The sequence below is a fragment of the Leptosomus discolor genome, chromosome 1 (genome assembly GCF_034619465.1).
Source record: "Leptosomus discolor isolate bLepDis1 chromosome 1, bLepDis1.hap2, whole genome shotgun sequence".
Classification (NCBI taxonomy): domain Eukaryota; kingdom Metazoa; phylum Chordata; class Aves; order Leptosomiformes; family Leptosomidae; genus Leptosomus; species Leptosomus discolor.
The window spans coordinates 184,737,912-184,806,004 of record NC_141391.1 but is presented as its reverse complement, the minus strand read 5'-3'; the positions used below and the strand labels follow the sequence as shown (position 1 = coordinate 184,806,004).

The 68,093-nt window shown below is 41.2% G+C and overlaps 1 protein-coding gene across 2 annotated transcripts; it reads right to left on the bottom strand.

The window, feature by feature from the left end:
* Window positions 1-7,463: 7,463 nt before the first annotated feature.
* On the bottom strand, window positions 7,464-48,163 carry SCAF11 (SR-related CTD associated factor 11). 2 transcript variants are annotated; one of them, XM_086480391.1, is made up of 15 exons: window positions 48,137-48,163; window positions 39,131-39,209; window positions 38,145-38,299; window positions 29,074-29,151; window positions 27,701-27,798; window positions 26,581-26,652; window positions 25,888-25,939; window positions 23,414-23,520; window positions 22,528-22,617; window positions 21,113-21,219; window positions 14,189-16,708; window positions 11,828-12,171; window positions 9,123-9,344; window positions 8,586-8,705; window positions 7,464-8,212 (listed from the first exon to the last, which is right to left on the bottom strand). In XM_086480391.1, exons 1-15 carry the CDS (start codon window positions 48,161-48,163, stop codon window positions 8,084-8,086), a joined length of 4,200 nt encoding a protein of 1,399 aa, XP_086336517.1. In that variant the 3' UTR covers window positions 7,464-8,083. The 2 variants fall into 2 exon arrangements, with proteins under 2 accessions (XP_086336517.1, XP_086336510.1); XM_086480384.1 differs by lacking the exon at window positions 48,137-48,163 and having other exon boundaries at window positions 39,131-39,248.
* Window positions 48,164-68,093: the final 19,930 nt, after the last annotated feature.

The following is a 68,093-nucleotide window of genomic DNA, read 5'->3' as shown; positions in this document are numbered from 1 at the left end:
GGCGACGCGCATCCCGGGTTCAAATAATTCTGTTACACGAAAAATACTTTGGTTTATTTTTTTTTCTTTTTACCTGGCTTCAAAGTAGCCCGGGGCGGGGAAGCACTAGAGCACGTAGTGAGGTTTGAGCCCAAGTCACATCACCGCCAAAGATCTCCTTTGTGGCTTGGCGGCACGTTGCGGCACGGCACGGCACCTGGAACCGCCTCATCTGCTGTGGCGTGGAGATCGCAGTACTGCCCTGCCCTGCCCTGCCCTGCCCTGCCCTGCCCTGCCCTGCCCTGCCCTGTGGGAAGGCAGATCAGCAGCTTCGGGAGATACGATGACGTGCAGCAGCCAGGGATGCCCGTAGTCGCCCCGTCACAGCCCTCCCTCCGCTGCCACAGCCCTGAGCCTGTGGGTCGTTCCTGCAGAGGGCTTGGTGGCTGATGGCCTCTCGCTTGCTGGGTGAGGGGGTGTGCGCAGGCCGCAGAGCCTGGCGTGGGCAGCGAGGCGACGGTGGTGAAGCCAAAAGCATGCTCCATGTCCATCTGCGTGGCCGAGGGGGCACCTGCAGCACCCGGGGTGCTGCTCGGCCGCGGGTGGTGAGCTGGGCGTCGCTGGATGCGTTGGGCGAGGGGGATTTCACACGGGGTGGTCTGAGTTCATGAAGCGTTTTCCAGGGACGGAGAATTCCAAGGCTGGTTATGATGAGTAAGGTTATCACCAGTTGGGTTGTGGCGAGACGGCAGTATGTTCTTAAATTACCACAACTTCAAAACCATCTTGGGCTGGTTTTAATAGCCCGCTGGTTTTCACATGGTTGTATCACAACTTGCTGTTTCTCACAGCAGTGTTGCCGTTTGTGTCTTGGCCTCTCCCTGCGATAACGAGAGAGTAATCTGAGGCAATACCTTAAGAAAAGCTGATTGCTTTTACCTTAGGTGAAAACAAATGCATTGGAATAACTCTTATAAAGATGAGTTGTGGCAAGTTCTATCTTCTGCTCTTATGCTGGGTGGCATTTGGACAGCTGTGTTTTGGGTAGCCCTTGAATACCTTTTAGGTGAATTTGCTGCAAACTCTGTTTTGAGAGGATTTGCTGGTTTTGTTGTTTGGGGGTTTTAAATCCACCTGTCCACAGGTAATTTGCTGTCCTGGCTAAGAGTAAATTTTTCTGATGCCTTCTGTTCCTCACCTTTGGGCAGGGATCTCTGTGTTTATACTGTTTAGGATGGAGTTATGCAGTGAACCATGAGGTAGGAAACATGTCCTCCAGGATGGGAAGTTGCACCCTTGTCCCAGTTCAGCTGCTGGCCCAGGGCCCTGGGAAGGTTAGCTGGAGCTCAGTCACTTTGCTGGCCTCCAGTGAAGGGAGCGTGACCTTACGGGAGGAAGGCGGCCAGTACTTCTTGCTTTTTCCTTTGGAATAAGAGCTCGCAAACGGGGAGCCTGCACCATTGCAAAAGTTGTTAATATGATTACGCCTTTCTGTCAGATGTCATTGGGGTAATGAAGAAACGGGGTCGGTGCAGTTCTGGGTGCGTCTCCCTGTGCTGCTCAAACAGGGCGTAACCTCCGGAACCCAGGAGCTCTGTCGCTGCTGTGGGCACCGCAGTGTGCCGGTGGGGCTGCCCTACCTGCGTCACCTGGGGCCCGTAGGGTTTAGAAGGGTCGTGACTTCAAATCTCTCTTCTACCATAAGCCTCTGTGACGTCTCGGCCAACTGACCTACGACTAATCCCGTAGTAAAACCCACAGGGCATCAGAAGTTTAATCCACTTGCCATGACCCATGTAACACGAGGTGCCTGCGCTGCGTGGGGGGGGGTGGGGGGGTGGGGTGGGGTGTGCGTGTGTCCATGTGTGCGTGTGTGTGTGTGTGTGTGCCTTGTGTGTCCCCCAATACCAAGCATGGCTGTAGGCTTCCTGGAGCTCTAAATTTAAACAGCCTTTGAATCCCCTCTAGGAACTGCCCTGGGATGCCAGGCTGGAACTTAGGGCTTGACACAAGGCCATGGAAGTCCGACTCGTGCTCTCTTTAGCTTGGTGATGTGGCTGCAGAGCTGCTCTGGGCCAGCAAGGGCAGCTGAGGTTGAATTCCCTGGTGAGGAGGGTCTCCCACACCCCGAGCTGGTTATTTATTCCCTTGTGTTTTGGGGATGCTGAGGTTATGTAGCGAAGCCACGTGCTTTGCAGAGGGAGCAGCAGCTCTGTAGTGTATTTGCATTAGTCAAAAAGATGATCAAATCAGAGGCAGAACTTGTGCCTTGAAGATACATCATCATATTTTCAGGGGGAATGTCTCAGAGGTCATCAGTCTGATATACGGTCGTTTAACTGCCAGGTACCATGCGGTGGTAAATAATGACAGCTGGGCAAGCTGAGCGCGTGGCAGCCTTTTCTCCTAGAAGCTCTGCAATGACGGGCTTCCTTCTGGATGCATGTGTGCCCTGCGGCTTCAGGCCTGCAGGCAGCGCTGGGGGTCCCTGGTGGCCCTGCTGCCCGCGGGAGGAGCAGCCCCGCTCTCCCCTCGGCTTCGGGCAGGGTGAGCCAGCGCTCCTGAGAAACATCTGCACCGCAAACACCTGCACATCGGGTGTCCCTCTGGAACTCGTGGAGAGGAAAAAAGGCAGCAATGTTCCTGTCTCATGTTAGAGCACACACTACCTGTGACATGTAAGCTCCCTTCCTGGGCCCTGAAAGCCCTGAATTTCTGTAGAAGGCTCTGGAATGTATAGGTCAATTCTGACTTTCAAGAGTTGTTATTTTCTTTAATCCCACCTGCTCTTGCACTGAAGCATCTAGGAATCCCCGGTTATTTTTGATTGAGGCGCCTCATAAAAAATTCAGTGGTTTTAGATTTAATTTTTGCAACACTTTAGGACTAATTACATGACAACCTGCTGCCAAAATTCCTTGGGTTTGGCTCCTGCAGTAATTTTTCTCTGTGTTGGATTCCACTCTGGGTTTGATTGTTTACGGTGGCTAATGAGCATCTACTGCATTGCTGTAATCCCCAGTATTTATTGCCCAAACAGTCTATGAAAAGGAAGAGTAGGTTGAAAGCTTACTGCTGGTGTGTGAGCCTCTGGGAGCTGTGGCTGAGTAACACTGGAAAAGTAGAGTCAAGTTTAAGTTAAGTGCCATATCCCAGCTTGTGCTGCCTCACCAATTCATCTTTTATGCAAAGTTATTTGTGCTTTTGGGTTGTTGGTTTTGTTTTTTTTTTTTAATCTCTAGGTTAGTGATTTTTTAAAAAACATCTTCAGAGATGCTCCATTACTTTGAAAGCTGCTGCACCTAATAAGTACCCTTTAATTACTGAAATTGGTTATCTACCTTATTGGCCTTACCCGCCTCTACTTTTTTTATGAAGTATTGATTAATGTGAATACTGCAGTACTTAATAATAATGAAAAATTTTGCCAGTGTAGTTTCATCAGTGTAACTCAAAAGGTGTAAGCTCGCCTTTGGAGGCAACATATTTTGTTTTACACGCTGGTGCGTTACAATGCCGAAGATGCAGCTTCTGGGGAAAACCCAAACCGTTTTGTTGGCAGTAGACTCCAGCACCATCCTCTCTGCAGCAAAACCCAGTAAAGATTTCAAGGCGCTGCTTGCAGAGGTGGGATCCAGAAAGGCTTTCGCTGCATAAACCAGACAGCAACGGTGCTCGCTCAGCAAAAATGACAAGCCCTGATCAACGCGCTCCTTCTGCCCCTGCCGTTTGTCCCCACGTGCCTCTCCCCTTCACGTGTTCAGGACCTGCTGGCGCTCAGAAATGTTTCTGTCCTGGTGGCGCCAACCCTGCTCAGATCCCAACGAGATCTCCTTCCTCCCGCCCGTTTGCTCGATGCAGTAAGTGCCCTTGGAGGAGAGCTGGCAGAAGCTCTCCTGACGCGCAAGTCATTGGATTTTAAATGCATGAACCTCCTCACCTGCTTCAGCCTGACTGCCTGCACCTGCAGGGCCCAGCTCGAGACCTTGGCACGTACAGAAACCGCCTTCCGCGACGGCCGTGCGCAGCAGGCAGCAACGTGCGGGCGAAGGCCGAGGGGGGAGCGGTGGACATCGACAGCCCCGTGTACTGACAAGCTCTTTGCAACTGTAGATGAAGTGGCCATTTTTGCTGTTAGACGCTTGAAAAGGTTAATGCCTCCACGGTGGCATGTGGAAATGACTGGCTTACAACTTGGGCAATAAATTTTTTAATAACCTGCAGTCAGTCGGTTTAAATTACCTTCCTCTTCAAGACTTTTTTCTTGGAAATAACGACTTGCAGCACGTCTTCCCTCAGCCTCCGATGCAGTGATCTTAACTGTAGCTCCATCTGCTTGAGGTAACATCATACTCATCGTGCCTGGCAAAGCCCTTCCTGGCGTAGTCTCACGAGCCCAGCTTTGCTGGATGATTACAGCTGCAGGACACGACTCTGAGTGCTCTTCTTCCTCCTGAAGATTTGGTCTCAAGGAATCGACATCTCAGAGCCTCCCTCTCCCCGGTGAACACCCTCACCCAGCCCCTTGACCTTAATTTCCACCCTTGCTCCTCAAAGTGCTGTGCTCCTTCCTAAGACCCCACACCCGTCCATTGGGGCACCTTCACTCAACACAGACCCAAGACACCACCTGAGCAGCAGCAAGGTAAGACCATCCTTACCCACCATGGACATCATCACCCAGCAAACCAACCCACATCTGACAAACGGCTGCTTTGCATTTCACGGAGCAGCCACCAGCCACCTCGGAGGCCAGCAGGCCCTCGCACAACTTGTGCCTGCGTTGCCTGGGAGGTACCTCACGAAAGCACCGCGGGGTCAATCCTAGGAAGCCAAGCGAGGCCTGGAGTACAGCTCCCAAGGACGGCAGGCTACCGTGGGCTAAGTTCCCAACAGGCTACTTCCGCAGAGCCCGCTGTTTCCATCGGCACTCCTAGTGCGTAGGAGCACATGGCCCAGTCGGTTTGAGTCCCGCCCGTGTTTGCTCCACGCAGCAGATGACAACGCGCACCGAGCCCCACCGCGCTTCGCAAGACCCAGGACCTAGAGCCCCCGCCGCAGCACGCGCGCTGAACTACCATTTTGCCACATGCAGTTGTTTTTCTCCGACTTGCAGCACCTGCAGCCCGGCAAGGCAGGGCGAGGGCAGACCAACTGAGAACAAAGCAGATGTAAAGGAGGGGGAGCCCCAACAGCACAGAACAAGATGAAGTACGTGCGTGTACAGAAGCCGTGGCAATTACGTTGCTTTCTGAATCAAAGCCCTGGAGCCAGAACCGAATATTTAAGACCAAACACAGACTACTGCCAGCTTAGTGAAAAGAATTTATTAGAAACTGTTAAGCACTACACAAAACTAGTTTTTAGAGTATTTTTTTCAGTAGACAGCACTCCAGCTTTATGCTACAAACACCATACTGTGGACTTTGGACAGCCACTGTGCTCCTAAGAGACATCTTTAGGATGAGACATTCAAGCAGCATGCACAGTGAGACAGTGGAAGGAGTGCAAGGAAAACCCTTTTGATTTGCATAAGTTCACAGAAGGAATACAGTTTCGTACTTGTTTTCCTCAAGGCAATTTGGATCGAATGAATTACCGATACAGCAGAGGCAGCGAGGGGGCTCAGCATCCCCCATCACTTTGCCCTCAGTGCTAGTGCATGTTGGGACTTTCAGTACAAGGAGTTTCAATAAATAGAAATACAGCTTTCATACTATTTTAACAAAAACATGACTATGAGGTTAAAGCACATGCCTTCTCGGGCAGTCGCACCAACAGAGACCTTACTGCTTTTCGGGAAAAATAGGAACCATCTCTGTATTAAGGCAATGCATTTTTTTTTTTTTTTTTTTTAACATAGACAATTGTAACAAACTGCCTATTTTCTGGTAAGTTCTGAAGTACTTCATTGTAAAAAAAATGAAGTTACTGATCACGTGCTACTCTATCTGATATTCTTCATTACATTTTGAAATACAGTGGAGCATCACTATAGTCACTGCTCCACCAATGTGGCAGCAGGTGACAGCTTATCTTCCAGCCAGGGGCTGCAAAACAAGAAATCAACGACCCCTCCCCTCTCCCAGTTTAAATCCTCCCTTGTTGCTTCCCACCAGACTTCCACCTCTCCTCTAAAAGGGCAAAAAAAAAAAAACAAACCCACAAAGCTTTTACCTGGCTCCTGAAAGGAGCTTTATAGCAAGGCTCAACTGTATAGAGTAAAAAGATATAAAAAGTCATTAAAATCCAAAAATTCAGAGAAGCAAAATGTAATAAAAGTAAATACGCATGGCGTGATAAACCGGGATAGACATAGCAATTTGCTACAACATTTGTCAAAAAGTGCTACCCAATTTTAGCTTAAAATAGTTCAAGAGCTCATACAAATTGCTACCACAGTGTAAAACTGAGTATTTTGAAAAAATCTAAAACCTGGCTTGACTGTAGAAAAATGTATTATATCTGTTTCTAATTTACATAGTATTTTTATTTAGGCACACAAAAATAAATATAGACAGTCAAATGCTTCATTAAGTCTGCAGGAGGTTATAGTTAAAACCAAGTGATCAACTGTTGTGACAAACATCACAGTTTTTACACATATATCTCTCTCTATAATCTCGTGTGTGTACGGGGTGAATATCCCTTATTTCATCCTCAGGCTTCTGCAAAAGTTACTCACAGGGTAAGGCTGGGTTTTCTGCCAAGAAAAGAAAAAAAAAAAATCATTTGGGAACTACTGGCTACAAAGAGCGAATTCCTCAGAAAACTCAACTGCTCCTTCCTGTCAAAAGGGTTTGTGTCGGTGCTTTTGGGCCGGGAGACCCGGGGCTGGAACAGAAGCCAGGCTGCGCCCAGGCCAGAGGCTGCTCCCGCCCGGCAGGACTGGAGGGGGAGTGCTGGAAGGGCCCTGGCGCTGCCCGAGAGTAAGGGAGCATGCGCCCCTCTCTCGGAGCGAGGCTCCTTCTCCGCTCGAGCCCAGCAGGATCCCAAGCTGTTCTTTCCGTAAGGAGCACGTAGCGATCTGGGGTGTCTCGGCAACACTCCCTGCTGCTACCTCAGCAAAAGCGGGTTGCTCCCCAGTGTAAGCATCACCCCAGCACCTCCAAGGACCCTACGTCTGCCTCCGGAATGCTGGTGGCGCCTCTCGGCGGAAAAGCTGTCGCACATGGCTTCGTACCAGCCCGGCGAGCCACGCTGCAGTCCCTGCTTAACCGGGAGAAGTACTGCGCAGCTGGGACTGGAGACCACCAGTCGTGCCAATCAACTGGGAGCCCAGTAACAAACTCCAGCTTTCTTGATTTTTACCTGAAGAAGAAAGCAGTTTATGTTTCTGAGCATCCAGCTCAGGCAGACCAATTCCCTACCAGCTACGGGCAAGAGGGGCGGTCAGTGGGTGGTGACTGAGGGCTTTCGGCACCTAAAAATTATTCAAGCTCGTCCCACTACCTTGAAACAAATTGAAAAACGTCACAAACAAAACCAAGCAGCATAATTTTTATTTGGTGTTACAACAGATGTGCAGCGCCCATGGTTTTGGGCACTGCCTTTCACTGTTTACGATTTTTCTTTTTTAAAAATCTAAACAGTTCTTCTGTTCAGACAGCTCCATGTGCTCTTTTATATACACGTCGTGACCCCTGCATTCAGCCTGTCCAGTTAACGCTAGAAATAGGTGTCAAGGCAAAACATTATTTTATCTTTGCTATAATTAGGGAGAAATCAAAAGAAAAACTGTACTTTAATCTGACCGATTACATGTACTGTACATACCTGGCTCCAAACCCAACGTACTCAGAAGTTTCTAATTTAATGCACTCTGTTATTCAAGTCAAAATGCTGTACATCTAAGTATCCACACAATCGTACATTCCTAATGATTCTTCTTTACACCATATTTTTTTAGACATCTGTTTTTAAAAAGGAATAAAGGAGTTGCCCTGTAGATCTATATTTCTTTAGAACAAAACATTATATACTACATTGAAAAATAATTTTATCAAAACCAGATTCAAATCACTGTCATGTACAATTTTCAGTTAACGGTTCATGTTGAAATTGCACTTTGCAGATAGAATAAAATTAAAAACTGAAAACACGTTTATTTCCTTTCACAGGAGACTGCCTCTTCCGGATTTTTCTTCCGTGAATGTTTGTATTTGTCTACATACGCTTTCACGAGATTTGCCACTTTTGCAGAATTCACTTCTCCGCTCTTGCTATGACAAACCTACAACAGTTTTAAAGAAAAAAAAAAAAAAGTTTGACACATTTCTGTCCATTTCCCACTGTTCCACATTATTTATTTATTTTCCCAGCACCCCGGATTTCTCCATCTCAGGCAGAACAACTCTGGAAACTCCTAATCCTACCCAACTGCTTCCCAAGCACTCCTGAGTTCCCGTTCAACTCCTTCACACAATACACGAGTTATGTTCTGAGGAATTAGGAAGCTCTCGTGGATGGAGAAGGACAAAAGTGCTCTTGCTTTTCCTGTTCCCCCTCCCAGGAACTACCAGTTGATCCCACAAGGTTAAGAAACCGCCAACCCCCCCCCAAGCCCCACCTCAACGTACGCATTTCAGATGAACAGACCAACTTACTTTATCTACAGCTTTCCGCACAATTTCTTTATATTCTTCCTTAGTGATGTCTTTATTTTGGTAGAAAGGTTTAATAGCTAGTTTGACCTCTTGTGCCGCTTTTTCTTGAATTAACAGTTTCTGATGAAAAAACAGACTTGAGTGTTATGTTTCGCTGCCTCCATACGTGCCTTTTTGTCAATCACAAATTACACCTTCGCAGAAGAAAGTTACCCCAGAAGACTAGAACACCAGGCTCCCTTCACCCACACTCCAGCTCTCAAAAGAGCAGATGTGTTTTACTAAGAACAGAACCTTGTGCCGCGGCAGCTAGAGCGGTATTTGTCACAGTGCTGCTTTACGGAAGACTACGTTAACAGTCAGCTTGCCAGTTTGTGTCCTACCACAACAGTACCACATACACAGAAGGGGTATTGTCATAGTTTGCTATTTTCCAGTACATCAAAATCGCTATGTGTATTAAAATTTTTATATATATATTTTATACATAAATATATAAAATGGTAAATATAAATATACTTGGAACTTTGAACTTGCCTGGTCCTTCTTCGAGCTATCTGCACTGGCTTCCACTGTTACACTTGCTTTGTTTTCTCCCAATTTTACAGCTGCATTAGAGCTTTTGATGTGACTCGATGATGTCGCATTACCCGAACTTGGTCCCTGAACTGTCCCCACGTTTCCCAGGACTGCTGTTGGAGCGGGCACGGCTGGAGCACTCATGTTATTACTTACATGAGCAGCAGCATTTGGAATACCCTGTTTCAAAAAGTTATCAGTAGTTAATACAATATCCTTCAGTATGACAACATGCCTTCCTAGAAGTCTCGGCAGCTACAGAACGAGCATGAATCCTCCATGCTTCGGTTCTGTCCGTTACTGTGGAAGATATGCACAATATATCAGATCTGCTCAAAGGAAAAAAAAACGTAAAGCTTGAGAAGTGAGGCGTCCTCCAGGTCACCACTGTGGCTGCTAGATTCCGGCTGATCCCAGCGACAAAGCAAACCAAGTACCCTACAAACGGCACGGAGGAGGTTAGCACAAGGAGAAGGAAGCTTATGGCCGCAGAACCTCTCTACTTGTACAGGAAGCCCTGTTTTGTAAATCGTATTAACATTTTTTTAAAAACCAGCACCTGAACAGACATAAGAAAACTTCCCTTAAACCACGCTTGCATTCCTGCATCGTAATGTTACTGCTTTGAAAACATTTACTTTCCTGTTTGTTATCAGCTTGAGTGAATTTGAAATGTAAACAGACCTACATGTCTACCGGAGGCTAGAGGTGAAATGCTGGTTGAAGCACCAGGATCTGTTCTTCAGGAAACGTCTCCTGTACATTCCCAAACATCACCAAAAGACCAGGGGCACTGTTGACACTTTGGAACTGAGAAATTAGTAGCTCTCCGACCTCAGACAGAGGTCATTTTTAGCCATCGCCAAGAACGCATCATCCTCCCATCATGGTTCTGGCAGGCTACCCTAAATGCTACTTTTTTGCAGTTAATCATTACTTTTTTCACATCTGCATTTATCCAGATGGAAAATAATGAAAGAGGAATTTGAGCTCCTTGGAAAGGACACAGATACTGAGCTGTTACAATCGGCGTGCTAACACTCGCCAGCGCGCTCTCTTCACCTTCCTTTCGACAGGAAGGACAGGCGGAGCCCTGCGGTATTCTGCGATTTCTGTTGTGCTACCAGCAAGGCCTTGTTCAATGAAAACTCAATGAAAAAGCAGCAGCAGCTCCCAAGAGCATTCAGGTTCATGGACACCATTCCACAAAAGCAGGTAAGAGCAACAAACATAACAGGGGCATTACTAACAAGTAACTGTATGTTTGAGCAATACACAAGCTTTATACAAACATATTTATTGCTGCACTAGGTACTGTATTTCAGAGATTTGTAGCCTACGTTCTTACTTCTTAAGATTTTTAGAGGTTAAACCTACTGGATTTCCAATTGTGAACGTATTTTAATTACAGACAGCAGGCATTAATCAAATCAACAAGCAATCTACCAGCGTTTTAGTTCCAGTAGTACTGCTTTACCTTATTAAAGTGCTTCATATGGCCTGTAACCCCACCCAGTATTTCCCACAGTACTTAACTCCTTTTGTTCTAAGTTAATAGGTAACAGGGGCTGAAAGTGAAAAGGAATGTAGGCCCATTTATCAGTTTGCTTCAAATCTTTAGAGATGATGCATGAAAATAGAGGGTTAGAAATCACTGTTCTAGGACACCACTTTTTCAACCTGGAAGGCAGAGAAAAGCATTTTAGGCTAGAGCAGGCAGCCTGCAACAGAAGAAAAGCACAAACCTCAGCCAACCCCTGAAGAGTCCTTTACACATCACAGATGCAGCATTACACCTCCTCACAGTGCCACGCAGTCTCCTGGCAGTTGTTCATATTCCTTTCCCTGATATAAAGCTCTTTATATAAAGAGCTGGCTACAGGAGGAGCTCACATACAAAGGTTGTTATAAGATATCTTGAGAGGCACAGGAAAGATGGTCTGACCTGCCCCACACATGGCAGAGTCCCTCTGAAACTGGAGAAATGAAGTGGGAGTTAGGTCTCAAAACAGGGCATGCAAAACCAGCAGAATCAGGCAAGAAAGGGGAGGTGAAATACACCAAAGAAAGCTTGGGAATTACGAACAAAAAAGGCTCAAAAGATTAAACAGAATAGAAAACGTGTGTGTAGGGAAGGCACTGAGACAGTGACAGCTGGAGAATGGAAGTGTGGAACAAATGGGTGCCATGCAGTACTTGGTAATTCTCCTCTGCTGATACACCCCATGGGATGAGAGCCACAACAAAGAGATCGAGGTCACTTCCTACACACTGCTGAAAGGGGATTCAAGCATTTCCTAAAGCTTAAAAATCAGGTTTTGAAGGGGAAGACTTAAGTTTTGGAAATGGGGCACTTCTTAGAAGAAAGAGGTAACAGACCACACTGATGAACTTTTTTTTAGTGTTCCGTGACCAGCTGGAACACCTCGTCACACAAAACCCCATTATGGTGTTGTGCATTATTACTGAAAAGCTACAGCCCCAGAACAACCCGTATCCTCATGGATACTTCCACTTCAAATTTGGTGTGGGGTGGATGATGACAGGCAAGAGAGAAAGAAACTGCAAGTATAAATTTATCGAGACTATGGTATTCAATATAAGAAACCCTTAACTGGCGTTACTTCAATACTGCTCTTGCCATGGCTTCTGATAAAGCATACCTGCAATTGTTTTCCATCTTGCTGTGAAGCAATGTAGTTGACTTGTTGAGATGGTGGGGGTGGAGGTGGAGGCGGAGGTAATCCCTGAGACAAATTTGTGGGAGCAGCTACCTGTATGAGAGGCACTCCGGTAGGGAGATGCATGGGCATCGGAGGGTGGATGTTGAAAGGATTTCGTGGCATATTCATCATGGGAGGATGGACACCCACTGGATACGGGAAGATATTCATAGGTTGGTGCTGTGCATTCACTGGTGGCATTACATTCATCTGCTGCTGCATCATATTCATTGGTAACTGAGAACCGTCACTCTGCTGGTTGCCTTGGTCTTTGAGGTTTGGATCTATCAAAAGGAAAACCAGACAGTATATGAGGCAGAAAATCCGTACTTTATAAAGCACAAATGGACCCAGGTGTCTGAACTCTTCATCAAGTATGGAGCACCAAAAAGCTTTCTATCATCTGAGTATTTTAAAGATATCACAGTACATTATTACACTCATCACCAGTCACGTCACAAAGCCAAATGCTAGTTTCTGAGTCTAAAAAGGTCAGGTTACTATGGAAGCCTGCATTTTGAATTTCTGTTTTCTCTGCTTGTTCCCACAGCACAGCTAATAAATCATTCCATCACAATGAAACAGTAATTCTCCCCCAAAGAGCAGGGAGACAACATACCTTATCCCGCTTCTGCAGCTGCAGGTTAGTCATACATCATCGCATACTCAATGCTCTGCTCCCCTTTGCCTGATTCACACACACCGACTGTAGCCCTTTCTGGTAACTATAGAAATACTCTGCTGGTGTGGTGGTTTGGTTTTTTCTTTTTTGTTTCATTGAATAATAAGTCATCCTCAACCAATTTCAAAGATGTTCATATTCAGAAAGAGTTGTTCAAAACCCCTGTAATGGTACAAGGTAAAGCCTAGAAGTAAAAATAACCTCTCTTTTTTTTTTTTTTAAAAAAAAATTACTATTTCACTCAGTCTTCCACAGAAGTCAAAAAAGTTACATCTAGGCACAAGCAGCAAACCTTCCAAAAGTCAAGAAATTAGTTCTGAGAAACAGTCGATGGGTTATAATTCAGACATCCTTCCCTTAGAACTGCTTCCTCGAGGAACCCTGTCACCTAATTCACAGGGACTGGGATTTAAACCCTTATGCTTCACTCCAAATCAACTTTTTTTACAGATTACAGGATAACAGAATCACTGAGGTTGGAAGGGACCTATCAAGTCCATCCAGTCCAATCCCCCCTCCGTTCAAGCAGGGTCAGCAAAAGCAGGTTGCCCAGGACTGTTTTGTCCAGGACCACATCATGATGCCAGCCTAGCCTCTTTTATCCAGTTTTGAGAGATTCCTGTACTATTCTCAGCTGAATTCACATTCCAAAAGGGAGTGTAACAGTATGATTGTTCCTGAACTGCATGAAATAAAAGTCTGCAAATCACACGCTACTTTCAATTAAAGGTTTGGTAAATTTTGCCTGCAGCAGACTGAGGGTTGACAAAGTTGCCTCAAAACTGAGATGCCACTGATGCAGCTGCTTCTGAAGAGAGGGAGAAAACTGCTGGCATATAGAATGAAAATGGATAAAAAGACAAAACAATGAGACAATGGGGAAGTGCAAGTGTGGTTGCCTTCAGAACTGGATTTTACAGCTTTTAAATACAATTCACAACTGCCTCTTACTTCAGAGCATTAATAACCTGTGGATGACTTAGCTATTCAGAATCAATCTCATCCACAGTTAACTCACTTTCTACCAAAAAGTTTATTTTCATCAGGGCAGTTACCTTTCAGATATAAAACACTCAAAAATATTAAGACTTCTATTGAGGCTTTAAAGGAATTTTAATGCTGAAGTACAGTAAAAGTACTGGGTTTGCATTTATAAATCTCCCTAGAGTTTTTAAGCATATAAAGAGGAAAATGCTTATTTAGAAGCAAGATAAATGTCAACACAATGATCTGTCATCTCTAGAATCTACTGTGGGGGTTCTGCACAGGCAAATGAAAGTCTCCTTGAAAAAAAATTACCCTTTTTACAAGGTGTGCAGTCGCTAATAGTAACCACAAAGAGGACACGCCTTCTCTTCAACCAAATCGATTTAAGTAGCACTCTTCACATGCACAGTCCTTAAATTACATCTAACTAACTTCAAGCAAAACCAAAAAGCCACCGAAACACGAGAAAACCCCAAACTCCATACCTACAAACCTCTATATTGCAAAAAGACTATAGATTCACCTCAAATTGCTTTGAAGAACTAATCAACTTGAGATAGGTCAATGTGGTTAGGATTTTACTTGGCTACTGCAGCTGTGACTAAGGTTTTATGTTTCAAAACTAAGAATACCTTGTTCAGGTGCCTCCTCTTCTTGTCTCATTCCCCATCCAGACTGTGGGCTTGATGAATTGCGTCCTCTTCTTGAATAATAATTCTGCACATCAGCAGGTAAAGTCTTTCTTACAGCCCAGCTGGATGCAGACGTCCACCCAGATCTGTCGGCAGGAGTATCGAAAGAATAATCCTGTTCATTCTTACGCTTGTACGGCTGATGTTCTGGGAACCTTGAAGTTTCATTCCCAGAACCATTCGAGTTCCCTGAGAGAGGTTTTCTATTTTGCCAGTGATTTTCACTCTGGTCTCCATACATGAAACCACCTCTTCCACGCCCACCTCGGCCACGCTGACCTCTCCCTCGATTCGGAATCCAACCTGAACCAAAGTTTTTATTCCAAGACTGTCCTGAATTATCATGCCGGCTGTCTTCCCAATGTGGCTTATCTCTCTCTCTGTTCCTGACTTCTGGAACGGAGTTTATCCTTTCCATTACCCAGTCTGGACAATCATTCCTCCGCTTATCTGAAGAACACTGATCATCACTGTTTTTTTCTGCATTGTCCTTCTCTTTTTTAAGACTTTCATTCTGTTTTTCTTGATCATTTCTTCTGTATCGATCATTTCCTCTGGGACTCCTCCAGCTGTCATTTGCCCATCTCTCTTTCCATCGAGGTGAATGACTGTCCCTCTCATTTCTAGAGAATGAAGAACCTTTACTTCGTGTCCTAGATCGTGATCTTGACCTAGACCGTGACCGTGACCTAGACCACCTCCTATTTCTTCTTTCTCTGTCACGATCTCTTCTTTGACTATCTCTATCACTGCTTCGAGATCTAGATTTTTGCCTTGGAGATGAATCCTTAGTTCTTGACCGAGAAGATGATCTCCTGCTTTCCCTGACAGTTTCCCTTTTGGGAGATCGAGATGGTGCTTTCTTCTCATCTTTGAGTGTGTGTCTCTTTGGAGATCGCGATAAGGATCTCCTTCCCTCCCTGACATTTTCCTTCTTGGGTGATCGTGAGCTCCTGTCTCTGGTCATCTCCCTTTTAGGGGATGGTGACTGAGATTTCCTGCCCTCCCTCCTAGAAGGAGACCAAGTTGTTGATGGAGAGTGAAATCTAGACCTTCTAGTTCGGGGCTTTTTATCTTTTTTGACTTCTGATTGGCACTCCCTTTCTTGAGGAACAGTTTCAACTTTTTCATCAGAAAGTGCTGAAACGGAGGTACAGTTTCCCCCATCACACTGTAAAGAGTTCATTTCTCCTTGCTCTGCACTTTCAGCTGGTGGTAACTGCTCAATCTGAGGTTCGTTCTGGTCACTGCAAAACGAGTCACAATCCATCGGTATCATTTCATTGTTATCTTCACCAAAATGTTTATGTTCAGCATTTACCTGGGGTGACTCTGAAGTTCTACCCTCTGCATTTTCTGGCACAGTATTCTCTTTTAAGCACTGTTCTGATGTGCTGTCCATAGAAATACTGTGTATTAATGTATCTGGTTCTTTGTCTTGAACAGTTTTTAAGTTTTGAATATTTGTACTTGCGCAGTGGCCTACTGTTTTTTCTTCGGCCTCGGAATCATCTATTTCTATGGCTTCTGGATGATCAGGCAATTCACTTCTGGGGCTCTCTAATGGCTGATCTTTTCCCAAAGGTTCTAGATCGTCCAATAATTCATTTTCTGGACTAGCTACGGGTTGATCTATTTTTGTCAAAGTTTCCACATTCTCCACTAATTCATTCTGAGGACTACACAATGTCTGATCTACTTTTTCAAAAGTTGCACGGTCACATACTTCATCTTTGGGACTAGCTACCGTTTCAATTTGTTCAAGAGTATTTTCACAGATGTCCTGATTCTTAAGATCTGCATTTTTTTCAGTAACACCTTTTACTTCAAATTCCTGACTTTCACCTCCTAAAGGTAGTATTGGAGGTTCTTGGACAGAAAAACTTACATCTGCATTGCCTGAAGTATCTTCATCTTTGTCACATTCTCCTGTAGTCTCCTCAGTTTCTGCATGGTCACTACAGCTTTCCAATCCATTAGCAGATTCTGTTTCTGCATTACTCTTCTGTGCAAGGTTTGCGTTACTGGTTTCATTATCCGACTGATGGTCTTTATCTAATGTTAGAGGTGCTTCAGACTCTGCAACGTCATCATCTTCCACTGAATCACTGGGCAATTTTTCAGAACGTGCAGAACTTCTCAGTTTCTTTTTAATCACAGGTGTTTGCTGTTTAACTATTCTTTTAGACTTTCGTTTTGGAGGAGCCTTCTCTGATTCTGAAGGAGATTTATCCAGAGATGGGTTATTGCCATCAGGGGCACCACATGCAGAACTGCTTGACCGAGGTGAGCTCCGAGACTGACACAGAGTCTCATTTTTGCTGTTCCGTGCAGACCTTCTTCTGGGAGTAGTATTAACCGATTTCCTTCTAGTTCCTCTAGCGCCAGATGAACCAGAAGCTTGCTTTTTCTCTTCTCCTTCTTGGGTACATGCAACAGCATATCCTTTGCCAAAAGATTCTAATAAAAACAGAATACATTGAAGTTTGATAATAACGATTTATCCAAACAAAGTTAAGAACACAAAATGATCTTCTCTGGCTTAACAGATATCCTCAAATAATACTATTTAAGATTGAGTATGAAATGCTGCCACAACATTGATTGTTTTTTCAGTGCAGATTTTTCTTTAAAGAACAGAATCAAGCCAACAAAATGACATGTTGAACACTCAAACACACATTTTGGAAGCAGAGCCGGCACAGCTACAAGGACGATAATGGCATTCACAATGAAACTGCCATCGATATTGCTGTTCAAAGATAGTCAGCATTTGAGCCATCAGAAAAGTAATGGATTAACCACACAACATTGTTAGCATACAGCAGTTCTTGTCATTCTATAATGCCGGCCTGTTGGCAGTGAAGCCTCAATGCTACGGAAGTGAAGCTCAATACTCCAGTGACATTTTAAATGGCCGTCAGCGGCTGATCACATGGGCAGCTGTTGCTCAGAACCGGCAGTGACAGCACACCTCTCTACAAAATCGAATTTCAGACAGTGCAAACTCATTCACCAGTTGTAAGACAGACTCCGCATGCTCCATTGCAAACTGGACTTGAGCTCTGCCGCACGGCACCCAGGGTGCCTGCAGCACCTAACAAACCGAATAAGGAGTTCAAGTTTTGGGGCAGTCTAGGGCGCATCAGAAAACTAAAGCTGTAAGAAGAATGACCATTAAGTCACACAAGCACAGGAGTTCTTGTGCTGATACTGCATTAATTTATTTCACGCTAGCCACAATCTGCAGTCTTTGTAGGGAAGCCAAGGGTTGTATTCACTGCAAAAGGAACAGACTGTACTCTTGATACCTATGAAAGCTTATGAGGGACAGCTCAGGAATTAAAGATCAATGATAGTTAAGTGAATATACTTGAATGTAATACTCAATTCAGAACTAAATTATTTTCTTGAGACGTCTATTAATTTGTTTCATACTTTGTGTAGATTTCAGAAAGCATCGAGAGAAAGTGGTGTTTAAATTAATTCCTTTTACAGCTTCAATTTCATACACAAATAGTGGAAACCTGCTAAGAAAGATTAATTGCTATGGATTCTGCAATGAATTTATCAACATCACACGTAAACACTCCATTCCACCACTCTGTATAACATTATTACTTCCCAAGCTTTTACTCCACTAAAACATTTGTTTACTGTAATCTTAAACAGATTATATAAAAACAAGATAGGAATAAGACAAGTAACAGGACAAAATCCTCTTTCTACCACTTGCTACTCTGTTAGCAGAATGAAAAACAAACCACTGTCTATTAAGTGTAAACATATAATCCAGTAACTTTAGAGAAAACTCTGCAAGCACCTTGCTAGCCTTTAAAAGGCTAGAAGAGAGCACAGGGCTATAATCGCCTCCTCTGTCCTCCCATGAAAACACACAATAACTTGCCTGAACATGAAAAAAAAGTAGTTTTGGTTTTTGGATCAAATTACCACCTAAGATAATGAAAACCAACAGTATCAATTGTATAGAAGGTACCACATATTTAGAAGAAAACAACGTGTGTGGTAAAGAAGTTTTAGGTGATTGGCAGTATTTGAGGTATCTACTGTAACAGTGTCCCCAATAATTTTGCTAGAACATTACTTTACAGTGGTTAACGAGCAGTTACTAAGCCACACGTGGCTGTTTCACACTAACTACGTCTTCAAACCTGTTACAATATCCAGGAAAACAAGTCAGATGTTACATGCCATTACACATTTGTAATATCTGTGATGATTTTCTTCAATGGGGAAGAAATCACCTTGCAATAACAAAAGATCAGAATATAAGTGGAATGTGGGAATCCTGACAGATTAAAAGGCAAGTTATTTTTGTAGCACTTTCAAAGTCTACTTGTGAAACACAAATGCATTTTTAGCATTTCTTACTACTTGTGAAATTTTCACAGACAAGCTTCACAAGTTTTGGGCTTGGACCAAATACAAGCCGTTTCAGCTCACTGAATCTTTATTTTAAAATATTTTAATCACGCAGAAGAACTGCATAATGCCAGCCTAAATATTAATGCTATTTGTAGATTCACTAATGCGTTTTCAGGTCATTTAATGTAAGAGAATTGAAAAAAACTGCACCAGCTCCAGGGAAGATTCAGGCAGTAGTTATATGACCATCACTGGCATTTGTATGCCTCCTTGCACAACTCTGGAAGCAACTGTCAGCTACTACTCTGATGCAAAACTGTATATTTTAGGTGTGACCAAGAGATGAAGGGAGTCAAAAAAAAGGAGCTTATGCTACTATCTTTCAGGCACAATTTAGTAGGAATCACAAGATCCAGTTTGCCTTTTGTTTGTATGGATCTATTTTCAGTATTTTCTTCATTTTTCTCCTGTTCTCCATGTTTGCAGAAAGTCCCAGTCTCGCCTGTTTCCTCCATCTTCTGCCTTTTCCTTTGTCTCTCAGACTTCCTGTAAGAGAAGCCCTTGCTCCCTTCTCCTTTGATATGTATTTGCCATGCATCTCTCAACAGTATTCAAGTTAGGTTTCTCCTTGCCTTTGTCTTTACCTTTTGTTGTGCATGTCTGTCTTTTCCTCAGTTGCTATATAAAAACTGAATGAGGAAGGAACACTGAACAGAATGTGACCAAAATCCTCAAGGGACATTTTCATATCCAACATCCCCTACTTTCACTAGGACATTTGAAGACTCTGTGTCTTTCTTCCTGCATGCTCCTCATCAGTAGGAAGTCTTTAAGTCAAACTTGAAGATGACTTAAAACTTTACTGTCAACATACTATAATGTTTTAAGATTCAATCCTGATCACCGTCTTCAACTTTGTCTACAGTATATTTAATATATCACATTTAACATTTGAATTTTAGTTCAGGTTTAGCAAGAACATAGGGAAACATAAAAAAAAATTACTTAAGAACTTATTTGCTGTATCTTGTTAGCTTGATAATTTCACATTTCAAAATAACACCTTTAAGAGAGGAAGTGGAATGCTTACATAAAAAGTATCAAAGTTCTAATCAAGAAAACAAGTGCGAAAGTTCTGCTCTAAATATAAGTTTTAAAACAAAAGTATCTGAAAAAAAGAATTTCCTTTTCTTCCTCTATCAAGACTCAAACTCAAAATCTGCTGCTTCTCCCAAAAAATAGCATGAAGGATTTAGTTCCATGTTCTGCCTCAGGAGTTGACAATGTTACCAGTATTTGTAGATCAGTTGCTGATATTATCAACAGGAATTACTCACATGTCCTAAATAGTCTACTGTTGAAAAATAATCTTCAACTTATTTAAATATTCTTCATCTTTCTGATGAGAGGAAAAAACCTGGTTTTTGGTTTTGTTTTTTTTTTAGTGCTTCTGTCGCATACTAACAAAGAAGCCTGACTGTGTAAGTAGAAACGCGAAGGGAAGTCAAGAGATACGAGCTAGCATGTACACTCATTAATACTCAAAGCAGAAATGGTTTTGCACTGCCAAACACCAGAGGCCTGAGGAAGCAACCTATCCATTTTTCACTGGGGAATGTGGAGGTGGAATAAGTACCTTTAACAGGAATGAAGAATACAAATGAATAAAGCATCTTTTTCACGACCCTTCTACTACCCCTCCTTCTTTCTAGCAACTCACTTTCTCACAGTTTTTGTAAGCCAAGAAACCCAAATCTCTATCTCTGCCTATTAGTCAAGTGAAAGCAGTACAATTCCCAACTCCAAGAAGGTATTAACTCTAGCCTTAAAAAACCAGCACTCTGTTGTTTTCACTTCTTTGAACTTGTGCAGCCTGTTGCAAGAAAAACTACATTCCTGCCGAGTATGGAGAGAGAGGCTGTCGAAGTAACCAGAGGAAGGTAATTCCTTCCATCTCTTGCCTTCTGCTAAATTCCTGTCAGATCCTGGAGCCTGAGCACTTTTGCAAGCTTTTGTCCTGTAGAGCTTGTAGGCATCCTGAAAGAGATCCACACACGGCACTATTTCCTCACTACTCTTCTTCTCTGTCAGGCAACAGTTTGCTCCTCAGACTGCACAATATACCACTGAAATATGTCAAGCCATTCATAATGTATCAAAATGTGATTTATCCTTGAACGACAGGAAGAGAAGTTGTGGCATGAAAGAAAGTGTTGCATTTAGAAATGGAATTGAGTTACATAAAATGCTTATTATTACAATCTTCAAATGAAGAACCGTTATGCCAGTTTTGGGGTGGCTGGTTCATCTTCTGTATTCTAATTTCAGAAATAAACCAGCTTGTTTTGAAATAGTACCAAACTGCATCAAAACCAGATTTTTCTTCTGTTAACTGTAACTACGCTTCGATTTCTGAGAATCATATTTTAACAATACTTCACATGAGCTATAAATAAAACTTACAAAAAAAAAGTTTACCAAAGTTTTCCAAAGGCCTGATATTTGTTGGAAGAATTGTCCCTGCCATTGTAGTAGGAGTGAGAAGAAAGGTCTCAGCTTCAGCTCCATAAGACATTAAAGGAATTCTGGAAAAGTAAAAGCATTAATATTAGTTGTTTTAGCTGTTTATAGCAAGTTTTGGAAACAATGCACCAAATCAAAACACTAGGCAACCACAACACTTCCAACCTCATCACAGTTGGAGAGAAAGGCAAAGCTGATGGCGACCAAAATTTTCCTTCTCATATTTAATTTCAGGCTTGTATTATTGCCTAATCTAGTAAAACAGTTTGAACAAGGGATGTTATGTTAAGGCAATACATATTTAGCTTTCTTCAAAGCCAAACACAGAACTGTAATAAACAGCCTACTCCAAATTAGTAGGCTACACTACTGGAAATAGAATTCTAAACACTGACTTAGTAGTTCAGCAGAAGAATAGCTTTTTCTACAGAGAAAGAAGAAGTAGTCTACACAATTTAGTGAAGGCTTTTTTTTTTTTATTTTAAAAAACCCAAACAGGGTAAATATATACTTATTCAGACTCCCTCAGTAAACCTTGGGCGAAAACAGATTTTAGCTACAGATCTACAATTTCTAAGTTATCAGTGAGTTGGAATGAAACTTTCCGTAAGGAAAAGTACATGTAAAAAATTTAAGTTTAAATCCTAGGCAACTTACAATTATAATTAAAAAATCTCTTTACTTGCTCTTCTGTCTTTAGCCTTTGCTTTATGGCAAGAAGAGTAAAGAGATATGTAGTGAAGTTAAGATTATAGACAAAACCAATTCCTTACTGTGTTATCTTAAAATAAATTATTTTCATGCTTCTGCTTTATATTAATGAAAACATCCTTAGGTTATCTTTTAACATGCATCTGCTCTCTGACCAAAAAAACCCAAAATTATTCATTTGATAGAATGCCTCTCAACTCTTTCTAGATGCATTTGTTCATAAAGAATTACAGAAAGAAGTGTTAGAACCAACGCATGAAAGAGGGGTAGAGGGGTGGGTGGGAAATCAGAATCAGATTGATGTTAAAGCACACCTGATTTCTAGCAATAGAAATCCTTTAAAAAGCACACTGAACACTAACTTCCAAATAGAAAATATATTCAAACTTGCATTTCTATGGAAAAAGTGACATATTAAGATGCACAAGTCAATGGACTTACTACGCTTGTCATGAGTATCAAAAAAGCACTAAGATATACAGAAAAGAATCTATTGACATAGAAATAGCATGCAGAAAATACATAAAATTTAACAAGTTACATACAAATGCTATTTACGATCAAACGATATCCTATCTAAAGAGCAATTTGAATTAATCAAATTCCAAACCTGAAGTATTGTATTGAAATCCTTTGCACTATGAACCCAAAACATGTACCTTTCAACTCTGGCAATCACAGATGAACAGGACAATTCCAGTTCTTGTCTCTTCTGTCTGATCGCTGCATTGACTTCTGTGAATTCTGTACTGAAATACAAATTTCATACAAAAAGTTACAAAAACTAACTTTGTACTATGATGGTTTTGTATTTCAATAATTGCTTCTATCAATTACTTCTTTTTTTAATTTAAATGTATTAGAACTTTCAACAGTCATGATGAAACTATGCACAGTTATTGTTTAGACGGAAAAAGCAGTCATAGTAAACATAACAGAAGTCCTAAATATATGAGTCAGAACAGAAAACAGATGTCTTCTGAGGAGCTGGAAGACAGAGAAACTTTGCATCCTTGACAAATTAATACTGTTGCATGCTTGGCAAAGTTTTTTTTCTTTACAGACTGCTGAAAACATGCAGGCTCAATTTTTTGAGTAGGCCATATTATCCAAACAATGTTTTCTATTATTTCTAATTCTATTAATACTCTTATGCTATTATTATTATTCTTCTGTTATTTACTGTTAACAGTTTTGCTACCTGCTGTTGTAATAACAGGACTAACCCTTTTCTATCCAAAGCTTCAATTCAGCAAGGAGTTTAAATATGAGCTAAAAATAAAACTTACTCCTATTAAATCAATGAGATTAAAAGCATGCACTTAAGTATTTTAATGCTGAACACATGACAAATCGGGGTGTGCCCTTAACAATACTAATTTAAAAATGCTTTTGTTTATCCTTTAAGTGCTCTTCATCAGTGAATATAAAACCAGCCAATCTTCAAAATACTTCAAGGCTGTATATATTGACGAAGCAGAAGGAACTGTAACATTTACAATACAGTAACCCATCAGTTTATATTAAGCACTAGTATATACTAACCAGTCATTTCTACAGCTAAAAAAGGATTCTTCATTGCTACCACCGGCCGGAAGCGTGCTGAAGAAATTAGTTCTGAAGCACTCATTCCAGCAGGCCTGTCTTCTGGCCTACAAAAAAAAATTACGGATTAAAGACATCAAAAATAAAATAATTAACATTTAATATATGAAGATGCGGTGAAATTAAATCATGTCAGCAAGACTTTAGCTCACAAAAAGCAGGCACCGTAGTAGCTCCACAGTTATACGCTGAGATTTGCAGTTACAGTACACAAATTATCTCTATTCAGTCTCTTCGCAGATAAACTTTGTTTTATACAGGTTTTCCACAGCAAAATCTTTAACGGTCCATACAGAAATTACGAATAAATGAGCCTGATCCTTAGTATTTAATAATTCCCATTTCTGTAGCCTAATGAACCACAGCAAGTACAGCACTAGCACCTTCAGACAAATGCGCCCACAGAAGTTCACGGAAGGTTTGGTTTCCAAGTAACAGGAAAACCTAATGTAAGTAGCTGGGAATCTCCTTTGCTTTCAGGTAGGATTACAGAAATGAAGACTGACTCGTGCGTCTGTTTACCAGGCCCTCACACAAAGGCACAATACTCAGAATCCACTTCATAGTTCAAACACCACCTTTACTTCACTTGTTAACACCACCCTAGGCACCCCGTGTGAGCTGGTGTATTGCCTTTTGTGTTGTGTGCAGCAAACTCTGTGGCTGCATACTGGGCTGGCTGCAGGGAAAAAAAGCCGAACAGTAATGCTCCGGACACTTTTCTCAGACTACCAGACTGACTACTACACTGACCCAGTTTTTGCCATTTTATATGCTTTCACCTAAAGGGTTAATGCCACCTTGAACCTGACTAAAACATTCCTGCTCATTCCCCATGAGTGGTATTTTTAAAATGGGAACTTATAAAGCCTTCTCATCATTTTCTTTCACAATATATTTACCCTTATAAAAAAGACACTTTGCAATGGGATGTATATAAATATATGCCTCAAGTGTGTAGCCATTATCTATACGCTCCATCAAACTTCGGCACAGAGAGCTGGTTTTGATGGGAACACGCCCTGCTTCATCAGTGTGCAAAATTTAAGTTTCTCCTAAAAAGCTGTTGGTTTTAAGTTTTATTTTAAAAATACTATAATTTTGAACATTTTTCTCTCCACCTAAAAAAAGCTATCCTGATGTTCCACAAATATCCTTATGAAGCGGCTGTTAGTAAATCAATGCTTTCTTTTAAATTCTTTTACATTTTGAATGTTTATTGGATAATTGAGCCCTGTACCTCCTCTTGAAGGTTTTTAATGGCTTTATTTTTGTTTACGTACCTTTTTTTGCAACAGGTACCATTTGAGTCATTAATGTTATTAAATAGCACACAATAAATCAGTGAAACTAGATACGAAAGCGTTCACCAGCCTTGAAGTCAAATTAGAAGCTGATCTACCATTAAGCCCTCTCCTTCCAGTTCAAAACCTCTTCAATTCAATGAAAGGTATCTTTAACTGCACATGGTAACAGAACCAGAATTTCTAACCACCTAACTTAAGAGAAGGCTGGAGCTAAAGATATCCCTCATAACTGTGACGTGTAAGTACCAGATAAAAGTGACAACTCAGGCCACCAGCTACTGAAAAGACACATTATGTGCCCACATACTACATGAAGAAAGGCTACAGACAAAACAGGGACTTGAAGACAGTTTTTCCTCCAAATTTTTAAACTCCAGGTAAGACAGAATGATGGTGAACGCTGACATTTATACTTCAAAATGAAGTTTACGGCCTAAAACTACTTCATGCAGATACATTTACAGGCACAACTACGATCAAGAAAGCACTGATCACAAACTTGGGTCCCAGAGACACGGAATATTTTTGAAAGGAAGGAAGGCAGAAATCAAACAACAGAGCTTTTACAGCTCCTTATACATTCTGCTTACTGTAAGCCTGTGTTACAGGCTAAAATTATGAACTAAACAAGAAACCTGGAAACACAAACATTCTTTGGAGTAATCTCCCATTAACAAAAAGCAAATTTGACGCAAACTATAATGTCTTGGCCTGTTCATATAAATTACTTGTTCGATTACAGCTATGTATTTTCAATAATGGAATAACAACAACAAAATAATGAAAACCTTCATATAATGGTACTTGGCTACCATCTTCTTTTGGTGAAGAAGATGAAAACCATGTAGTTACATCATCCTGTAATGTAACATCCTAATCTAAATGAAAATATTCACCACCACAAAACTGTTTACTCTGAGAAAGAAGCTCATATAACCTAGCACTATATTCTAAGTACTTCCTTCAAGACAAAAAGTGACAAAATAAGTTTGGATCATACTGAAATTAACAAACAGAAGAAGTTAACCTTAAGAATAAGCAGAAAGGTAGTTTTAAAAATGCTTTAATGAAAAAAATGTTTATAAATATTTTATGATCAGAACCAACCTTGTTTATCCTTACAGACAAAGCCGCCTTGTTTCGTTTGTCGTACAAAATACTACCTGTGCGGAATAAGAAACCAAACTTTGATCTTAACTTTAGCATATTGGTTTTCAATTGTTTGTCAAAATCATTAATGCAATGAGAGGTAAACGAAAACGTACCTCAAGTGTATTTACAATGTGTTTACATACAAACTCAGTACAATTGAAATGCATGCACCTTCACAACAGCTTTTTATATAGCGAGCAGTTTTCACCTCTTCAGATATTTGCTTAGTTTCATTAAGTTATGAACACAATTACCAAACAATATCCGTAAAACAAGCCTCTCAAAATGGTAGCCCCAAAATAGAGCTAAGTGTTTCTTGTGTCTGAACTCTCACCAAAACACTTCCTGTGAACAGAAGCTAGTCATTAGCCGTGCACCAACTGTCTGATGCAGAAAATTACTTTAGGCTGAAACCAAATCCATTTCACTTGTGACTGAAATTGAAGAGGCAGTCTTTCCAGTAAAATAAGAACAGTAGTTTCACATACTGCAATTTTGTTCTTTTCAGTTCCACACTTCTATTCCTTGGTATTTGGTTTTCATATGAAAATCTAAGTAATTAAAAAAAAATTGGCTCATCAAGAAAAGAAATTCTAGAGTTCCTTAAGAAAAAACAGCAATTCTAGCAAATGGAGGACAAATACCAACTTACTGTATTTTCTCTTCACAACTTTGCTTAATTTTGCTGTTAATGGCCCTCTGTCTGGACATATAGCTCTTCTGCAAGATTAACAAAAGATATTACAAAAGTTATTTCTGGGCATATTTAAAGCTAACACTACACCCAAACAAAATCAGCTCCTATTTTATGGAACTTCTATTTCATGCACATAAAGCAAGTTCCGACTGCTATTAACACCTGAACTTGCATCATCTATATCACCTTCCATGTATTAAAAGCCACAGCGCTTCAAAAAGCTTACAGTTGGAAAAAAAAGAAAATCCATTTTACACAACAGAAGTTAATATCCCGTATTAAATCTGAATGCCTAATTTTGCTTGATTTCATGGCAACACGTGAAAGATGTTCTAACTGGCTTGCGTAAATACTTTGAAGAATATCAAAGTCAATGGTGACTCAGAATAGTGAGGTGCAAAGATTGATCTTATTTTCTTATGAGAGCCAAAAAAAGGTAATTTACTTCGTTATCTTTTCTGCAGTGAAGTCTGCTTCAAATTCAGTATCAAGAACTCTGAATATATCATAAATTCCATTAAACACTGACTTTAGATTATCCCTATTTAATGAAATTTGTCTATGTGTAATCCTGAGCTGCCCTTACACCATGCAGCAAATGTGACAAGATAAAACTTCTCAAAACAGGAATGGTATTTCCACAGTTCCCTCTCAAACTCACTAGAATAAAATCAGTTCTTGACTACAAGTATGTTTTATAGTAAAACAGAAGCACCACCAATGTTTAGGATAACATGCAAGAAAGGGTTGCCTGTTCAGATAAGCAAAGAAAAAGGTTTATATTGTTAAAATATGATCTAGCCATAAAATCTTAATTCAAATTAGTAAGAAATTTGTCAGAACTACTTGAAAAATGCAACTTCCACAGAGTTCAATGCAAGAAATACCTTTCTCCTTGCTTCTTGCTTACTATTGTAAGTATTCAAGTGTGAATTACCTTAGTGATAAAAGTAAAGCTAAACTACCACTGATGGAAAATAGTCTGTTTTAAAATAAACTTAAATTTAAAAAGAAATTTTGAAACTGTTGAATATTCCAATTAGAATGCTTGAAATTAAGTGGACAACCAACCTCACAAAACTTCTCATCTTTGCATGGCTGTGTTTTCCCTTACTGCAGGCACAGTGTTCCCCTTCTTCCTTCTTCCTTAGCTGTTTTTTAACCTGAACCTGTATTCAAAAATAAAGTTAAACCAATCTACAATCTCAAGACACATGAGCTTTAAATACATTCAAAAACTCTTAAGGTCTACAGAGAAAATAAGCTCAAACAGAAGGGCTCTAAAGTAGTAATAATTTGAAATGGTTTCATCTCACAGTTTGCAAAGCTGATTTTATTTGTTTTTCATGAACTGGGAAAAAAACCCATCTTAAGATGTATACTGGCTATGCCAGAGATCCATACTAATTCCACAAGACCAAAAATCCCTGAACCTTCAGATTGCTGTGGCAAGTATCTCAAAGCTATACACTATCTTCCATTGAGAATTTGGAAGGTTTTTTTTAAAATTAAGTTGATTGATCTGAATACCCAAGTTCAGCTTGGTAAAATGCTGAACTACCACTCAATTTCAAATGCTTCCTTGTAATAAAAAACCCCTCAACCTGTATTTGATACAGCCTTTATACTCTTCCAAATCAAAACTTCAGTTTGTTTCAGCTGCTTCCTTGATTCTTTAGAAATAAAGATGATAAAACCAGTTTTCAATCAGAAGGAATTATCTGCAACTGGCAGTCTGCAACCTGGGCCTCTAGAACAAGAAATGGGTAGTGGGAGCCTATTTTCTAAACATCTCGAAATGCAAACCCAACAGCTTAGGAATTACTTATAACCGTAATTTCCCCACAATTTCAAAACCGTACACAGAATTATCAGCATCTTTCTATATGCATTTTCAGTATCATCTATCAGAATCAAGTTTTATTTTCCTACTTGGTAACTACTCTTCACAGCAGTACTACTCAGAAGAATTGAAAGCTGAAAACAAAAAAAACCCCAGAAATCTGGGTCGAAGAAGGCTTAGTATTAATTGATCCCTCTTGCCTTCTTGTGTTTTTGTCTGTGAACAGGAGGCTGTGAACATACAAGACTCACCTCAGCTAAAAAAAAGGCAAGATTGCATGCTAATTGATATAGCATATGTTTACAAAACCTAGTTAAAAAACACTTTGAGACCAATTACTATACTTCTGTTCTTGGATAGATCAGGAATGCTCAAAGATACCATAAATTGGCAATAGCAGCGTTATGATTATTATTACTGTAAACACTTGCTTTGAAAAAATAATTAAGAATACTTCCTATTCAAATATGTGGTAGAAACATTAAAGCAATACTTATTTTGTTAGGAAAGCCTATTTAACAGACATATGAATAAAAGGCTGCAGCATAACTTGGGTGTTCCTACAACTGAAGTTATTCAAGATGATAAGTGTGGAACTTACCTTTATCTGCTCTTGTAACGCATCAAGCCTGCACACTGCTTGAAACGGTCTGCGATCAATAGGACACGAAGCCTGTGTCTGAAAAATTATTTTTCTTATTACAAAATTTGTAATAAGTTAGGAGAAGTCTCAGCTTTTTATACTTTTATTTGTTATTATAGTAGCTTACAGAAACACAGAAAATTACAACTTGTTAACAATAAGAATGTATTTGCACACATTATCCATATATCCAGTATTTTGTTTCATGTAAGTAGATTTCTTCTCAGGGGAAAATCTAAAAGAAACAAGAATGTAACACAGAAATTGTGTTCATAAAAGGAAAGGTGTTTTACATCAAATTATCTACATTTTTTAATCTCTGTTAGCTAACATTCTACTTCAATACGCAAATGTCCTTTTCATTTCTTACTGAATTACCATTAGAATGTTTTATTTCTTAATGTTGTTTTCAACAGAAAGTGTGTTCAGTCGTGTCCATGCCAAAACACAAAACTGGGAAGACCAACAGCAAACAGGGTAACACCTTCCCTCATCTCGCATATCTATTGGACTATACTATAACACTTTTTTTTGCAGTCAGCAGAGAGAACAGATTCCTACATGTAAGACAACTAAAGTTTTACAAATCACTTTGCAAGAGAATGGAACTGAAGGTTATCTTACCCTACAGTTTGATGGAAATACAGATTTGTTGTTTTCTCCCCAGTCAAGTATGTGCCCTCATTGAGGCTGCATTACCTCAGATAACATGCACACACACAGAGGGAACAATAAAATATTAACAACCATGGAATAGGGAAGCTCCAACTGAAGCTCCACTCAACTGGATCATGTACTGAATCAACCTTCAGAGAAATCCATAATAGGTATTAATTGTTGCTGCTAGAGACCTGTTTATTCATTTTAATTACAGGTATGTATTCATGGGGGGGTTGGTAGGTTTTCTTTGGGTTTTTTTTGTTGTCACCTCCCCTCTTGCCTTCATTCCATTGGCCTTCCCAGGCTCTGTTCAGAACTCTTCCAAAACAAAGAAGAAAAAAAAAACAAAACCAAAAAAGAAATCCACATCCAGCCTCCTCCTAATTCATCCACTGACAAGAACCAGTATATGAACTGTATGCCCTTAAGAGATCTATCAGAGTATTACACTGTATATTTATGCAAGCAAGACACAGTATTAGAACCGCATAAGTGGATACAAGAAACTTGGATATGAACTCTGCCCTGAAATTCAGTGCTGAACTTCATTCTCGTCCTTTCACTGGGGCTTTTGATTTTCCAGTTCATTCTGTTCGCTTCTCAATTTCAAAGAGTGCTCAACTTTTTTCACCTTCACAGCCCCCAAACCTCAAGCAGCTTCTATTTCAATTAAGTAGATAGAACAAAGTTACACTGATTAAACAAAACACCAAACAAAACTAAAAACACCCAGGGACAGTTTCACAAACAAGCTGTTGAACAAGAACGTAAGTTAAAGCATTACCTTCCCCTTTTGATGCTCTGCTATTTTATCCTAACTAAAAACTTCCCCCTGTTGGGGGACACCATTGTTCCCTGCAGTGTCATGGCCTTGGTAAGAAAAGCATATTGGGTAATTAAGCCAGTTCCCTAAGGACTCAAAGCATGAAGACAGTTTTTGTCTTGTGTCAGTGTAAAGCTAACCCACTGTAACACAGCAGTGTATTGTTCAGTTGGGATATCTGATAGCATGCAAGGCACTGTAACTGCTGAATCAGCTGCAAACTTCAAGGTAAATACTTTGATTCTTAGATATACCAGACTGTCAAAGATAGGTAGGAGGAAGTTTATTCTCTTAAGTCATTTTCAGTCTCATTTCAGGATTTACCTTAGCTGAAAAGTAAGTTTTTCCAAGAATATAATCTATTTCTACACTAAATTTACACATGAATACTAAGTTATGTTCCCAAGTTTAAGTCGCAGTAAGTTCTGTTTATTCATTGCCACAAAGCATCATAAAGTACTAAGTGTTACTAGCAGCAATGTGAATGATGAGCATTTTTGCTCCGCTAGAAAAATGTTCACTGTCATAAGTTTAGTTCTTCTGAACAAACGTTTAACAATTACATACAGTTCTACGTAGTAGTAGAAAAAGAGGAAAACATTCTGGAAGAATCAAAAGCTGTTAGAATCAGGTATGTTCAAGAACAACAGATGCTCTTTCCACTCCTACTCAGTTGCTTTTCATAGCCCGATCTTTATCTTATAGTTCTATCTTATAGTTCGCAACAAACCTCAAGGGAAATTCTAGTAAAGACAGGACAGTCCCGCACATACCCTGAGGCCACCCAGAGCAGTACAATTGTTGGTAGCCCTGAGGAAAGCTAGAGGTTATAACACTTTTGTCCAAACATGCATCAGCTCTCATCTATCCATTAACACATGAGAACAAGCCTTTTAAAAGGAAATGGAAGAAAAAAATTTTCCACTCTCCCTTTTCCCAACAGCAAGACTGAATTTGTACTGCTACAGAAAAGGAGGGAGGGTAAAAGAAGTTGGCTACATTTTTACAAGAAGCAATCATGAGGAGTGGTGGCCATTTACTCATGTCATCTTTTTTGAGAATATGGTTCAGTAACAAAGGTGTTAAGTCTTTTTCATCCAAGGCAAGTTAGCAATTCTTCTCTTCTGAGGCTTCTGTTCAGGCAGCATCATAAGCAATGGTGAGCGTACACTGTCCTTTTGAGGGGGAAATATTTAAAACAAGAAAAAAAGACGCTGAGATGGAGTGAGTCCAAGCAGCAGCTATCACTCTGTGCACAAGGGAGGAGGGGTGTGGGATGCGTCACAACCTTAGGAGAACCACTGCTCCATACAGTATCTTCAACACAGCTGTTTAAAAATCAGAACACACAGTATTTAATGTGATCATCAAAATCATTAGAACCCCACAGCTGATATTTGTGACTTGCTTTGCTTTTCTTCCCAACAGTGCTTTTCTTGGAAAAAACACAGAATAGTAGCTCAGCACACGTCAAAATGTCATCAATTGTTTTACTCTCCACATGGAACTACTCATAGTTTTCATGTTAAAACTGGTAACTCTGCAGTGATTCATTCTGTCACCTTGTGATATCCAGAGAATGCTCTTCATGAAATATGTAAGCATTCACAAAATCTGCAACCCCTGAAAAGCTATCTGTGAGCATACGTGCGTTCGTTCTTAAGTTTAAAAAAAAAAAAAAGTCATAGTACTTTATTTGTTTTTAATGATCCTCTAGAAAAATCTTGCTTTAGCTTCCCCGGCACAACAATGTTCAATATTCCTATAACTACTACAGCACCACAAAACTGTGATCTCTAAACTCAAGGAGTAAGTGTCCCTTATTATAACTACATCATTTCAAACAGCATTTGAACAAAGTGAGGCAGACAAAAGGCTGAAGCAATTACTATATTCCAGCTGGGAGTTTTCAGGAAGCTATACAAATAGGTGCAAGCTAATCCTAAAACATATTCGGCTGATAAAGTAACTTTGGCAGATAGCCCCATCTCATCAAGTTCCACATTACGAGGTTTTGTAACAAGTAGTAACAAGATGTGAGTATGGAATTAAAGTTGCTGCAGTAAAGCCCTTCCCCTATAACTTTTTTTTTCTTCAAGTGGCCCACGATAAAGTCTGTTCAACTACTGTATTGAAAAGCTGATCCAAAAAGAAACATGGTCCTGCACTCTTTACTGCTTCTTTATTACAGAAGCTGTTAAACAACACCAATAATACCAGATTCTCATAACTAAGTTCAGACTTAGACATGAAGTTTAGATTGTAAGAGTAATGTCTGTATATTTCACTCCACAAGTACAGTACACCAAAAAGCCCACAATTCTACCTCCAATGCCAGTGAAAAGGGAAATGATAATAACAGACGTAGTGAGAAACACCTCTCTATGCTTTCATGAAAGGAGGAACACACGAGGAAATGCATTATTTTCTAGAAGCATGTAAAAACTCAGGATGATTTTTTTCAGTCTACTTAAAAAAGCAAGTACATTTAAAGTTTTTGTAGTTATGCTTTAGGAAAGCATTATTTCTGACAAGAGATGTTAGTTTATTTTTTTCCCCAAAATATCATCCATGGATAGCAAAGATACAAAGTGCGAGATTCTAGTCTCAACACCTCAACAGACTACCTAGTCACAAGTCTAAACAGCTGTTGTCTCTCTGCCTACATCACCCTGTTAGCTAGTCCTTGAAATCCAAAACTGCCATAAAGTGTTGACAAGTTCTGTGTCACTGTACTTCCTTTGCAATATGTTATTGGAAGAATTGAAGTCAAACTCAGAAACACTCACACAGACTTTTGCACTGCACTTAACATTAACATTCCTAAAGTTGCTGCACGAATGTACTTGATGAATCACAGAATCACAAAATGGTTATGGTTGGAAGGGACCTCTGGAGGTCACCTTGTCCAACCACCCTGCTTAAGCAGGGAAATTTGCCAAGAACAACTGTATAACACAAAGAAAAACATGTAATTTGAAAAAAAAGGTATCTAAAGTCTACGTTTTCTGGAAGTATTTGATTAATACAGTTTTTCCGTGCAGCAGTTCTCAGATGTATTGTCTATGTATGCAGTACCCTGGATACACTTGAAAACCAAGGGTTTTTTATTGTTGTTTTGTTTTTTAGGTTCAGTGTTTCTTGAACACACTGCATATTTGGTCGTGAATGTAATCTTAATCCTGCCCACAGTGCTCTGTACCGCAGATTGCTGTGGAGCTTGTTGCCACATAAGCTCATTCCTTCTGATATCCTTCAGGACAAAAGAAATCCAGATCAGAAAGAATACATGTAAGGACTACCAGTTACCATACAGGTAACTCTTTTTACCCTCAGAAGCATATACATGCGCAGTATACTCTACATAATCAATGATCCAAACCTTATACTAGCACAAAGGAAACTACTATTTTAAGAACAAAACATCTGCTAGAAATGTAATGCAAGACAGCTCTTTGTGCCAACCGCTTAGTTTTATTAAGTCAACCACTGATACTGCATAGGGCCGACCTGAATATATCCACATGCTTTGGAGAATTTACAGCTGAACATACTGCACTTTCAAATCCTCCAGATGAGGAAAAATGAACAAGGGAAACCAGGCGCAGAGACTGAGAGACAAACTTAGTAGGGGAGGGTCACTGAAATCAATGTGTCTCTACACAATCACTGTGATTACGCAGACAACACACTGAATTTTTTAGCACTCTTCTCTCATGACGGTTCATAAGAGGAATTAATAGAAAAGCAAGGATAGAAATGTCCAGTATATTTATTAGCACTCTGAAAAACAGAAGGGAAGTTAAAAAGCCTACAGTAAAGCAGAGTAAATATTTCTCTCCTCTAATCTGAGATTGTTTTCTTGGAATAGAATACAAAAAAAGTAGAGTTTTCCTGCAATGCATACAGGAAAGATATTATTGCTGCTAAAGCAGTTGTCTTAGCTGAGGTGGTTTTGGCTACTTCCCTTCACATTAGCTTTACTTAAATGCTTTCAGAACTGATTATTATAAACTAGAACACAAGTTTACCAGTTGAAATACAAAATACAAGCACACCAGAACAAAAATGATAAAAAATGTAGTTCTGACCCAACTAGTTTTAATCTACCAGTGGTATTACAGAAAAGAGAAACACATAATATAAGTACTTCCCTTGGTGTAACACAACAGTACTGATGGTGCTTGAAGACTCTAGATGGGGGGGTGGGGGGTTGTGGGTTGTGGTGTTGGTTCCTCCCTGCTTTTTTCCTACACACAGCAATAGCCAAAGCTCCCTCTCTGTTATTTGGGCAGAGTAACGTTATCATGTACATGTTCTTTATACTGAAAGCAACCCTTCACTTACACTGTCCTGGAGCACTCCCATTGAAGGGTGTGTCCAACAACCTCAGCTCCAGATTTAGTACCTTTTGCTTTTTTATGATCTTCCAAGACAGCCTCACTGAAATACAAAGTCTCAAACTTGAAAGCCTCCATTAGCAAATTACACAACGTGGGTTTACAGAAGCGGCTGACAGCTAGCACAGGATGAGTGACAGCTATGTTAAATCTGCATGTGCCTACTGAAAACAGTCCCCAAGTCTGCCTGCCCAGTGCTGCCCAGCAATTCTTGGGAGAGCACTGGTTAGCACGGTAAAGGCACACAAGATGACAGTCTAATAGTACAGGAGAGTTTCACAGTATTGACAAGTGAATTTAATGCACAGTGATGCTCTCTGATGCCACAACGAACTACAGTCAGAGCCAAAGACAGCGGGACAATTTAAGGGGTGTTTTTAAAAAAGTTAATTCAAAGACTAGCTTCTTAGAGGGGATTCTAACCTTTCCCTCATTTTTCTTTTAGGAGTTGGACACCTTTCCTCAAGGGGAACGAAAATACAGCACTGACTCAACTGTAATGCTACATAATTCTGAAATTAAACACTCAGATTTAGCCATCAGGGTCTAATATATTAGATGTTCCGGGCAGACTTCCTATGCCTTTTTAGCCCTTCATGGAATGAACCAGAAGATATTCACTTAAAGACATTTTTTATATATTGCTCCGAAATGCACATCTATCTATCCATATTATCTCTCTCTCTTTTCTTAAAAAGTAAGATCTTCAAAGTGTTACGGCTACTGCTTGCAGACAGAAAACCTGCTGGTACAGGACACTGAACTGCAGTTGCAATGTTGAAAATCTATAGACAGAAGAGGGAGCAGAACTGTAAACAAACTCTTACTGTCTGCCTAAGCTACCCTGGTTTTAATTAGAATCTACAGTTATGTATAAAAGCCACAAACTCTCAGAAGAACAATGATTATATACAATTTGAAAACAACAGTTTAAAGAACTAGTTGCTCCCGTTATATTTTGAAGTCCAGATTCTGGCAAAGTCTTTAAATGTAGTGCAGCATAACTGTAGATACATAAAACAGCACTTCAATTAATGTGAACACCACTTTTTTTTAAGATTTTGCTCAATAATTTTATTATTGATTTTGTTATTCTTCAGCACATAAATGGGAAAACTTTTTTAAAAACAATTTATATAAAATAAAAATACTTAATTTTCAAATACAATCTGATAGCACATTCTTAAAGAGCAGATAACTTTTATATCTTCATTATTCAGAGCGACTTAAATTTGACTGCTTTTCAATTATTTAGTTTTTATTAGTTATGATCAACCAAGCAGAGGAAGCTAAAGCTTACACAACACTTCTCAAGAAAAGAACAAAAACATTTACTTGCTAAATATTAATACCTGACACAAAACCCACATGGCATCAGCATGCTTCAAATGGCTACGTGGTTATAACAGGTTTCTATCATTCCAGGCTATAAAACCTCATCTGCTTCTCACAGCTGAAGCCTCTGAACATGTCAGCCAATTTTCAACATTTTTTCCCCTCCTTTACTTTTAATTAAAACTACTATATTAGGCAATGGAGTTTCATGAACTCAACAGGTTCAATTGTCAAGTATCCTCAGAAAGGAAGGCTGGCTGGTTTTACCCATCAGATGTCACTAATGGAAAGAAGCAGTAGAAGCCTTATATAGCTTCAAAAACAACCCCTCACTATTTTTATGGCATCACATCTACTTTACCTGCAAACTCTCAAGAGCAGAAGTTGCTTTTATTCTATCTGGATAGTACTTCATGGCAAAAAAAAAAATTTTACATGACAAGAAAAGTGTCGTATCATTCATTTGCCAGACTCTTTAAAACAAGAAAATTTCCCTTCCTCATCGGGCTTAAAAGCATCTGTTAAACAACATGAACAAACTCCAATCCAGCAGCAAGCCCTCCACCTACTGTACTGCTTCCTTGTGCATGTCACTATCTATTGCCTTTCAGCTGCCACTATAACAACCAGCTAAGGAAGTCAGGATAAAATTGTTGATGAGAATTTCCTGTTCCCTTATAAATAAAAGCACTGCAGTTAATCATTTGCAGAACAGAAAACATGGCAACAGGAGACTTAAGTTTATTATCTGGTCTGTGAATCTGAAGTAAGTTTCATCTAATAACCTTTTTTTAACACACTGAAGTTCATACAAAAACTTCAGAGAGAAGTGATTTATGTTACCGACTGCCTTCAGTAATAACGAATACAAAAATTAAGGTTAAAAAAGTAGGTAAAAAATTATACATAAGTATATTGTATATATACACATGTACAAGTGATACCAACCTTCTAAAGGATATAATGAAATCAAAATCATCATTTACTTCAAAAGAAAGTTATTGCAAAGAAACCAAGTAGTTGTCTCTACTACAATAAGCAACCAATTCAAGTGCACAGAACGACAAAAAGCAGCATCTCATTTGAGCACCCACCCAATATAGTATAAAGCAATTCTAATTTGGTGTTTTAAATTGACAATTGTAAAAGTTACAGGAAAGGTAAAGATACCGAAGACTTAATGCAATGATTACAGGACCTATGTGAGGAAAAAGGGTCTAAATACAACAAGATCATCAAGAATTTGTTCAACAAGTAATTTTTCTTTAAGGCTCCAGAACTATCTACAAAAGTATTGACATAGCATAAATAGCAGCCATAACTGAAATGAAATTTTTAAATTCAGAACAGCACTAAAACTTTTGGCTGAAATCTCCTTAGAGTTAGAAAACTACAGTTTTATCAGGCTCGTTTTGTAGACTAACATGAAAACGTACTGGTGCCAGCCCTAAGAGTTGACAGTATGCCAAAGAGGGTAAAGGACAACAAAATAAGATTAAGGTAATGACACTGCAATATTATGACACGTACATAACACTGTTTGATCTCCCAAACAGCCAACACCATTTTTTTACTGATCCCTAATCTCTAGTAACCATTAGTAAGTCAGGATGTCTAGTGAAAGAAAACACAAAGTGCTTTATTGCACTAAGAAGAAAGTTTCCTATGATCTATTTATAAACTGGTTGTTGAAACATTTCTACGCAAAGTCAGAATGCATAATGTATTTTCTTTAAAAAAAACAACCTGTAGGTATTAGATGCAATAGATTTCACTGAAAAATAAACAAAGAGCTTGGTTCTCAGCCTTACCTCAGCCCATTTAAGAATACAAGTCATGCAAAAGGTATGACTGCAGTTCTCAGGAAAACCAATCTCTTGCTCTAGAAGGCAGTTCAGACAGATGGGGCATGTGTCACCGTCGTACAATAAAGCAGAACAGGAACAGCTTTCTTCATTTTCTTCACCTGGTATTATTAACATTGACACTTAGAATTTTTGACAGTTTTTTGAAACAAAGTCCTTCTGAATTTGAATAATTAAGCAGTAAGATACAATTTTCTGTAGTTAAAAGAAAATTAATCAAGTTTTCAGGTCTAAGGCAGTCAAGACACTGGCCAGGAACAGTTAAAAGAATGCATTTCAGGTGAAAAATACTATGCAACATATTTCATAGACTACATTTACCATTAAAACATGGGAAAGTTAGCTCTAGTGCTACTTAAAGTATCACACAGTAGTTTCTACTGGCCACGTTGTCATTTAGACAATGTTCTCCAGAGTTCTTTCTCCTCAGACATTCACACCCTTTATCCATGAAATAAATCAGACCAGCACATTCTATATTCATTATCTTATACACACATGGTCTACCTCTATTTTAGTTTTCCAGACTTAGAAGTATTTTAATCTGAACATGCTCAGATTTTATCTAATCATGTACGTCAAATAAAAAATGCTTCAAATTTTGTTAAAGTTAAAAATTGTTTTTAGAATATCAAAATGCAAGATCTTTCCAAAAAATTTTACTCCAAGTTATTTTTTTTTTCTGAGTAACAATTGTTACGTCCATTTTTGTTCTGCTACTAGAAGTCAACAAGTAAAAAACAGAAGAGATAGGAAAGGATCTGGGGACCCCACAGGCCAAAGAAAAATATTATGCCAAGATAGTGGTTATGTTTACATAACTTATTTCAAAACAAGCAGCATACTAATTGAGAGAGCAAAGGTAAAAATCTGACCTTCACAGCTTGAACTTGAATAATACACTTGAATATTTTCACACACACAGGCTTTACCTTCCATGCCTTCATGCTTCTGACCCTCAGTATCTTGAATACATTGCTTTCTGTTCTTCATCTTCTTACAAAACGCCGTCTGGAAAACATAGAAACAGTTTACACAGCTCATTTAGATCGCAACTTGAAAATAAAAATGACCACTATGGATTTAATGTGTGCTCTCCATTTTGCTACACCTTTGTAGAGTAGAAACACATGACATTAGGAGTTAGATACAGATCATCTACAATCTGTTTGCAATTTATGAGCAACATTAATGCTGTCTAGCAACTGATACTTCCAACTTGAAAATTGTTTTTGTTCAACGAATGCAAAACACTTTGCAGAAAGTTTAAGAGCAACATCACTTTTATTTTTAAAGGTTAAATGCATTGCTAAGTTTCTATGCAAACCACCCCACGTAACTCTGCAGTAAACTAACACCTGCAAATCGTCCTTCACAAATGGCTGAAGCAACAAAATTAAACACATAAGCACCAGAAGTCAGTTGCTTCCCACACCTAGCATCACCACAGTAGCAGCAAGCGAGAAAAATGAACACAGCTTACGTTTGCTTGCTTCTTGCTTTCGTCATTCAGTTACAACTACTGGTACTCAGGGAAAAATGAAGGGAAAATACCATCAAACAAGGGACAGGCCACAAGCACAGGTGTGGTGGAGTATCATGAATGGGGAGGATGCACCTTTTAACTGTTCAGCAGTGTGAAATAAGAATAGCATAGATAGAGAATACCCTTGTGATCCACATCATACAGGTTGAAAAAATTTGATCTCACATAAGAAACAGCAAGTGTATGTTCTTTGAAAGTTTAGCTACCGCGTGCAGAACGAAACACACTTCAAAAAAAGTATACCAAGGACGAATCTGCATTTCAAACTCGGATAGTCACAGCAGAGATGGTATAAGCACCCAAAGCTCCAACTGAACAGCCCTAGAGGGACCAGGGTTTTTTCTTCAGAATGATAGAAAGCCTTACAATTTTTTTTTTATTTTAAAAGGACAAATTGAAACTTCACAAGAGATTGAAGAAATCAGAAATCACAGAATGTTAGGGGTTGGAAGGGACCTCAAAAGATCATCTAGTCCAATCCCCCTGCCAGAGCAGGACCACCTAGAGTAGGTCACCCAGGAACGCATCCAGGCAGGTTTTGAATGTCCCCACAGAAGGAGATTCCACAACCTCTCTGGGCAGCCTGTTCCAGTGCTCTATTTAAGCATTCAAACCTGAAGCAAAGCAACTGAGGTTTCAAAGCCCTCACTCTTTAATGCCTTTACTAGAAAAAGCAGCAGGACAGAGCTGAGAATGCCACAATCACACTCCTCAAGTGTGATAATGCCACTCCACACTTCCTCCTATCTCACAAACTACACTGGTTTCCCTTTACCACCTGGATATCCAGGCAGGGGAGAGACAGAATTTGCCTCCCAAAACTTTTCTTCTGATCAAGTCTTTACTGCTTGATCTTGCCAGCAGGAAGTGCTTTAATGATCATTTGTTTTTACCAAGAAAAGAAACACTGCTGCAGATACCCATCACCCAACACACTTCTCACTATCTCAGGCAATCCAAGAAAGCAGGACTCTGATCTGTGAGTCTCAAACACAGACAGTTCATTAAAGAAATGGTCAAAACTGTGAATCCAATTAGAAATCTGTAATCAAATTCTAAATGCCTTCAATGTTCCCATCAGGAACTACTTTTTAATCCCCCCAAAGGAATGTGTGAATGAAGTCAACTAAGGGTGGGGGAAAGGGGAGGGAGAAAGAACCAAAAACCTAGCTATAAGGGAATTTTCCCCCTACACTGCTATCCTATTTTGATTTTAAAAGTGACTTAGAAATATATCATTAGGATAAAGGCCATCAGCTGCAGAGCAGTTACTAGCACTAATATTAGTACAGACTGCATTGCAGTGAATGCCATAAGTTGTATAGAAGTTCTGCTAGTAGAACAACCACTGACCAGACCACCACCTATCATCCTATGTGGGCTAGGCAAGATGAAACCCAAAAGCCAAACTGCTACTTTAAAATTTAATTAGTTCAATAAAGCAAAATCTGCATCAAATTAGGACAGGTAAGACCACCAAAACCACATGTGAGCTTAAAATATGAAATTGAGGTCTGTTGTTTTCACTCTGATTTGCAAGAGGACTTAAGTGGCTTTGGTCCCCAAAGGTATAAATCATGTGGTGGTGTGTGGTACATGTGCCTTTACATATAAAACATAACATTCCTTCCGCTCTGTCTTCATAAAACCTCAGCAAAGCTTCACAGAAGTAGAAAAATCCACAAGCTGCACTCAAACTTCTCTCAACACTACAAGTCCCAGGTCACATCACACCTGAGACCATTTAAAGACAAGACCAAGAATTCCACACTCTGCATCCATCCACAGAAAAGGTTTCAAATAGACACAATCTAGATACCAAACTGTAACTTAAACAGAAGCTGTGGAGTTCATATTTATTATAACAGAGGTCTTGAGTTCACTATGCCAGATTGCAGAAACAGAACCCAAAGAAACTCTTTAGATTCCCCCACCCTGAAAATGTAACCTTTTCTCCATTGTACTCTTTCTAGACAAAGACATCCCAGAAATTCTTGCAGTTACAGTTATTAGAAAACCACAGATCCTAAAATTTTCACAGAACATCAGTAAACCCAAGATGTGCAGCAACTGAAAAATTTATGCTGTGTTACATCGTTCTTCTCACAAGACTATTGTTTAAGCAGACACAGAGTGCCACTAATGCATTTCACAGATCACTTTGAACAACACTGGTGGATGAAAAACTGAATATGCGCCAAAGTGCGCTCACAGCCCAGAAAGCCAGTTGTATCCTGGGCTGCATCAAAAGCAGTGTGGCCAGCAGGTCAAGGGAGGTGACTCTCCCCCTCTGCTCTGGTGAGACCCCACCTGCAGTGCTGCATCCAGCTCTGGGGCCCCCAGCACAAGACAGACACGGACCTGCTCCATTGGGTCCAGAGGAGAGGCACGAAGATGACCAGGGGACTGGGGCACCTCTCCTACGAGGACAGGCTGAGTTAGTGCTGACAAAAAGGAAGCCAACCCTCTCACAACTCTACAGATAAAATACTTTCTAAAACACCTAAATACATCAAAGTGTTCCAGCCAAGATGGTAGTTTTCTAGTGCTTGTAAGTTTTCAATGGAATTACTTTGTAACAGAAATACCTTATTTAATTTCAGATCCGAGATAAAGGCAAGAATACTCTGGTATATTAAAGTGAAACCAGTGAACAAGGACACTACCACAAGTATACTCTCTGTTATATTTAAAGGAAGTAAACATTTAAGGTTATTGTTCGAAGGAAATTCTTGTTCTTGTCTTTATGGAAGGCAGATGCCAAAGACATGTGCCAACAAAAGTGCTTAAACAGAGTTAATTGTAGAACCCAAGAATATATTCATCACCGTCTGTCTGAGGAACACAGCTTCATGATGTACTTAACTTCACAAAGCAGACTGATATAAGTGCCATTTACACACTAAACTGTCTTTTGTATCACAAAAATTTAAGTGCAATTCACCGTTTTTATTAGCACAAACTACTTCACACAGTTCACAACCTAAAATACAGATGTACTTCAACACCAATTCACTGTGCACGCGGAAAGAAAAAACTTGGGTCTGTTCAAAGTCATTCAACTGAGTTTCCTATTGAACTAAAATCTGTTTAAAACTTTAACTTAAAACTTTAACTAAAATCAACATTAAAACCTTAAAATTAAATAGACCTAGAAAAATAATCTGATGTAATAGTCCAATTCTATTCTAAGCAACACATGAAATTAGAACATCTCCTTTTTGACTAACTACAAGACAAAGTCTTTACAAGTCTTCTTTATGTCCTGTAAATAAAATGCAATGGCTAAATACACTCTTCCTCCGATGCAGTAATGGCCTAGGGACCTATCTACACAGAAGTACATTATTCCATTGGAAAGGGGGGTGGAAATCAAGAAACATGCAACAAGATCTCCAGCTAGTGAGTGCAAAATGATGTCCAAGACTGGCTAACTCTCGTTTCCTTAAGGGCCTTAACTGAGGAAACATTTTTAATTAACCTTTCAACTTCTTAGATATATGTTGCATCAACACTTACAGGAGTGCCTTATTTTCACTGTTGTGTTTCTATAAAAAAATATTTTGTCTTATTTTAAAAAGTATTTGTGTCCCTGTTAGTTGGTTTGATTTCTTTACTAACTCAAGAAACAGTCAGTTTCAAAATTGAAACAAGTCAGCCATACATTCAGTTTACACAAATTATTTGCTTAATAAAACTACATCAACACCCTTTACTCCCATCAAATTTTTGGGCAGCAGGAAGTAGGACTTCATTCTGCCCTATGCATTTTCATGGTCTTTAAGAAACCTTGGAAGGAGGTTTAAGACTCTCCCTCAACAAACATGTTTTTAACAAAAATCGATCTTGATAATTAGCCACAGCTACAAAACCAGAGTTTTTTAATAATTAATGGCAGATCACAGAGTGTTCTCTGGAGTTCCCCTTATGGGCTCACCATAACCTCTGGACCATTATGGGGCAAATGCTGCTGCTGAAAACTCTGAAAACTTCTGCCAGCAGCCCTGTGCCATCCTGGAGACGTGCTGAGGAAACGCTTACTATTTCCAATGGGAGCTGAATATTTGAAAAGCTTTTTACCTACTTGTGTCACTAAGGCTAACCCAACACAAGAAATAAAAAAGAAAGACACTATAGGGTAGTTGCAAAAGTACATCAAGAACCTTCGCAGTTCTTTTTTATTTGGAAAAACTTTTTAATTTGTCTGAAAAACCTGGAAGGTAGACTTGTTTAAAGTGACAATTCAGTAATGTTGTTTGTGCTCCAACAAATGACTGCTAAACTGAGGATCTGGAAGCACTTATCCTGGGTTTGCTCCTTTGTGTAGTAAAATGTCATGGTCCAGAACATTAGTGAGAATAGAACCATCAGGCAGACTCAAAAGAGGATCTTTACTCTTTGTATGCTCAAATTGCACCTTGACTGCATTCCCAAACGAAATGCCATAGAACCAACAAAGATGAAGAGAAAGAAAGAGACGGTGCTGCGCTTTGGGGAACAGAAAGAGAAACCTTCTTCTATAGGTGGTTTAAGCCAATTCATGTAGAAAGAAAAGAATCAGTGCTATTCAGGGAAGGAGACATTGCTGATTTAAAGACTCTTTCCAGACCCTCTAAGGATGCAATTACCCAAGAGAGCTAATCTAATCTAGCATCTTGCTGCTACCAAAAGAAGCAGCTCTGTTTCTCACCACTAATGATGGTGAGCAGACTCAGCTAAGAGCCACATGTGCGCGAAAGAAATTGCAAGTGACAGAATGGGGGAAGGAACACACAAACTGGGATTGCCCCTTTTGGCAGTGGCAAGGTGCTAGAATAGCTTTGTTGTCAAACTGCCCTCCCTTGAAGGACATACAAGTACCTAGATTACCTGAAAACACGAGGTAAAACCACAGAAGAACTGTCAAAGCCAAATGGCTAGAATTATACCATCCCAAACAGTACACTGCCTTCTGCCCACCTTCCCCATCCCTACACAGATGAACAAAAAAACCCAACCCAAACACAGCAGATATCCTCCTCCATATTTCTTTTCCCACAAGCTAGCAGCAAGACACTGACAAGCACGCTTACACTGCAGACGCTGTGGCTACAGCTAAGTCGCTGCTAGACTCAAGGCTTTCATTTTTGTGGCCACCTCAACAATAACAAACTGAAGAGCAGCTGTGGACACTCAACACTCATGTCCAGTCAGCACTCACAGAAGTATACAGGACAACATCGTAACTGCCTTCTAAGCAAGTAAGGCACGCACAACTCAATGGAAACGTGCAATTACAGCTTGAGGAACTGCTGCAGTGGCTCGGAGGCAGTGATTATAATCTAGTAACCTGTCTGACCATCCAAAGAGCCAAGAGCTTCAAGTGGACGCACACAAGGTAATCTCCTTCCTATATAAACCTTATAATCATAAACTCTCTGCTCAAAACCAGCCATACAGACCTTTTCATGTTAAGTCAAGGGAGTAGGCAGTGTTCCTCACTGAAGTTTAACAAAAAAAGCACCTGCAAGTCAGGCAAAACATCAGGGCAGTAAGAAAGATCTCATTTTTCAGGGCCTCACATATTTGTGAATATTCTATAAACTGCAAGAACGCACAATGTCTTTTACAGAATGTTATGTGTTGAAGTGCTGCCACAAATCAGATTGAACTCTAGTGTCTAGCATCTAAAACACTTCAGTTTACTGGACAGTATAAGAAAGTAGACAAACAATGTCAGCAGTACCATTTCACATATCCATGCCTTGACAAGTCATGCTGATTCATCCACAAGTTTCTTTAGTATTCTACAATCACTAACTAACTGAAGAATACTTTATTCATCATAGGTTATTCAGATAAGCGAGAGTGAGTAACTGTGTTCTAGCTCTACTTAGAAAAGTCACTAACCAAAAAGCTTCAGTATAACACAGAACTAAACCAGACAGACTAACAACTTGAAAAGGGCAACATACATGTATCACGAAACTTGAACTTTGCTGTTAATACCTCTAACAAAAGCATAATGGCTATTTAATGCTCTTAAGTAAGAGTTATTATCAAAGCCAAAAGAAACACAAAACCCAGATTTATGCAGAAGAGAGACTGAAAATAGTAACAAAGTTAGTATCACCAACAGGTATCTATTAAGGAACTTTCCACCTCTCTCTCTACTGGGAAACTCACACATGGGACAAGCATCCCTTCATCTCAGAATCCCAGTCAAGCAGCTGGCCCCCGATCTACCAGCCTTCATGTTCCTTTCCTTCCCAAAGTAACCAGTTCTCATTGGTTTTTACATAGTAATGAAGAAAAATAAGGATGTAGGTTACAGAAGAACGATTAGCACTGGAAAACAATCAGTAACAAAATGGCAAACTCAAAAATCTTATGCTAAAATTCAACTGATATTAAAGCTATTGCAGTCTTCAGCGAAATTCCAAATCCCATCCCAAGAAACCATCCAAAAGTGAGCCACTTTTATCAGTCTTAAGGAGTAGATAACTTAAGGCAACATAAAGCACCAAGGTTTGGGAAACACTGTTGTATCACCCCTCCTCCCCCCAAAGATGACATACATGCAAGGGCCAACTTGCTCACCAGAATCAGGAGCACCCTCTAACTACTGGGACAATGCGCATAAAGATTGATACTTCCATAAGCCAGAGAAGGTATAATGTTTGACCAAAACAGTTAAAGCATCAAAGGGATATTAATTCTTTTTGTCAAAAACACACTGAAGAAAGCTTCCCTGTATATATCAGTTCTCACCATGCTATCACAAAAGGCTGAGCCCCATTTTCTGAGGAAGCTCACGAAGAGGTGAAAAAAAGCTGACTACGAGCTTGCACAGCAGTTAGCAGCTTTTAGACACGACAAATTTGAGTTTGGTACTGAACTACAGCTACCTTACTGGCACTGATGGGTAATTATCTGCAAAAGGCAAATTTCATTTCTCATCTTTCTGCGCTGTCAACCATAAAACACTTTGTTCCACTAGGATAGGTGGCAGAAGTTTAGGATGGCTCCTGAACTCACTTTAAGGACTCATATCCAGTAAGCAGCAATGAGAAACTGTACTTCAGATTCCTCCACAAGTCAATCTAAATAATCTAAATCAATTACCCCTCCAGCATTTTCAGTATCTGCCAGCAGCTGTGAGGTTAGCCCATCAGACCACATGACATTACACACCAAAGTACAGCGAAATGACAGCTTTATACTGTCAGTACATTCAGGGTGACCACCGGCAACCAAGATGGCCCAATCAAGTGCTTCAGCAAATTCAGTTTGCAGACAGAGAACTAGCTGAAGCTAAACTTGCTAGTCAGCAAGGAAAAAAAAAAAAGCACTTTGGGTTGGGGAGTTAGTTGTCACAGTGCAGTCTCATTTGATTCAAAGTATATATTCAAGCTGATCAATCTAACCTGGAGTTTAAAGCGATGCTCACATCCCTACTGGCTCTTTAGTGACATTTCTCAAGTCTGTGAGAAAACCCCTTTCCGCTCTGCCAGAGGACAAACTACGCTACTCGTGCCTCTGTCAGCTCTTGACAATGCAAAAGCAGTGAGGACAAAGCTGTGCAGATTCCCTACATGCTGAACTAAGACAATTTTGCAGGGTAGCTCCTCAGCAAGTCTGTCACTCATAACACTGCTATCCAAAGATATTCTGAATTACACAAGGCAATCCCAGACCTAATTTTTACAGAAGTGCACAACTGGGTCCCTGACAGTCTTAAGAAGGAATGCTTGTTGGAGCCATGGTTAGCTCCCCTGGAAAAAACCAGCTTAATTCATACAGAAGACAGGATGAACAGAACCTTCTAAAGCTTAATACAAGATGATGAAATGTACAGTTCATTGTATCATATTATATTATCATCATATTATATTTACAATTTACAGAAATTAAAAGACCACCCTATTTTACTCTCCAAAACAGTATTTTCAATAGAAGGCAATGTGCACTGCGCTGCTATTTCACATGTACATGTGTACGATAGGACTCCCAACAGAAGCAGCACTATACCACAACCACCCCGCAGGGAGAATATGCATGTATGCCCGGGGCTAAGTCATGTCGTTTCATCTACTGCTGATAAAACACTGAAGTGCCGTGGTGATTAACATAATACAAAGAAATACGGAAGAGAAAACAGTGTACATAACAGTCTCTCACAAAATGTATAATTGAGCACTTAGGTGTTTCTTCCAAGTAGTCTGTGACTGAACTGGGTGAAATTGAGATTTTCAAATAACAGGAACTAATTAGGGATTAGGTACTATTGTCATGGTGCAAACGGTTCAAGCAACTAAATCAAATCAGCACAAACTCATGACCTTGCCTTCCGCTGCTGAGGGTCCTTAGTCACATGCATACTTTTGCAGCTGGAAGGAATAGCATTACATACCAAAGTCAGCAAAAATGGCTCAGCCATTTCCAAGAACAGGGGTTTTTTTAAAAAAAAGGTACTTTGTTCTAGCCACTTGGAAGTAGGAGTATTTTCATGCTTTCCACCAAGAGCAGATATCTGGCACTGGGTCACTAAGATTCAGAACATGCTTTCCACGCAAGCAACCCTTCCAAATCTAGCCATGTCACAGATCTGAGGGGAAAAAAAAGTCTGCATTTACTTAAGAACTCTTAGCTAGTCATTGCATTTAATTTTTTTCCATAAACTGGACCTGTGCTTAGCATACACTAATAATTTGAAGTTCCTATCCCACTGCTACACTGCACATGCAACATTCCCACAAGATGAATGAGCATACTTCAGCCAGTGCTATGGCAACACAGCAGGACTTGTTGCAATCATTTCCCTGATGCTAAAGAAGCTACGAAGACCATCTCTATTTTTCTTAATACCATCCTGACCATGCCCAAATAGCTGGTCTTAAACACCAGGGATGCAGAAGCTGAACCAAAAGACCTCACAAAGACAGAAGCGGAAAAGCTAAGACCTTTTAATGGTGGAAGGAAAAATGACAGGCAAAACTGATCGAGTCAGGCTGAACTCAAATGAAAAGCTCAGGGGCAGCAGCAATGGCAAGAAGCACATTTAAGATGCAAAAAATTAATGGGGCAACAAAATCAGAGTGGCAGGTGATTAGAAAAGTATACTGAGTCAAAGAAAGGCTGAATCCAGCAAAATAAGAAAATAGCATGTAATTTTCCAATTACAGACTACCATTATTTTTTCTTTCACCTACATCATGGTACTCTTTTGTTTCTGAGCTTCTGAAGGTTGAGCACCTGCAAACTGAAGAGACTCCCTCTTAACAAAATTCATGTAATTTATAGGCTCCCTTATGATTTCATGGATCTACTTAAATGGAAAAAATGCACTACAGAAGGTTGCATAGAACCATACACACACGCTTGATAAAAATATACTGAATTTGAGTCCTCTACTAAAAGCATGCTGTGCTTTCATTATAAACATCAAATCAAGAGTTCAGTGATATGACATGTTCTTTCTGTATTAAAAAAATGTGTTTCCATAAAAAGTAATTTCAGCTTACTTGTAAAATATACAGACATTGAATCAAGAACAAACCAAAGAAAGTAAATAACATAGGCATTTAAAAGTACGTTTTGCCTCTCTGAGGCATACTCTTTTTCAAAAAGCACTAGGTGAAAGCTATGGTGTTAAAAACATGGTCCTCCAACTCCTTCTGACTTTTATTCAAAGTATTTTATAAGCTCAGGTCAAAGACCTACACTAACCTCTTACAAATCTCAGACAAAAAGAAATGCTGTATTTTTTTTAAAACAGCAGACAAATGAAGAGTTTGCAATGGTTTTATGACAATTGAAATAATTTTAAGAGTAATTATATTTTTCACAAAATCTCCTGCAGTATTTGTAGAATAACAATGCATTAGACGTCATTTCAGACGTGGTAGACAGATGGGGAGTAAGCAGTTTCAATTACTGTTGATCTTGCTTTCACAGCCTTTACTCAGCGGTAACTTTCAAGGTAGCTAAAATAAAGCTAAAAAAATAGGGCCAGGAATGGAAGACAGGTATGTGAGAGAAGGTTTCCTTTATGCCAATAGCAATGCACAAAAGATAATAGAAACTATTAACACGCAAGAGGGAAAAGCCAGATCTGAGCTTGAAAATACAACCTGAACTTCCATCACCTTTCCTTTCAACTTATGAAGAGCCTACTAATAAAAAAACATGCTAACCACTATTTTGGGTTAATTTCACCATACAGATGGCAACAAGAAATCACCCACAACAAAACAGTACTTTGTTGTCTATGCTTAAACAAATCTAGGGTTTTTTTATAATTGATTATTCTATCTCATTGCAGAGCTTCAAAAAGAACTGAAGCTTCCCACACCACCACCACTAGAAGCTCCTTACAATGATGAACCCCATTCTCATTCAAAGTTTCTTTCCAGAGTAACAGCCACAAAATACCTGCTGATACCAATGGACTTATCCAAGAGTTGTATAAGGTGCCTTTCTTGCTCGGGCTGATGAAACTACATCTTCAAAAAAATCACAATTGCATAAATTTAGAGATAATATACCTTCATTGTTACAGGTATCTTTACTTGGCAATTATCTCTAAACCAAAACTCTAAAGAGCTCAAGGTAGTCCTAACAGACCGCTTTTCTCCAACTGTTTCACAGCACTTCCAATTCCTTTCCATCACTCCTCTCTATCCACAGGGGTCACCACTTTTTACATCACAAGTAACAAACTAAGAATGTTTTAAAAAAGCAAAACTGCGTAAAAAAGGACTTATTCAATGGCTCTATAGAAAGCAGAGGAGTTCCACTGTCCCTCCTATGTCCAGAATTGCTGAAGTAATTTGCTCTGGGTAGTGAGCAGTTCAATTAAGACCGCTCATTTGCCTTTGGGTTCTACCTTAAAACTCAGGTTTTGAGTACCAGTACAGCCCAGTTTCATGTAAGGGTCTTCATCTCTCCTGTGGCAGACCGAGAAGGGTAGAAGTCTTCACTGCTGCGCTTCTTTGCCTGTGGTGCTATCTAAAGGTATGGACATACACAAAAACTTCTATCAGACACGGATCCCATGGGATTTCACATTCCCCATTACTGCTGGTGGTCTAACAAAAGCCAGGTAGTAAGCAGAGAGACAACAAGTCTTAACTCACTTGACGTTTCCAAGCAATTTCATACTAGCTTGGAAAAGTTCCAAACATCATTAAATGCATCACTCAGGTTTACTCACAGATGGTACCTTTGAAGGCAGATCACAGTTAAGCAGTACTTACACACCTAATAACAGAGGAACAACGATTGCATTTTAATGGGTGTTCACCAATCCTTAAATAAAAACTGCATTAAGGCAGACATTATTATTAGTGTCTATTCAAAAAAGTGATCAGATACTGCAATTTACCACAGTATTAGGCTGCAGAAAACAGCTTCTGGAAGACATATTTCTTCTTCTCAATTCTCTCTACATATTCATTCATTATTTTTTCCAAAAAAAAAAAAATCTGAAATAATCTCAGAAAGTTAAGAGAAATACCACTGGCCACAGAACCACAGAATTAAAAGGTTACTTCGTGTTTGCTGTGATGGAGTATTTTGGAGTTAAAATTAAAATTTTATGTTCTCATGTAGGAAAAAAAAAAAAAAGGAGTAATACTTCTAAAGTGTTTCATCAAGATAATCTGCAAGACAGCATTACCTGATACTAAAACCTGAATGGGTGAAAATATTCATTGCAGCGCAACGTACACAAATGTAAGGCATAGATGCACATATGCCTACGGGGGGGGTGTGTGTGTGTATGTATATGCTACCTGAATCAGTACAAAGGTTTTTTTAAAATCTTGACTACATATACATAATTAAATGCAGTATTTTGATCATCCTTTGGCAAGTCAGTTAACAATTTCCCCAGCCTAGAAGTGACCACTTCCACAGATGGTTAAACTTCATTTGTTTCTCCAACTAAAATTCTTACAGAAAGCAATCTGATGTCCCATAAAAATAAGATGTAGGAAAGCTGAACGTTTCTAAAAGTAAGAGGCAACTTCCTTAGGACCTTTTTTTTTTTTTTTAAATTCTTGACAATGAAAAACTACTTGTTGATTCTCGTGTGGGCCACTGAAGTCCAGATGATGCACATTCAGCCTTCGAGAGCCCTTCCAACGCAGTCAGTGTCCACCAGACCCAGATGTGGAGGTGATGGACATCTGCTCAGGAGAGCAGAGCTGCAGCTTTAGGGAACAGAAAGGCAGATGCGCATTCACCTTCCATCCTCCAGCAGTTACAGTCCTCCACTTCTTATTTCACGACTCCAGTTAACTTCTACACAAGAGAATCATCCTACTCAAGTGGTTACGGGTACCAAAACCAGGCAACTTTCAAACAGAGATGTTTTCAGCTTGCAAAGTGTGCCTGTATCTTCAACTGTTAGGTAAAAAGCGATACCACGAGCAGGGAAGAGAAGATACAGTGTCGCTGCACTCATACCCTCTCAGATCAAGGTCACTGCCCTACAGGGCAAAGTGGACTAGTACACACAGAGGAAATAAAGTGTGCCTAACCTGCTGAAGAGCCATGAACTAGCCCTGCTTTTGAAGCACTCTAAAGAATACGCACATTAGAGACCTCTGGGATTTATAAGTACAGAAGAAGGGTTTGGGTTTAAATCTGTTTGACACTGTATCTCCAACTTGCAAAAAAAAAAAAAAAGCAGAAAAAAAAAGGGCAATGCTGAGATTTATAAAATCTACTTTAATCTTAAATGGTTTAGCAGATTAACTGTAGCCATTTCAGAACTCAGACAAATTGATAACAATGGTCAACAGCACTGAATAATCAGTTTAGCAATCAGCAGGAACTGGACTGCATGTTTCTGTTACTATTAACTGGAAGGACTTTTTTTCTTCCTCACCTTAAGACTGCTGGCATAGAAAATCCCAGCACTGGACAGTGGACTGACAGAAGGCCAAGCTTCAAGAATTCTGGTGTAGGTATGGCAAGTCAGTCCATCAAACTTTTTCCAGCACTGTCCTGTCATCCCCGTCACCCCCTTAATATAACATATGTTTAAATATAGCATTAATTGAAATAAAATCACCCTTTAATTACTAAATAAAGCCAACTTCACATAATTTAAGCTTTTGCACAGTTATTTTTAGTACTCAAGACAGCAGAAAACAGAAGATTCTGCAAGGAATCCCTGTAACAAGGGGAAAAAGCCCCAACAACAGATGTCTGTGACCACAGCCAAACCACCATGTATCATGAGCACAATCATCTACAAGTTTTATAAAACCAGAGGCTGGAAGTCATGCATCAACTGTGTCAAACTATACAGTTGAGAACACAAACTCTTTATCATCTGAACGTTTCAAAAGTGATAGATGAGTAACCGGAGAGTAAGATAACCTCACGTCTTGTTGAGTCAAACTCAACAACCTTCGCGCACTGTGTTCGAGCACAATAAATTCATGTTCAAAAATCTCACCAAATTCCTGGAGGAGAGTTTGCAGTCTTAAAGGTAACCTGAATACGCGATGAACTAGTGAAGCCAGGTTTACTGCTATTAAAGAAGGTCTGAAAACATTCTTTTTCAAGACCATTTGGAAGAGAGATTTCCTCCCCCACCACCAAGGCCACAAGGCTGTTGTCCGTCCTGCTTATTCACAAGCAGACTTCAAGGCAAGTGGAACATGAAAGAAAAAGATGTATTCGTTATTTGGGCCATTCACTGCTCTGGAAATTGACACATCAGCAAATGCAAACTACTGAAAGGAAAGCAGCAAAAGATTTAACATTGTGACTAAATAGCCTCCCCCCTGCCCCCAACTATTTCTCATCTTATCTAAGGAAAACAGAACAACAAACAGTACATTCCTAGAAATTCTAAAGGAAACATTTGAAAAAGTACTTGGGATGATTTCCAAGGCTTTTCCATGTCACTGAAGAGGATGCTATCTATTTTTTTTTTAATCTTGTGCATCTCTAAATACAGCTTTCCAGTTAAAAAAGAGGAGAGATGGATTACCATGTATAATCAACCAAATAATAGCGATTTTTTGTCACCCTGTCATTTCAGTTAAGAAGCCTACTATTTATTTCTGCTAAGACCGAAAGAAACCATGACAAAACGACTAAAGGCTTCCCCCGTTCTTCTCCCATGTGCAAGACTCTGAATACTCACACAGTAAAACTCTCAGTTAGATTACACTTCACTTAAAACTACAATTCCCTGAAAGAAAATTAAAGGCCCACAGTACATTAGTTACATATAAACATAACATCAGACACGAAGCTGGCTAGATCTCCCTTTAAGGTTACCAAAGCCCTAAAAAGCTATAAAATTACAATCTTAACACAGCTCTTCGATAATCGGGGGCATTCCAATGCATTATATAATTATTAGTTAGATGTGAACAGCCCTAATCGTCTCTTGACGTTTCAAATAAATGATTCTTTGCCAAGAGTGCCTAGTTACTGATACTAAACAAATAGTAACTACCTGGCCTTTCTCTCTGTTATCTCATTCTTCCTAGAAATTTAAGATTAATTAGTAGTCTAAAATAAAAACATTGTGAAAGGAAGGTGACCAATTTTAGTCCCACCAAAGTTGTTTTGGTTTGAAGTTACAAACGTGAAGACTGGTTGTCAGAGATGTTACATTTGGGGCTCAGGCTAATAATATTCTTTGATACTCACCAAAGGGAAAAAAATAATTAGGACGCAATGTACTCCAGAACACAAGAACTGGAGAGTCTCTCGCCGCCTCGATAAACTGTACCGCTTCCAGGCTCCAGCGCGACTCTGTGCGACTTGGAAACTTTAGCGAGAGTTTTAACTCAGTCGCGACTCCACCACAGCACAACAGCAGAGCTGGGCTTTAAGTCGAGCCCCTCCGCGCAACTTCCTCCACAACCGCGAAGTCTCCCAGTAACTCCCGCTACTCGAAGACGCTCTTCCAGCAAGCGCTGCCGGTGTTTACAACTCCGGGCGGCCAGTTCAGCGCCCACCTCGCCGGGAAGCCGCCATTCCCGGGAAGAAGAGGGTCGGCGGTGCCTCCCCGGACCGGGATCTTTGTTCAGGCCAGCGCTGCGGCGGGGAGGCCCCCGCGCCCGCGCCACTCACGGGCCGCCGGGCAGGGCTGCTGCTCCTCCCGTTGTGCCCTCACAAAAGCCCTCGGCGCGGAGGGGGCCGGCGGGCTCCTGGGAACGGCGGATCGCCCCGGCCGCCCCGCTTTGTTTTCCCTCTCGCCCCGGGAGACGAGGCGGGAGACCGAGAGACCCCCCCGACCCCCCCGCGCCCCGCAGCGGCCTGTCACGGCGGCCGAGCGCCAGCACCGGGCCGGGCCAGCCTCCCGGCCGGCGCCACGACGCGGGCGGCGAGAGGCGGAGAGGGGAGGGGGGAAAAACCCGAGGCCGGAGCCGGCAGCAAACCCCGCCCTCTGCCCGGCGGAGCGGAGGGACAGGGCACCCGAGCGGGCTCCGAGCGGAGGTGAAGGCCCCGGCCAGAGCGGGACGGCAGCACCGCCCGCCTCCCCTCCCTCCCTCCGTCCGTCCGTCCGTCCGTCCCTCCCGCCGGCCCCTGCCCCGGCCCGCCGCCGGCCCACGTCGGGGAACGGACCCCGAGCGCCCTCCCTCACCGCACGGACACCCCCGAGGGAGGCGGACACCCCCGAGGGAGGCGGCCACCCCCCGCCGCCCCCGGCCCCAAATGCCGGCGCTCACCTGGCGCCGCGGCGATCCCTTGCGCGGTCACTGCTCCGCGGCCGCTCGCAGGAAACGGAGGCTCCGGTTCCCCGCGCCTCCCCTGCTGCCTCGGGGCTTCCGGGAGCGGCGTCCGCCGCCCCGCTGCGGCTGAAGAGCGTCCGCCCGGGAGGGAGGCGCGGCGGGAGGGCGGGCTGGGTTCGGCGCGGCGGGGCCCCGCTCAGCGGCCGCCGGCCCACATGTCCGCGCGCCGCCGGGAGCGCGCAGCGCCGGCGGGGGCCGCGGGGGGGCGCTGCGCTGCCGCCTTCCTCCGCGACGGGCAGCGGGGGGCGGGGGGCAGTTGCGTGGCGGCGGGCGGGCGGGCGGGCGGCGCAGCCCGCCAGCGAGACGGCTCCAAACCGTCCCGCGCCGCCTGCGAGAGCATTATGGGATAGGTCCTCCAGGGCCGTCTTGAAGGGGGCGGGGCGGGAGAGCCGCGAGAGGGCGAAGAGAGGCGGGAAGGGGAGGGCACGTGACCCGCCGCCGTTGGGCGAGGAGCCAATGGGATGGGGGGGCGGGGCCGTGCAGCGCATCGCGGGCAGGGGCGCCCCCTGGTGGCCTCGCGGCGGCAGGGCGCGGCCGGGAGACGCGCGGGCGGTGACGTCATCTGGCCGCGACGCGGGGCGCCCCGAGTGCCAATTTTTTTTTTTTATAAATTATGATTTTAATAAAATGAGACAAGAGGAGCTTGGGGCGGAGCCCTGTGAGCGCAGGAGCGCGACCCGCTTGAGCAGGCGGCAGGTGGCTGCCGAGCCGGCCTAGGCCCCGCCCGGGCCTGCTGCCCGCTGCCGGGGCGATGGCGGCGGCGGCGGGGCGAGAGGCCGGGTCAGGCCGGGGCCCTGGGAGCCGTGTACCCCCAAAGGGGTGCTTGGTGCCGTCCGTGGCGGTTCGGTGAGAGCCCCCGCACGGGCACGGCGCGGCGCTGGTCCTGCCGCGAACCCCGCGGCTGTGCGGGACGGGGCAGCGCTGCTACCGCAAGGGCCTGGAGGGTCCGTGCAGGCGCCAGTGGTGCTGGCTGGTGCTTGTGGGCCTCACGGAAATGGCGAGATTTAATCCTTATGTATATGTGTAACCAGTTTTTTTAAAGCGGTTTGCCGTGTTGTACATCCTGATGAGAGTGAAGGGAAAAGCTGTTCAATGCCGCAGCTTCTGCTGCATGCCGGTTCTGTTTATACATCTCCCTCACAGACTGTGGGAGTCTGCCCGGAGCTGCCCCACACAGGCTCAGAGGTAGGGGGGAGCTAGGGTGAGCCAAACCCTCAGCTGAACCCCCAGGGCAATGCACCTGCCAAAGCAACAAATGGGGTGGGGAACCAGCTACCCCAAATACACAGGCTTGGTTGAGCGTCTCCTCGTGTCCAGAATGAAGTTGTTGCAGCCAGAGTGGAGTAAAATATGTGTCAGTGTCAGTCTGTCAAGAATTATGATACCTTGTTAGTTGCCGTGATTACTGACAGAGTATTAATTTAAGATTAACTCGGGAGAACTTGAATCAAGTAAGAGCAGCCTGTGGGGACAGTCAGTGTGTAAGAAGAGTCATTGGAAGAAATGACTGGATTCATTAGCAGGCTGCAGGGAAATGTAATAAGCAAGACTATAACCATATGCTGGAAAGCACAGGCTTATGAATGGTGATTAAATGTTTAAGGTAAGTCTGTGTTTAAAATTATTAAGGTCAATGAACTCCCCAAATCTTCAATGGGATCATCTAGAGAAAGGAATAAGCTATTTTGAAGGTTGGGATTAAGGAAAGCCCTGTTATAAAATAAGAAAGATGACTTTCAGTGCTGTGTTTTGAATAGACTGAAATCTTGAATGACCCTGGGAATGAGGCACTGAAGCAATTAAGAAGGGAGGAAATTGCAGGAAAAGAGTTGTGTGTTTGACTAGCTGACCACAGAGATAAGGTTTTGTTGCAAGAGAGCTGCTGTATGTTATTATTTGTTACTGTTGAGTCTTTTAATTAAAATGACTATTAAGGCACTTGGGACTCAGAGGTGCAGAGAAAGCCTCGGTATTCCCTGTTTCTGTCGTAAGTCATGAAGACGTTGCTGTCATCTACTCGTGCTGCACAGATCATGTTGTGCAGAAGAGCCAGGCAAGCTGAAGAGAGGTGTCTGTGAGAGAGAGGAATGCAAAGAGAAACACTCGTCACTTCTGAGGTGGTGTCTGTACTTTTGTTTGATCCTCTGATTGTATATCTTACATCCATTCCAGCAGTGGCCTTTATAGCTAGTCACACAGCTTCAAGATACGTAGTAACAAGAACGGCCTTGGCCTTTCTCATCCACCTTTTGAGATAAGACGTGTACCGTACACTGTTTACAATGGAGAGAAAAATATGGGACTTTGCTGCTGTCAGCTCTGGCAAACATGTCTTGAGGTTTCCTATGTGAAGTTCCAGCCCGCAGAGGTTTCAAATCCGAGTGGAGCAGGAGGACAGTGCTGTCCAGTTGGATGTCTGCTCCCAGAACCAGCCCGTCAAGGGTGAGCAGCTGGCTAGTTCTGTCAAAGGAGGAGGGCAGCATGAGATGTAGCTCCTTCTGTCTTCTCTGTGCCTGGTGAAGGGAGGAGCGAGGAGTTGGGGATTTGTACAGAGATATAGAAGTAGGGGGTCATGAACTCTGATTTTCTGCTAACCTCTGCAAACCCTATGATATGGGCACATTCAGAAACTTATCGGGCTCCACTCATTCACATAGCCATTAGTGTTCTTCTCAAAAATTGAGAAGGGAGGGCAGTTTGGCCTGAAGAGATAGGTGAAATATCATTGGGAATTGAAGTGAGGATGGCAGGAAAAGAGATATTAGGCTGCAACAAAGTTGATATGAAAGGTTACAGAAATAATTTGTTACGATTTCTGGATTAGTGGACGAGTTGGGAGCACCAGCCAGTTTTGCTGAAAGCAGAATATTTCTTTCAAAATCTTATGATTTGGGAGCCAAGCTTGTGATTTTTGACATTTGAATATTTTTTTTTTTTCATGGTTTAGGATGGTAAAAACAATTTCTTTAGTCTGTTTTTACGTATTCTAAAGTCTTTAGCTTCTTCAAATATTCTTCAAGTGACTGATGGCAGAGGTTGTCCTTAGTCAAGGCAGATGCCACAACCCATAAATCCTTTGTAGGTGAAGGACAGGACTGGTGAAGGCAGTTGCTATTGCCTGTTTCTTTTGTACCTAGGTGTAAGTAGGACTGCTTCTTCATTTTCCAGCTCCAGAATGTTCCACTCCCAAGATCAGGAGTAAACCCCAAGCTGTAGGAGACACATGATTTTTAGCAGTACTTTGGAGGCCCTTTGCGTGTGCCCTGTGTTTCATTTGGGGGATGTACTCTGCCCACATTTTAGCAGTTTCCCTTCAGCCAGGAGAGCTGGAAACTTCCCTGAAGCTGAGCCTCTTGCTTACTCGTGTGTCTCTCAGGAGGGCAGCGTTGTGTGAAAGCAGAAGCAGGGCCGTATCTGTGGCGCAGCTGTGAGGACAGGTAGAAGACAGATGTGCCAAAGGAAAACTGGAAGACACACAGGGAGAATGGTGTGAATGAGCATGGTACAGGGAGTGTGATACTAGAAATGAGTGGTATTAGAGGGAGGCAGAGAGGGAAATGTTGGCAGAACAGACCGAGAAATTTTGATCATAATGTGGTAGAGTGTAGGAGGAGAGGTGGAGGGTGAAGAAAGCAGGGATGAGTCAGGACATGGTAAAGAGTGGGACTCCTGGAGGACAAAATGGGAATTATCCATGGGTGCAGAAATTAGGATTTGCATAGAGCACAGAGGAGGAGATGGAGATACTGGGATACTTGTGTATTTGTGCTGTGCATTTGAGTTCTTAACTTGGAAGTATCCTCTGCCATCCTACGCCTTTTACCATCTGTACAACATTGCAACAAAGGAGCAGGTAAGTGATTTTACTGTTATTGCTTTCTCAATATAATACTCCTGGATGAGCCTGAAGTGGTATTTTTGGAGTCTTGAAGCTGCCAGTACTACATTCTGTCTCTGGAAGAGATAAGGTGAAAAAATTTTAACATAGTGGGTTGTTCTTCCTATTGTGACACTGTTGGGAATGATTGATTAAGGCCATCGAAATATCCTGTGCCCAGGGAACAAAAGAACCGTTGATACAATATTTTTGCTGTCTGGTTTCGGATGCTTGTTTGAGCAATGAACGATTCATCTGTTTGGCACTTGCATTCTGAGCTTTTGAAGACTGTAGGTTATTCAAACAGCATTAAAAAAGTCTGAAGTGGACTGTCAGAGTTTATTCAGAGCTCATTCACCCTCTCTGCCCCCATACAAAGTCAGTCGTGCATATGTTGTTCCTTTATTCAGTCTGTTCTTCAAGACCTCTGGTGGTGGACTGTCTGTTCCAAAGCCTCCTCAAGCAGGCTGTTTCTCTGGTTTAAAATTTATAGTTTTGGAAAGCTGTTCTGATCTGTGACGAGGATCCTTCCTGCTGCATCAGAAGCCCATACGTTTGGTCCTGTCCACCATGAGCACCGGGATCAGATTGTCCCATTTCTCTTTGCAACAGCTTTTTGGTTTTTTGTAAAGCATTTTTTAAAATTCCTTCTCAATCACCTTCTTAGGTTAAATAGCACCAAAAGGCCTACTAAAATAAAATACACCGTAAGTGCTGTGTCTGTCTTATCCAAGGCGCCTGCTACTCTGCTGTAAAAGGACATGAGATTGGTTTGGCATCAGTTGTTCTTGAAAAATTAGTGTCGGTGCTTACCTTCTTCTTATCTTTAAAGTACTTACAAATTGGTTGCTTGATTATTTTTTCCAGAAATTTTCTGGGGATCTCTCTCTCCCTTTTTCCAGCAATGTATTTTGATTATTGCTTTCATTTCAAATTCAATTTTGGATTGTGTTTATATATTATGCAAAAAATTAGTTTAACTGGAAATAAACTAGGTGGATTAGCTCATTGTTCTAATAATGTAGCATTCTGAAGTCTCTGTCTTTGTTACTTGCATTCTCATTGCTTTTTAGGGAGTTTTTAATTTTGAAGTTCTGCCATGTGTATATCTACCCAAGCAAGTAGGTTGTGTGTTTTGAATGTCAAGATGCCTCAGATACTTGGCTGCACTGAGAACATTATTTCAGTGTTAGAGCTTTTCCTTGTTTTAAAAAACTGTTTGATTGAGATATCTTGGTTTTTATTTACATGAAGTATGTCTTTGCTTGCAAGCTTCATTGTTTGAAAACATAGCATGATACTCTATAAATAACAGTAAGTGAGATGAGCTAACACACACTAATGAGGAATTCAAGACTTCTGCTTTTTAGCCAAAGGGAATGCAAAATATTGGTCTAACACCTAAAAATTCTTTTTTTGAGAGTATAGTGAGTCAGAGTATAGACAACTGTTCTGGGTTTTTTCCTTCTTCTTCTGTTTCTTTTTTTTTTTTTTTTTTTTTTTTTTTTTTTTTCGCCTTCTATTTCTTTTACTAAATGCTAGGGGCCATGTTGGAAACAAAGTTCACAAACCTCCGCTTTGGATTTTTGGTTGGTTGGTTGGTGTTTTTTTTTCTGTTCTTCTGACTCATTAGAGGAGATTAATCAGCTGCTATTGGTTCTACTATTGATGTTTAAACCAGTCGTGTTTAACGTTTAGTAAACTAAAAACAACAAAACCCCGTTGCCTTAATCTTTGACAAAACTGCACTTCAGAAGAATCCAATGGGTGGGATCAGATCAGATAAAATTTGGCAGCACACATTTCAGATTTGCAGTATTTCCATATCCGTGCGTCAGTTCCTGAGAGTTTCCTGTTCAATTAAAGTACGTTCTGGCTCTGAAGCTGAAGATCTTGGACAAAACTCTAGGACTCTTTGTGGACAGCAGCAACGCTTTTATATATGATCAGAGAAATATTGTAATGGTCTTGGCCGCAATCTTCCTCTTGCCGTGCCAGGTCGTGGTCACACTTTGACTGTGCTCCATGGAGATATACTGGAATCCTCTGGAATACGTCCCACTGTAGAAATGAAAGATGTTATTAACAGCAAGATTGAATATCATGAAGAAGAAAAGGCTTCCTGTGTTTAGAGCTATGAGGAAACAGGATGTGAGATAATTAGCCATAATTTATAATATATAACCATATTGTTTCCTTGACAAGAAAGGGGATGGGTGTTATCCTGTCATGGAGACACCATTCTTTAATTATTCCAAGAGTTCCCATTAGCGTTTTACAAATATTCTGGCAGTGAACTTTGACCAACCACATTTATTTACAGTCTTATGACAAAAAAATGCTTGGAGCTTTTAACACCAGCGTATAGTAGGTGCGTACCTTGCAATTTCTAACAAAAACCCGACAGCACAGTCCTTAGCAAAAATAGCCTGCATTCTTTTCTTGTTCCAAATTATGTATTCTAATTTGTGGGATGGTGACCTGTCTAACCAATTTAGCACATTGGACTTTAGCTGAACCACATTATGCAATGGTCCTCTTCACCACCCGGAACAGTCTTACTGGTTTCACTCAAACTTGCCGTAACAGGTTGTGATAAATATTATTGAGAGTGTTGGGTGTAACTACCGCCCTTCATCTTAGAAGAACTACAGGAGATAGCTAAGTAAAAGCCAAATTAAGCTCAAATCAAAGGCACACGTGGGCTTGAAATCTTTGGGCGGAGGAGTTTTGCTGTGGGACTGTGTGTTTGGCAGAGCGAGAGGAGGGTGAGAGGGAGCAGAATTTACCAGTAATGCCAAGAAAAAACTGAGAGTACAGCTGAAATATTTAGGGAAGCCAAGTCTTTTACATTTGTGCAAATAACCAGAATAAACAAAAATACGATGACAGATTCCTCACTCTATCAACCTCCCACCCAGCTGTGGGATCTCACCCAGTGCTAGCCACCTGCTTCCATCGATGACAGATTCCTCACTCTTATCAACTTCCCACCCAGCTGTGAGATCTCACCCAGTGCTAGCCACCTGCTTCCATCAGAGGGTGTAATGCTGCATAATGTGAGTCAACCGCACACATGTGTTTCACGAATGCCTGGGACAAACCTGGCACAAAACACACCTGCAAGCTGTGTATTGTGAAGGTACAGTGTATACTAGGGGCTGGTGGTATTGCCCAAGGATGTGCTCCATGATTGCAGCTGCATAGGTCACTCCTTCAAAAACCTTGCAGTCTCAAAAGATCAAGGAATGGAAAAAACCCCCCAGTATCCATTTCTGTGTTTTCATACTCTCCTTTCTGAAAGTACTAGTTTGAGTTTTATATTTCTAATTTCTTGATTTTTTGCATTAATCTCTGTGTGTTATTTACTTAAATAATGGCTGATTAGTGTTTTTAAGATAGATCAGTGCCCTTATCTTTAGCACTTAGTATTATCTAAATAGGCAGCTTGGCAAGACTCAGCTTTGGATACCTCTGTCTCAACCAACACTGAAAGTGTTTCTGGTTCTCCGTCTCAGCCTGTGCCTTCTGTAGAATCAGCCATCTGTTTGGGAAACTCTTTACTTTAATCCTTTTGATATAGAAGGCATATGAATGAAAATAATGTATACTTTTCCTGTGTGGCAGTAGGAAGAAGAACATTTGAAATTATATGCTGAATTTTTAAATGACTGATGGTTAATGTACTTCATGTAAGGTCTCGTCCTTTCTTTCGTCTCCTTTTGATATAGGAGTGAACCCATTAATGTTCCTGATTAATGAGGGGATGGGTAAACTGCACCATTCTGGTTATTTGACAGTATTTCAGCTAAAGCAATTGTTAACTGCAAGTTCATCAGTTTGACTTCTTTAGCTCATGTCTTTATTACAAACAGGCAACAAATTAGGCATACCTAGGTGTCATTGAGGAGCTGAAGGAACCCTATGGAGTTAAACCTTTCTCAGGCCTGTCACATAGAAGCATTGATTGGTATTTTGTTATTTGCATGTTGACTCCTGATTTGTACCATACCGCTGGACTCCATAGGTGGAGGTACTGCCTCTATTGCATACCAGCACTCTCTTACATCAATAAACTTATAAAACAATGTTCCTTCCCTATCTTTTTTTTTCCTTCTTTTTGTTTACCCTAACGGATGAAAATATCTCATCTATCAAGTGCCTGTGCAGGCTGAACCATACTGGAGAATACTATAACACTGCAATTTAATAGCTTTGTTTCACATGAATCAATGTTTTTGTACTCATATGAATGTCTAAAAGATTTTATTTTTTAAACAGATGCAGAAGGTCCATTAGTTGATTTTTTACATGACAAATGAGGGCGGATTGATTTGTCTGGTCTTCCTTATTTAACCTCGAGAAGTTAGGCACACTCTTTGGCCTTTGCTGTTTCTACTATAAAAGAGCCCCATATATTTCGTTTAAAATGCAGAATCTTTAGTACAGACTTACTTTCTCCAAAGTGTTGTTTAACTACTACAGTTCAAAAAAACCCCAAAAAGACTGGCTTGAAATCTTTTTCTTCCTCAGATGTCCAACATTTTGAGTCTTGCAGTGTCATTTGCCCCTCTTGAGGTTTTGAACACTCCAGACTTCTCAAAATTTCCTGCAGTTGCTGTTCCCCCTGTTGAGGAATTCTGTATCCGTAACTCTGTGGTTTAGCAATGGAGGATGAACAGGAGTCTCTGAAATCCAATGTAGCATGCCATCTAGTCATGATCCAAGAGGAGTTAAAGAACGTGATGAAGAGCGATGTCTCCAGAAAATGTCTGTCTGTTCATACCGAGGGGCATTGCCTTCCCCTCCTGTTTAAGCTGTGCCTCTCCTTAAGGTTTCCATTTCAGGGAAAAAACCCCAACAAATCAATAAATAAATCTCAGACTGATGGTTCTTTGCATTAATATGCTGTGCAGTTTGAAACATTGATTCTGCTGCCTGGTGTGAGGTGGTAAACATCAGCAAAAGGGAAAAGCAGATAACTAGAGATGGTAATACCCTCTTTGATTGCTCCACATGAGTGAACCAAGCTTGTCTGGAAATACCCAGAGAGGGCAGGAGACGATCCATGTTCACTTCTGGTAATGCGGGTAGAGTTGGTGGGGTGGTGACAAGGAAAGATGATTCTACTTGATTGTTTCTCTTTTGAGATTGCTCATTTCAACTTTTCGGCAAGTCTGAGTCTGCCAAGTCAGTTTGTTGATCCCCTGTGTTGGCTGCATGGGTCTTCTTCAGAGAAGGCAGAGAACAGACACGCAGTTCAGTGTCACACAAGCGGAACGAAGAGTTGCTCGGAGGCAACAGCTCTCAGGGGCTGGACACCTTCTCAGGGGACTTTCAGACCGTTTCTTCTATTAATTTCTATTAACTAGTTTTAGAGTTATATATGTTTCTTTAAATGCATTCAGCAAATGTGAAGTCCTAAGCACAAAAGGCAAAAATCCAAGTGACTAAAATAATAGCAAAACTTGGCCATAACTTCTTAAAAAATCCTTTCAGACTTCAAGTTATTTGCTGTGTAGCTCACGTGAATTACATCAATGCCAACACCACCATCATCAGCTTTTCCAAACAGTCATTTAGCTTTGTATTATTATAAAATACTTTATGTTGATAACATAATTTGAACATTAGTGATTTACTGCACCCAAACTGGGCTATGTTATTACAGTCCCTAGGCAGTAATCCCCAGCTGATCACCCAGAAACAGCAGTGGAGTCACCCATGGGGTTGCTAGCTAATGGTCCAATACAAACCAAAGTGCTGTTAGCTATCTAATAAACACATTTTTCATAGCAGACTTGCTAATAAGGGCACCACTAAAAAGAACATCCCTTAATCATATATAATACCACTGGTGTATTTTTAGTGCATAATAAACCATCTTTTTACCCAAGACAAAAATTAAGCATCCACTCTACTAAAAGTACACCCCACTTAATACACTCTAAGAATAATAGTACAGTATGTTCAAAAGTCTGTTGGAATAAATAATTTCTGGCACTTCCCCCAACATAACACTTCAACGAGCCTCTGCTTGTCTGCAGCTGCTTGGGTTGACATTATGGAAAAAGGCAGCTAGGTGGAGGAGTTGTTAATGTTATGGTGGCCAAGCTCGTGCAGCCACCGTCGGGGCTGGACTGGAGGAGGTGCTTAGCTTTGTGCACTGTGAAGAGTTTTGTCGAATCTCCGAGATTACCCACAGGATATAAAATTAAGCACAAATGTAATTATTTCCCAGGTCCATCATCACATGCCTCGGGGATTTTCTAGGCTGTTTTGGTTTATTTTGTTCTCCTATGGTTACATTAAAAAATTCTTTTCAGAAGTTAAGCTAGGATTTTTTCCAGTGGGGCTTTTTCCACCTGAAGTTTCTTAGTCCTTTGAATTTAAAATGCTAAAAGAAAATATAACCAAAGCTGTAATCACTTTCACACCTGTAAATAATAACTGAAAATAGTGAAGTAACCTTCCTCACAGGAATTGGGCACCTTCTGAATCCCCTCTGCTGCAGTCTTGGAGCCCCTGAGCCGTGGGGCACACCACATGCTGCGAGGTCTCCATCCCTGCTGCTCTCAGCTCTGTGTGGGGGAACAGCAGGACTGCCACGATAGGAACCTGTCACCCAAGCAAGGCTCATGGGACACAGAGGTGAAAGACAAATTTTGGAGTAATGTCTGAAAGGAAAAGCCATCATCTCTTCAATGGACCCAGGAGATAAAAAGAGTGACCGGGTTGCAACTATCATGTAATGTCAGATATCAGGAAGGATCTGAGCTATCAGACCCAATTAGCCAGCTATCAAAGGAACCGATACTGTCTTACTTATCTTCTTCCCCCAATACCTTGTTGTTACTGCAGACCCGTTTAGGTGGAGTGCCTGCAGATAACTGTCCCATTGCCCACAGCAACTCTTTAATGAGCCATTGGCCTTCACGGCCTGTGTGTGCTTTTCACCCTGGATACATCCCTGTGACCCTTACAGGATGGTTGTGTATCCATTTGTTTATCAGACAGAATTCACAGAATTACAGAATGATTTAGGTTGGGAGGTACCTCTGGAGGTCATCTGGTCCCAACCACCCTTGCTCAGGCAGGTCCACTTAAAGCTGGCTGCCCAGGACCGTGTCCAGATGGCTTTTGAATATTTCCAAGGATGGAGACCACAACGTCCCTGGGCAACCTGTGCCAGGGCTCGGACACCTCTGACAGTGAAAAAGTGTTTCCTGATATTCAGAACGAACCTCCTGTGTTTCAGGTCGTGCCCGTTGTCTCGGGTCCTGTCTTCGATCACCACTGAAAAAAGCCTGGCTCTGTCCTCTTTGCACCCTCCCTTTAAATATTTGTACACACTGATGAGATCCCCCTGAGCCTTCTCTTCTCCAGGCTGAACAGTCCCAGCTCTCTCAGCCTCTCCTCATATGTGATGTACTCCAGTCCCTTCATCATCCCTATGGCTGAACTCTCCCTAGCAGCTCTGTAACTCTCTTGTACTGGGGAGCCCAGAACTGGATCCATCTTTCCAGGTGTGGCCTCCCCGGTGCTAAGCAGAGGTAAAGGATCACCTCAACCTGCTGGCGATACTTTGCCTAATGCAGCCCAGGATAACCTTTGCCTTCTTTGCAGCAAGGGCACTTTGCTGGCTCATGTTCAACTGGGTGTCCACCAGGACCTCCAGGGCCTTTTCTGCCAAGCTGCTTTTGAGCAAGTACGGGAAAAAAACAAAAGAAATGCTATCAAATTAGATGAGCTGCTTTATAACATTCTGAATTGGTAGGCTAGAGAGCTAAGTAGATCATATAAATGCCATCCAGGTTGGTGAGAAGGAAATGTAATAAAGTTTTAATAAAACAGAAAGCCACGTTTCTGCTGAGGGAGCACATTATCTATTTTGCAGCTGTTAATAACACAAAGCTGTTGTGAGACGTCAGTAGTGACCTGCTCAACTCACCATTAAAAGTGTGGCTGAGTCCATACCTGAGGTGTGACAAACCTTACGTTTCAAGTGTTGGGGTACACTGCTCAAAAGGAACATTTTAAGCACATAGCATAAGGGTGTTTATTTTTGCTTACCAACCACTTCCAGCTGCTTTAAAGTCTATAATAGAAGTGCTAAAGAGACACCAAATAAAATTTTGTACATTTTAAACAAAAATGAGATCCAGTACTGAGACTGCACGTCTCTGTCAGAGATGTGATGGAAGCTCCATGTTCAGCCAACCCCTCCAGAATAAGTTAGATAGGTTGAATATTTTCTGTCAGCGTTTCCTTCATGCCATCCTCCCTATCACAGCATCAACATACCAGCTCATGTGGGAGGCTGGTGGTGTGGTGGCCTGGAGGGCGCTGCTGCCCACGAGAGCAATTACTGTGCTCCCCCCACTTGCCAACCACCTTTCCAAAAAGACTTCAAGAATGGGTGGGGAACTGTTTTAAGGGTGAGATGGATTTATCAGATGGCAGCTGCCAGCTTCTGGATGCTTTCTTTTTTGTGGTGGGAGAGGTGGACAGCCCTCCTGTGCTCCTCGAAGCCATGCAGCTTGGTCCCTGGAGAGGCTATCCCTGAGGTGGTCCTGGAGTGAGCTGGGCCCTTGGGCTTGCATGTGGCAGAGGGACAACTCCTGTCAGCCAGCTTGTACACGGGCCCCCACAGCTCCTGGGAGTGCTTCCTGGGGCAGTAGATTGTGGGATTTCAATAATAGTTTTAGCAAAGCAGATTTCTA

Coding starts and splice junctions, on each gene's coding strand:
- SCAF11 (XM_086480384.1), bottom strand. CDS start 39,242: ATGAGCTGTGTAAACTGTTTCTATGTTTTCCAGACGGCGTTTTGTAAG. Junction 26,653..27,700: donor AAGATGAGAAGTTTTGTGAG/GTTGGTTGTCCA, acceptor TTAATCTTGCAG/AAGAGCTATATGTCCAGACA. Junction 22,618..23,413: donor TTTAGCTGTAGAAATGACTG/GTTAGTATATAC, acceptor TTTGTATTTCAG/TACAGAATTCACAGAAGTCA.